Source organism: Oncorhynchus nerka, linkage group LG12 (genome assembly GCF_034236695.1).
Source record: "Oncorhynchus nerka isolate Pitt River linkage group LG12, Oner_Uvic_2.0, whole genome shotgun sequence".
Lineage (NCBI taxonomy): Eukaryota > Metazoa > Chordata > Actinopteri > Salmoniformes > Salmonidae > Oncorhynchus > Oncorhynchus nerka.
Window position 1 is genome coordinate 83688798 of NC_088407.1, and position 72089 is coordinate 83760886.

The window sequence follows — 72089 nt, forward strand, 5'->3', positions numbered from 1 at the left end:
GTCAAGGGAACCAGTGCCGCCTCTAGCCTTTTGGGGGCCCTAAGTGGGCAAAACATTCAAAAGTCTGGGGCCACTTAGAAATTTCCTTGTTTTTGAAAGGAATGCAAAACATTTAGTCCATTAAAATAACAACCAAATTGATCAGAAATACATTGCGGATAATGTTAATGTTGTAAATGACTATTGTAGCTGAAACGGCTGATTTTTAAAAATGGAATATCTACAGAAGTACAGAGAGGCCCATTATCAACCATCACTCCTGTGTTCCAATGGCACGTTGTGTTAGATAATCCAAGTTTATTATTTTTATAAGGCTAGTTGATCATTAGAAAAAAAATTGTAATTATGTTAGCTCAGCTGAAAACTGTTGTGCTAATTAAAGAAGCAATAAAACTGGCCTTCTTTAGACTAGTTGAGTATCTGGCGCATCAGCATTTGTGGGTTCGATTACAGGCTCAAAATGGCCAGAAACAAATAACTTTCTTCTGAAACTTGTCAGTCTATTCTTGTTCTGAGAAATGAAGGCTATTCCATGCAAGAAATTGCCAAGAAACTACTCCCTTCACAGAACAGGGCAAACTGTCTCTAACCAGAATAGAAAGAGGAGTGGGAGGCCCCGGTGCACAACTGAGCAAGAGGACAAGTACATTAGAGTGTCTAGTTTGAGAAACAGATGCCTCACGAGTCCTCAACTGGCAGCTTCATTAAATAGTACCCGCAAAACACCAGTCTCAACGTCAACAGTGAAGAGGCGACTCCGGGATACTGGCCTTCTAGGCAGAGTTCCTCTGTCCAGTATCTGTTCTTTCATCCATCTTAATCTTTTATTTTTATTGGCCAGTCTGAGATATGGCTTTGTCTTTGCAACTCTGCCTACCAGGCCAGCATACCGGAGTCGCCTCTTCGCTGTTGACGTTGCATCCCGGCCAGACCCTCCGCTAACCCGGACGACGCTGGGCCAATTGTACGCCGCCCTATGGGACTCCCGATCACGGTCTGGTTGTGATACAGCCCGGGATCGAAACAGGGTCTGTAGTGACGCCTCTGGTAACTTAGACCACTCTGGAGGCCCAAAATGTAGGAGTTCTAAAGCTAATTTCCTTCAATTCTGCACATGTTTCTATATCTGTGTGAGAGTGACTACCAAAAATGACGTGGCCCCCCCTGGAGGTCAGGGCCCCTGAGCGCATGCCCTGCGTGCGCGGTCTGTAATTTGGTGATGGTTACTACAAGGTTTAGATATCTGGCTAGACTACCTTACCTAGCAATCTAAAACATGTCAGCTGACGTGGGTTAATTGAGTGACTGACGTAAGTGGAAAACTGCCAATGCACTACCAAATTTTTGAAATTACACCTCGAGTATTCTACTTTGAATAAATCTCAACAGACTGAGTTCGTATTAAAAACGCAACCCTGGCAGCTGCAAGGCCCTATGCGCAGCTTGTAGTTTGAGTATAGGAAGAGGCGGCACTAAATGGAACCATCGGAGGAGAGCTGGCCATAATCTTCTCCGGTGAAAGGTTGTCTGAAATGTAACCCGACATCTAACTGGGAAGCAGAACCAACCCCTCAAAAGGACCAACCAGTTGAAATGTATCGGACATCTAACTGGGAAACAGAACCAACCCCTCAAAAGGACCAACCAGTTGAAATGTATCGGACATCTAACTGAGAAACAGAACCAACCTCTCAAAAGGACCAACCAGTTGAAATGTCTATTTAACTTGTTGCAGCAGGATTATTTCTGAGAAAGTTACTGTGAAAAATCCAGACTAAATAGTCTAGCTTCTATCATTCTGGAGAGGGTTTACTGGCTCATTTTGCTGTAGACTTTCATAGCAAGAGATGCCTGTTATGACTGAGCAGTATTGTAAATCATATTGTGCAATATATTAGGTGCATTAACTTGAGTTATAAATTAGGCAAATGACTTGTTTTTCTGTTGTCATTTATACAGGAGAAGGACCTGACTACGCTGAACTTAAGGTTGAAGTTGAAACGTCCAGAGCGCAACACAGTGTAGAAAGCAAAGCTAAGGAGTCTAACCACTGCCCACACTGTGAGAAGAGCTTCCCATTCCCATCATATCTTGAAAGACACCTGCGGAAACATACTGGAGAGAAGCCTTATTCCTGCTCTGTCTGTGGGAAGTGCTTCAGGACCTCAACTCATTTAACCACTCACCGGGGAGTTCACACAGGGGAGAGACCTTACTCCTGCTCTGACTGTGGAAAGTGTTTCTCTCTTATAAGTAACTTTAAACAACATCAGCGAACACATTCTGGAGAGAAACCTTACTCCTGCTCCGATTGTGGAGACAGTTTTTCTCAACATGGTAACATGCGGAGGCACCAGAAAAGACACACTGGAGAGAAACCTTACTCCTGCTCCGATTGTGGGAAGAGTTTCATTACAACATCTGAATTAATCAGTCACCAGAGAGTGCACACAGGAGAGAAACCTTTCCACTGTTCTGTCTGTGGGCAGAATTACTTTAGCCTGAGTAACTTAATACGCCACCAGAGAATACACACCTAGGACAGAAGCCATATTCCTGCTTGACTGTGTGACGTGCTTCAAAACATAATCTGAACAAGAGGTCTTCACGAATCCACCCGTACCCGGAATACCCGAGAACCGATCCGATCCGGGACATGAGCAGATCTGGATCCAGAATTCTGAATAATGTTACAGGTCTGGTTCGGATCTGATTTGATTGGGTCTCGGATATGTGTAATTTAACTGACTTGTCCGAAAGGGCCCGTACAGATCCGAACTCAACTACACACACACAGAGACAGACAGAGAGAGAGAGAATTATGATGATGCAGGAAGCTCCTCTCTCACACTGTCGAAGACATGGAGAGGCAGGAAGCTCCTCTCTAACACTGTCGAAGACATGGAGAGGTACCTACACAGTCCCAACATTGACCCTGTCTGCCGAGGATGGCGTCCCTCCAAGCTGTTATTGACCGCTACGCACAGAGGACGAGGAGCCCAACCAGCATGGATCAGGGGCAGGAGGAATGGCCTAACAGGGAGCTCCAGCATGAATCAGGGGCAGGAGGAATAGCCTAACAGGGAGCTCCAGCATGTAGCAGGGACATGAGGGAATGGCCTAACAGGGAGCTCCAGCATGAATCAGGGGCAGGAGGAATGACCTAACAGGGAGCTCCAGCATGTAGCAGGGACATGAGGGAATGACCTAACAGGGAGCTCCAGCATGTAGCAGGGACATGAGGGAATGACCTAACAGGGAGCTCCAGCATGTAGCAGGGACATGAGGGAATGACCTAACAGGGAGCTCCAGCATGTAGCAGGGACATGAGGGAATGACCTAACAGGGAGCTCCAGCATGTAGCAGGGACATGAGGGAATGACCTAACAGGGAGCTCCAGCATGGATCAGGGACATGAGGGAATGACCTAACAGGGAGCTCCAGCATGTAGCAGGGACATGAGGGAATGACCTAACAGGGAGCTCCAGCATGTAGCAGGGACATGAGGGAATGACCCAGCCTGACGGAGTGGAGAGAGCAGCAGTAAACTACAAGGGAAAGGTCTTTTAATTTCTCCTGAGACTGATAGTTCCGACTCAGAGCAATAGAGCAGGAAGTCTCTGAGCCATTACTGATCCTGTATATTCAATACAAGGTCAAAAGTATATGGACATCTGCTCGTCAAACATCTCATTGCAAACTCATGGGTGTTAAACCCATTTAATCCCACATTTTCCCAGACATGAAAATATAAAAATCATTAGTGACCCTTTGAAATAATCATTTTTTAGAATGAACATTTATCCTATGCAGTCATCAACATTCTTATATATCCCAGCCCACTTATGAATTGCTTACATCCATGCCAGCCATAGTATCGGATCATGCTCTCATCCACTGACAGCCATTCCTGAAATGGCATGACTTTGTATGAGCTGATTGAGCTCAGAGAAGATGGGCCTAAACTTAAAAAGTGTGTCGTCAGTGATCTTTGTGTTGTCAACAACATGAACTGAGGCCATTATTTAATCAAAGCGATTTATCTGCATTGCATCTGAAGTGCTTTCATTAGGTACATCACTGTCCAGTGACCAGTACGTACATGTGTCATCTTGGAACAGAGCTGTACCCAGATGGGATAAGGATCCAATCGAATGTAAGGAGCTCATCCATATTCAGATACAGTTGCTTGGTCTGGGTGGAGTAGAGGTTGGACATTTCAATGGTGATCTCTCTTAGGGTGGATTCATTAGTAGGAAAACATCCATTGGGTTGAGGGCAGCTTTATCTTACACATTCTGCAGCATTGGGGCTGTATACTATGTGTTCTGGAATCACAGCATTGCGGCTGTATACTATGTGTTCTGGAATCACAACATTGGGGCTGTATACTATGTGTTCTGGAATCACAGCATTGGGGCTGTATACTATGTGTTCTGGAATCACAACATTGGGGCTGTATACTATGTGTTCTGGAATCACAGCATTGGGGCTGTATACTATGTGTTCTGGAATCACAGCATTGGGGCTGTATACTATGTGTTCTGGAATCACAGCATTGGGGCTGTATACTATGTGTTCTGGAATCACAGCATTGGGGCTGTATACTATGTGTTCTGGAATCACAGCATTGGGGCTGTATACTATGTGTTCTGGAATCACAGCATTGGGGCTGTATACTATGTGTTCTGGAATCACAGCATTGCGGCTGTATACTATGTGTTCTGGAATCACAGCATTGGGGCTGTATACTATGTGTTCTGGAATCACAGCATTGGGGCTGTATACTATGTGTTCTGGAATCACAACATTGGGGCTGTATACTATGTGTTCTGGAATCACAGCATTGGGGCTGTATACTATGTGTTCTGGAATCACAGCATTGGGGCTGTATACTATGTGTTCTGGAATCACAGCATTGGGGCTGTATACTATGTGTTCTGGAATCACACCCGAGGCAGGCCTCTTCGATCGTTTGAACACTCCATCTTTATTTTTGACCACCTACAGCTTTGCCCTTAGCTCTTCTGGCTGGCCCCTATGGCTTGTAGAGGCCCTTGGCTCTTCTGTCTGGACCCCCTGCAGATAGAGGCCCTTGGCTCTTCATTATCAACAGTGGAGGTGTGTGTGGGGCGGGGGGGGGGGGGTCATCATCACTGATAACGTTGTTCCTGTCATGATCTGATAGGTTCAGCATATGCATTCAACAGCCTGGCTGGCAAATGGCCTGTCTCCCCCTCATAGTCCGTATCTGACCCATCACAATCACTGAGGACAGCATCTTTCCCAGGGTAGCCTAGTGGTTAGAGTGTTGGGCTAGTAACCGGAAGGTTGCAAGTTCAAATCCCCGAGCTGACAAGGTAAAAATCTGTCGTTCTGCCCCTGAACAGGCAGTTAACCCACTGTTCCTAGGCTGTCATTGAAAATAAGAATTTGTTCTTAACTGACTTGCCTGGTTAAATAAAGAAAAAATACAAATTGAGGGATAACTGCAATGTTGCACGCCTTGTTGTCTGGGCAGTCACCTAGATCCAACATATCCAGAACTTGACTCAAAGTCAAACAAAAAGAAAGAACAGAGTAGGAAGTTAGTTAGAACGAGAACTATGTATGTGTATAACTATGTGTATACCTAGATGCACTGTGTTATCCCGACGGTCACTATTGTTGCCGTCAACATGTTTACTCATTCTATGACCACACCGATCCAAGTTGAGTAATTGCAAATGCATATATCAATACTAGACACCTTAAAGATGATGTGTACCAACATTTTTTGTCCCATCTTTATGTCAACATACTTTACTAACCTTTAGTTTGGGAGCTTTGACACAACCATCCTCTTCTCATGGTGCAACCAGGAAGTAAACGGCTCTGGTCATGTGACAATTTACACTAAACATGTGACACTGCACATATTTAATTGAGACCCTTTATCGTATCAATATTTGCTAGAAATGCATTGATACATCATTCAGTAACATCTTTAGAGCCTAATAATGTTTTTTTCACTGAGCTTTTCAGTAAGGCCATTCTTCTGCCAATGTTTGTCTATGGAGATTGCATGGCTGTGTGCTTGATTTTTCTTTACACCTGTCAGCAACAGGTGTGGCTGAAATAAACAAATCCACTAATTTGAAGGGCGTCCACATACTTTTGATCATGTAGTGTAGCTTACATTGCGTGTCTGTTTTTTGTTATAGTGTTTTGATTTTGAGTACTGCGCTGTTGGGAAGGGCTTACAAGTTCATGTTAAGCATTTCACTGTACTTGTGCATGTGACAAATAAAACCTGAAAAATCGACATTTTGCGATGGCTTTCTCAGTCTCTGGACCCCATCGAAAAGCTGTGGTTTGAATTGAAGAAGGCAATCAGTCTATAAGCTCAGACGAAGGATATCAAGGATCTGTAAAGATTCTGTATGGAGGAATGGTCTTAAGATTCCTCCTAATGTTGTTCTCCAATCTCATGAAATATTTTTAGAAGAAGGGCTCGTTGTCGTCGTCGGGAAAGGTGAGGAGGGTGCTGGACTATTGAAAACCGGGGATTCAATAATGTTGACTCATCTGTTTTAGATGTATTTGTTGTATTACTTGTTAAACAGAGCATACAATATAACTCTGCATTTGTATTATCTATTTTCAAGTATTTTTTGTTGTTTTGTTGCTCATCTTTATCAAGGGATCCAATCAATTTGGACCCCACGGTGCATACAGTACAATGGGAGAGGGGTGTGGCATGCACAGGAGGACCAGGATGTTGAACTCAGACCACTATTGAGGACTGGGACTCTCATATCTAGAGACTTAGGAGAACTTCTGTGAGTGTAATGTTTACTGTTCATTTTATTTCACTTTTGTATATTTATCTACCTCACTTGCTTTGGCAACGTTAACATATGTTTCCCGTGCCAATAAAGCCCCTTGAATTGAATAGATAAACGTTAACATATGTTTCCCGTGCCAATAAAGCCCCTTGAATTGACCTCCTCGCTAAAGGAACTTCTAGCCAGCAATTTAAGTGCAGTGGATTTGAGAGTTTCATTCCATCTTTGTTTGAACCTCGCAGGAGTTTATGTTATGGTGAGTCGTGAAACAACAGCTTTACTCTCATATTAGGTGTCTGTTTATTTGCTCCTGTTTCCCTGAAAGAGGTAACTTAGATGTCTCATGCTACTCACCTGATTTACCATCAACCATTTTACATTTGTCTTCTTCGCCATAGATCCGCTAAAAGAAGAGACGGAAAAAACAGAACGTCTTTACTACTCAACGGTATGTGTTTCCTTTCTTCTCACACAGTGGTGCTCCAGCCTCCTTTACTTAACAAAAGGCACGACTTAGCACCCACCCCGCACTATCTGAAAGAGAACCCCAGAAATTTCGGAAACGTCACTGTCTTAAATGTTTTTTTAATTACAACAAAACCAAAAATGGACTAATAGCCGAAGACCTTATTTTACGTTCTGTAAGACCATTATAAAGGTAGACTGTTGTGCTCAGCTCGTAAAGCGTTGTTTATATAGACGGGTAAATTGACAACGTCACGAAAACGAAGTTTGCAGAAGGCTGTTGTTCTGGATGGCCAGATAACTAGCAACAATGACAAGAAACTGCCATGTGGTGAATCGTAAATTGATCGTTTTTATCTTGTTCTTAATACCATGTCTTGTTCTGAGAGGTTTTGACTGATGTTGGGCTCCCGAATGGCGCAGAATCCAGGCTGTATCACAACCGGCTGTGATTGAGCGTCCCATAGGGCGGCTCACAATTGGCCCAGGGTCGTTCAGGTTTGGCCGTCATTGTAAATAAGAATGTGTTCTTAACCGACTTGCCTAGTTAAATAAAACGTCACGTCTATGCTAATATACTGTGATGAGTATCAAAACTGTCACATGTAACAAAACGAAGGGCGCTATGGTAGATGGCGTCCAAGAGTAGTATCTGCACTTCAATAAATAATATTGCCATAATCAAGAACGGATAAAAAGGTTGACTGAATAATCTGCTTCCTACTGCTTCGGGAAATGCACGATCTCTTTCTGTAGAAAAATAAAATTTGAAATCTTAGCTTCTTGATCATCATGTTTACAATGTTATTAATAAAACGGTTGTTTTTGAAATGGAAATATGACTCATATTACAGAACATGCAGTTAAGCTTCAAATTACATAACTTCCTGCTTGGTAGCATCTACAGACCGAAGATTATAGTGTCATAGAGGAGGCCTGGGTCTGGGCCCAAAAGTTCAGCCACATCCCCACATTTTTATTAGTTTTGAACAATGTATTTACATACAAAATCCAATATACCAAACATCATTCCCCCAACAGACATTTTTTGTGTATTATATTTCAGAACAATTCAGGATGTTTTGATATTTTTTTGTTTCAGTCAAACAGATCCGCCCATAAATGTATAGTCATTGTTAGCTGCGTATCGCTGCAGACGTGTGTAAGGCTACACATCAGAGACCAATGTGTGTTCTTTATTTGAATGAAAAAGCATAATGCCATGCTAACAGAAAACATGACATTTTAAAGGAAATAATTTCAACAAGAAGTGATAAATAATATAAAATATCTGAAATAATATTGACCGAATCCTCTTGTCCAGGTCCCTGTCAGGGAGAAATCTCCAGCTCTGGTCCCCCACCAGCAGCAGAGGGAACTGTGGAGTCAGCTTTACCCTCTGTCACCATGGAGGAGCTACCCTCCACCTCACCATCAACACCTTGGCCAGCACCAACAGTGCCACCCCAACCCATCATCTCCCGTCCTGCACCAGCTCACTCTGGCTTTGCTCCCCAACCCATCACCTCCTGTCCTGCACCAGCTCATTCCATCCACTCTGGCTCTACACCCAAACCCATCACCTCCTGTCCTGCACCAGCTCATTCCATCCACTCTGGCTCTACACCCAAACCCATCACCTCCTGTCCTGCACCAGCTCATTCCATCCACTCTGGCACCGCACCCCAACCCATCACCTCCTGTCCTGCACCAGCTCATTCCATCCACTCTGGCTTTGCTCCCCAACCCATCACCTCCCGTCCTGCACCATCTCACTACATCCACTCTGGCTCTACACCCCAACCCATCACGTCTGGCTGGACACCACAGGGCTCCCAAGTCAATCTGCTCCAACAAATCCTGGACACACAGGATTTGTGCCTCAGCCACCCTTCCTCTGGGAACACCATCAGCCTCCATGTGCAGTCCCCTCACATTAATATAGTGTTTAATTGCTAAATTGTAATTATTTCGCCGCTATGGCCTATTTATTGCCTTACCTCCCTAATCTTACTTCATTTTCGGCACACTGTATATACACTTTTCTATTGTGTTATTGACTGTATGTTTGTTTATTCCATGTGTAACTCTGTTTGTGTCTAACTGCTTTGCTTTATCATGGCCAGGTCGCAGTTGTAAATGAGAACTTGATCTCGACTGGCCTACCTGGTTAAATAAAGGTGAAATAAATAAACAAAGCACGTAGTGAGTCACTCAGCCACTGAGCGGGAGAGGAAGATCGGGCCGCCCGGGAGGAAAGGGGACAGTTGAAGTCAAAGGATGTGGAAAGGGAGGAGACAGAAGGGAGAAGGATTTAGCATTAGGAAGAGGGTAGGATAGAAAAGAGGGTAGGGTCGAAAAGGCAGTCGGTAGACAATGTCATAAAATACAACAAGTGTTCTCTTGTTTTCTTACTCGGGCCAGGTCAAATGTTCCTCTGCTTTTGCTGGACCCTTCTGCTCTCTTGACCCGACTCTATGCCCTTTCCCCCCCTTATCCCCTGTTCAAACGGGATAGGAGTGAAGGACTGCATCGGTACACACAACACATTACCTGATGACTGAATTCTTCTGCTGCTCTGTTGTTCGCGGCCGTCATTTAATTTGTTTGTGGTGACGTCAAAATGATGGAGTGTTGAACAAAACAAAGTCGTCAGCGATTGGCTGATCTCTAACCGATCAGTATCATACGGTCTAGAAATTGTCAGGTGGTACTCCTAGGTCTGGTCCAGACTCATTGCAGAGATCCGTGAGCTTGGCGTAGCGTTTGGTCCGAGCAAGGAGTTTGGGTAGCCAGGCAACACAACACACGCACAATTCATAGAAAAAGTGTTGTGTCAACTAATTAGGGAAATGGCGCACATTTGATAGTTTAATGTTTTGACATGAACTGAGCTTAAGAACATGTTCTGTACCTTTTGCTTTGGTTAATGTTTTGGTTAACGTTCGCTGCCTGCACCCGCACGCCTGACCAGCATCACCACCCTGGATGGTTCCAACCTTGAATATGTGGACATCTATAAGTACCTAGGTGTCTGGCTAGACTGTAAACTCTCCTTCCAGACTCATATCAAACATCTCCAATCGAAAATCAAATCAAGAGTCGGCTTTCTATTCCGCAACAAAGCCTCCTTCACTCACGCCGCCAAACTTACCCTAGTAAAACTGACTATCCTACCGATCCTCGACTTCGGCGTGGTCATCTACAAAATTGCTTCCAACACTCTACTCAGCAAACTGGATGCAGTTTATCACAGTGCCATTCGTTTTGTCACTAAAGCACCTTATACCACCCACCACTGCGACTTGTATGCTCTAGTCGGCTGGCCCTCGCTACATATTCGTCGCCAGACCCACTGGCTCCAGGTCATCTACAAGTCCATGCTAGGTAAAGCTCCGCCTTATCTCAGTTCACTGGTCACGATGGCAACACCCATCCGTAGCACGCGCTCCAGCAGGTGTATCTCACTGATCATCCCTAAAGCCAACACCTCATTTGGCCGCCTTTCGTTCCAGTTCTCTGCTGCCTGTGACTGGAACGAATTGCAAAAATCGCTGAAGTTGGAGACTTTTATCTCCCTCACCAACTTCAAACATCTGCTATCTGAGCAGCTAACCGATCGCTGCAGCTGTACATAGTCTATCGGCAAATAGCCCACCCATTTTTACCTACCTCATCCCCATACTGTTTTTATTTATTTACTTTTCTGCTCTTTTGCACACCAATATCTCTACCTGTACATGACCATCTGATCATTTATCACTCGTGTTAATCTGCAAAATTGTAATTATTCGCCTACCTCCTCATGCCTTTTGCACACAATGTATATAGACTCCCTTTTTTTTCTACTGTGTTATTGACTTGTTAATTGTTTACTCCATGTGTAACTCTGTGTTGTCTGTTCACACTGCTATGCTTTATCTTGGCCAGGTCGCAGTTGCAAATGAGAACTTGTTCTCAACTAGCCTACCTGGTTAAATAAAGGTGAAATAAAAAATAAACAATTAAAAGTCTTCCGTAAAAGAAAAGCAATACTGTCAGAATTTCTGCCCAGATGGTTGTATGAACAAACTAGTAACTATATAATGTATAATGGAGACTGGTATTAGAGACACTGGCTCTTGTGACTTAAAATGTGATTTGTTGTAATAAGGTGTAAATCACTATTGCTCTCTGGTGGTATGATTCGGAACTGGTAATTAACCCACATTACCCTCCCGGACGTTAGGTGGCAGTAAACACTTGATGTTGGTCACCAAACGTTACTAATGAAGACAGAAGAAGACATATGAGGAAGTTTTGCCGCGTTTCTTTGTTTTGGATCTTCATGCTCAGTTTTTTTTAACGTTTCGATACTTCAGAAAGCGTTTATTTCGCTTCCGAATAACGAGCTAAATGCAATTAAATGCAATTTTATGATTCTGTTTTGATTGAACGTATATGAGCTAATTTAGTATACAGCGTCTCTGTCGACTAGCTACTGTAGCTAGTTAACGTTAGTTAGCAACACAGGAGCCTTGATGTCAGTCGCTAAGGCTTGCTCATATCATGGTGAGTGCAGGCTATCCACAGCCCATTGCAACGCTGGAAAGAAAAAGTATTGATTAATTTAAATGTTGTATGGGTTATGTACAGTATGCCTAAAATAGAAGACATACACATTTTTTCAGTGTTCACACTTTTTTTTCCTGATTTTATGTTTACAATCAGAGATTACCAGAGAAAATTTCCTCTCAAATCCAACATACCAGTTAATAGCAGCTATTTGTATTACATAGTAGTCATTTCATATTTTTTACTTGGGATGTGTGTCTGGTCTTTTATTTTAGGATGGTGAAAACAAACCCTGCCTGCAGCTCTCCTTTACCACGCCTAAATCTGAGGGTCCTGATTGTAACAGAGTGAACAGCAGGCTCCAGAGATGGCATCAGTGAAGCAGGAAGACTGCAGTCAAACACTGGGGCTGAATGTCAACATTAAAGATGAAGTAAAGGAGGAAGAGATTGAAACATTTGTGTATCATGGTAAAAGCAGAGCACCGCCTGATTTCACAGTCTGCTAGTAGGGCTATTTGTAGGATCAGTTTTGCCTTTATGATCATAATGAATAAGATTATATGAACAGCAGGGACCTGCTCTTAAACCAGCTAGCACATGTGGTTCCTTGGAAGTTGTGTGAATGTACGTTTTTGGTTTCCCATTGGTTCTGGGAACAAAGCCAAACGTTTCCTAAAAACGTTCTGAGAATGGAAGTGAACATTTCGCCTGTTCTAGATTGCAGGGACGTTCTGAGAATGGAAGTGAACATTCTGCCTGTTCTAGATTGCAGGGACGTTCTGAGAACGTTTTACTATGGTTCCCAGAATGTTGTCGTGGGATGTTTTATTAACCTATCATTTGCATTCTCAGAATGTTATTTAAAGGTAATTAAATGACATTCTGAGAACATATTTCAGTAACACTTAACACTGCTAGCTTAGTTTGGGTTACCTGTTGTGATCTCCAAGCACAGATAGGACATATGTGTATTAATCATGCAAACGCACTCTTTTATTATTATTGTGGCACCGGATCAATGTGACTCTAACCTATGATCTTCTGCTCTCTATTCCTGGAATTAGTCCACTGCTCTGTTCATTTTAGTCTATTCAAACAGACTCCATTTCAAAGTAAATAATCACTCATTAAGATCAGGTGTGGTCAGTTAGTGGGTGCGGCAAACGCACCTGAACACACTTAACAATATAGGATAGAGTTTTGTTGATGGGAGATTCGGGAAGTGTGTTGAATGAGGTCCAGCGGTCAGAGAGACGAAAGAAGCGCAGAGCTGAAGGTTTTCCGACACGAGTAGAAAAGAGTTGAGTCTGGGTTTTTTTTTTTTTCAGTGTGGTCACTGCTCATGTTCCCAAAATGTTGCCGCCCGGAGGTTATGAGATGGAGTTACGTCTGAATGTCACTGGGCCGCAAGTCAAGTCGGGAGAAGAGGACTATTGGGACAGGGACACAAAGGTGGATTTCTGAGCAGGAAGGAGAGGAATGGAGGGGGGAAAAATAAGAGGTCAAAGAGAATAGCAGAGGTTGAATTTGAGGAAGGTGGAGATGGGGTGTCAAAGAGGATTGGTGTCAAGTGTAAACAGAGTGAGCCGTACACCAGACTGAGTTCTGTAGGTGAAATGGAAGTGAATGAGGGCGAGTTAAATGAGGTGTGGTGAAGAGTTTGGAAACAGAGCCTGGCGTCAATGGACATGATAAAGAAGAGTCTGGACCAGTAGGAATGACTTTTTGGGGAGAAAGTGCGTCCTTACCTTTTGGCAGAACCATTTGTGGTTTCAGGGTGGGTGGGAAAGGAGGTGGAGTCAAGGAAGGTAACCTATAGTGGACTTGTGATGTTTGTTTCTTCTGACCAGAGGGAGTAGGCGGTCCATGTCATTCAACTTGGGTCAAGATCTGTTTCTTGCTTTGCTCTTAGGAACGGGGCACCATTGAAAGTAGTTATTTTCTGGGGTAGTTTGGAGGTTGGGCAATTGAAGTTTAAATTCCTGGTGTTTGTGACGCCCACCGTTTGGTGCGACTCAGATCCGGTGGTGAAACAGGAGTCACTGTCAGTCTTTTTGAGTCAGAGTCTCTACCTGACAAAGTAATGTTGGGATATATATCAGTTATCCTTTAGAGCTTTTGTGCTGAATCCACTGCCCTGTTTCAGGTGTAACATTTATGGTCATGTCATTGCAGTTTGTAGGAGGGAGATCCCAATCAAGATGAGTGAATGGGATGGAGGATTGTGGATAAAGTTGTGTGACAACTGTAGAAGTGCCCTTGTTGCTTGGATTCAGAAGTGTCTGGTGAGCGAGCGGCAGGTTGAGGTGGCTAGAGTCAGAAGTGTCTGGTGAGAGAGCGGCAGGTTGAGGTGGCTAGAGTCAGAAGTGTCTGGTGAGAGAGCGGCAGGTTGAGGTGGCTAGAGTCAGAAGTGTCTGGTGAGAGAGCGGCAGGTTGAGGTGGCTAGAGTCAGAAGTGCAGAAGGTGTCATACTGAGGCAGTGAAGAAAGTAGAGGAGGATGGGTCAAGGATCCTAAGAGGATCCCTGTGAGTAGTAGATCTGTGCCAGCACAGAGGGATTGGCCAATGAGTGATACATGATTCAGAAAGGTTGGTTTCCTAGCGTTCATAGCAATGGTTATCATCTGTACCACAGAAATGGAATAGAAATCACAGAAAATAGATGTTGTAGTGGCAGCTGCGTAGAAGTATTTGGCTATACGAGATTTGACTTCAGAAGAGTTCCAGGGTGTGTTGAGTGGTGGTGTCCCGTCCTTCCAGGTCGTTGTCATGGTGCAGGAGCAGATGGGGTCGAAGTAGTGGAATGGGCTAGTGTGTTTTGAATGAGTGTAGGGTTAGTTGGCATGGTGCAGGAGCAGATTGGGGTCGAAGTAGTGGAATGGGCTAGTGGGTTTTGAATGAGTGTAGGGTTAGTTGGCATGGTGCAGGAGCAAGCAGATGGGGTCGAAGTAGTGGAATGGGCTAGTGGGTTTTGAATGAGTGTAGGGTTAGTTGGCATGGTGCAGGAGCAAGCAGATGGGGTCGAAGTAGTGGAATGGGCTAGTGTGTTTTGAATGAGTGTAGGGTTAGTTGGCATGGTGCAGGAGCAAGCAGATGGGGTCGAAGTAGTGGAATGGGCTAGTGTGTTTTGAATGAGTGTAGGGTTAGTTGGCATGGTGCAGGAGCAAGCAGATGGGGTCGAAGTAGTGGAATGGGCTAGTGTGTTTTGAATGAGTGTAGGGTTAGTTGGCATGGTGCAGGAGCAAGCAGATGGGGTCGAAGTAGTGTAATGGGCTAGTGTGTTTTGAATGAGTGTGTCGTTAGTTGGCATGGTGCAGGAGCAGATGGGGGTCGAAGTAGTGGAATGGGCTAGTGTGTTTTGAATGAGTGTGTCGTTAGTTGGCATGGTGCAGGAGCAGATGCGGTCGAAGTAGTGGAATGGGCTAGTGGGTTTTGAATGAGTGTAGGGTTAGTTGGCATGGTGCAGGAGCAGATGGGGGTCGAAGTAGTGGAATGGGCTAGTGTGTTTTGAATGAGTGTGTCGTTAGTTGGCATGGTGCAGGAGCAGATGCGGTCGAAGTAGTGGAATGGGCTAGTGGGTTTTGAATGAGTGTAGGGTTAGTTGGCATGGTGCAGGAGCAGATGGGGGTCGAAGTAGTGGAATGGGCTAGTGGGTTTTGAATGAGTGTAGGGTTAGTTGGCATGGTGCAGGAGCAGATGGGGGTCGAAGTAGTGGAATGGGCTAGTGGGTTTTGAATGAGTGTAGGGTTAGTTGGCATGGTGCAGGAGCAGATGGGGGTCGAAGTAGTGGAATGGGCTAGTGGGTTTTGAATGAGTGTAGGGTTAGTTGGCATGGTGCAGGAGCAGATGGGGGTCGAAGTAGTGGAATGGGCTAGTGGGTTTTGAATGAGTGTGTCGTTAGTTGGCAGGGTGTTTTTTAGTGTTTTATTTATTTATTTTCCCCCCCATTATGTATCAAAGTATAATGGATTTATATTATAGCCCAGTTGGGGGCGGTAATACAACATTGGATGCCATCTGCCGTTATACTCAGAGGAAGTAGTTTAGAAATGTTTGTTTTTAAATAGCCTTAGAATGTTCCCTGAATGTTGCTAATGTTTTCTTGTGGTTTTTATTGAAAGTTTTCTTAATGTTCTGAGAGCATAAATTTAAACAAAACCATGAGGAAACCTGCTGAAGTATTTAAATTCGGACAGAAGAATGTAGTCTCTTAACGTTCTCTGAACAATTTGAGAATATTACTTAAAATCAGGTCTGTTAAACTCATTTCTCGGAGGACCTAGTGTCTGCTGTTTTTTTTTCTTTCAATTAAGACTTAGACAACCAGGTGAGGAGAGTTCCTTACTAATTACTGACCTTAATTCGTTAATGGAGTACAAGGCAGGTACTTGGCCCTCTGTGGAATGAATTTGACGCGTGCTTTAAATACAACCATGAGGAGAACTGTAGGAAATGTTATGCTGAAGTACTGAAATTCCCAAGAAACAAATGGTTCTCAGAATGTTTAGCTATATGGGTATCCTGCAGTATTCCCAGAACATGGTGGGAAGGTTGTATGAAAAACCACTCGCCAAGCTCTAAGAAAAATGGTTCTCAGAACGTTTTACGCTAGCTGGGAAATCAGCACACCTAGTCTTTAAGCTAAATTGATTAGGCTAATTCTCCTGTTTTTTAGTTTTTTTAATCCTATAGCAATACGCTTTTGGAAACCTTTTAACGTAACTGTCATAAATAACTTTTAAAATAGAAAATATACATACTATGCACAGTTTAGTGAAATTGTATCCGGCTGTTTTCACCCTTCGCTACGACGTCCTCTCACTTTGTGCTGACATTTCCATTGGACCATTCCACATACCTGGATGCTTCGCACATATCTCTCTAAATAAAGCCAGGTGCAGCTTTCCTAGACTGTGTACTGTAAGTATATATTTTGTCATTTGAGAAATTGTCTTGCTTATGTTAAGCTCCAAATGTTTCCAAAACCGTATATCGCAACTGAGGTGTATTTGCGTTTAGACAGAGCATTTGGGCAACGCAGGGCACCATCAGAGAGTCGGGCCATTTTCCCCACTGGGCCAAATGGGACGTGGAACGGCTCCACTGTAATGTAACTGGAGTCATGAAAAGGGGAACCTACTCACCTGATTTGCCATCAACATGTTATATTTGTCTTCAACTTAGGGCCGGCTGGAGAGTTCAAAGAAGAGATGGAAGAACACCAAGTCTTACTACTCAAAGGTCTGTGTGTTCTTTCTTCTCACACATAGAACATATTTAAACCACAGTTCAGAATCTGGACAGAATTCAAACCAACGTAGATAACCGACATCACTCAGCAATTTCATTTTAGAATGTTTCCTCCTGCCTGTCTTGCTTCAGGGGGCAAAACAACACCCATGACAAACAATACCTTGATTCTAGCAATGTTATGAAAAAGAACACATGATTTTATGATGCATGCACACCCTTCAGGCTAATGGCATTAACCTGCATGCTGGACTCAGTCCAAGAGATACACTGAGTGTACAAAACAAAACGTTTTGCCCTGAGAACAGCTTTAATTCATCGGGGTGTGGACTCGACAAGGTGTCAACTGTTGAGTGTGAAAAACCCAGCACAAAAAAACACATCATTGAGTAGTAGTGTCCAACCTTATGTTGTGTTATGTAGGTCCATGATAAATTGAAATGCACTTGTTAGATTCCACAGGAATCATTGGATGAAAATGTTATTTAACCTTTATTTATCTAGGCAAGTCAGTCAAGAACAAACTCTTATTTACAACGACGGCCTAACCCGGACAACGCTGGGCCAATTGTGCGGATACAGCCTGGATTCGAACCAGGGTCTGTAGTGACACCTCTAGCACTGTGGTTTTGTGCCTTAGACCTCTGCGCCACTCGGGTGCCCAAAAGTCTCCAGTGGAATGTATCGGACAATTAACTCTGAAACAGAACCAACCCCGCCAAAAGGACCAACCAGTTGAAATGTATCGGACATTTAACTCTGAAACAGAACCAACCCCGCCAAAAGGACCAACCAGTTGAAATGTATCGGACATTTAACTCTGAAACAGAACCAACCCCGCCAAAGGACCAACCAGTTGAAATGTATCGGACATTTAACTCTGAAACAGAACCAACCCCGCCAAAAGGACCAACCAGTTGAAATGTATCGGACATTTAACTCTGAAACAGAACCAACCCCTCCAAAAGGACCAACCAGTTGAAATGTATCGGACATTTAACTCTGAAACAGAACCAACCCCTCCAAAAGGACCAACCAGTTGAAATGTATCGGACATTTAACTCTGAAACAGAACCAACCCCTCAAAAGGACCAACCAGTTGAAATGTATCGGACATTTAACTCTGAAACAGAACCAACCCCGCCAAAAGTACCAACCAGTTGAAATGTATCGGACATTTAACTCTGAAACAGAACCAACCCCGCCAAAAGGACCAACCAGTTGAAATGTATCGGACATTTAACTCTGAAACAGAACCAACCCCGCCAAAAGGACCAACCAGTTGAAATGTATCGGACATTTAACTCTGAAACAGAACCAACCCCGCCAAAAGGACCAACCAGTTGAAATGTATCGGACATTTAACTCTGAAACAGAACCAACCCCGCCAAAAGGACCAACCAGTTGAAATGTATCGGACATTTAACTCTGAAACAGAACCAACCCCGCCAAAAGGACCAACCAGTTGAAATGTCTATTCAACATGTTGCAGGAGGATTATTTCTGAGAAAGTTACTGTGAAAAATCCAGACTAAATTGAAGCTAGACTATCATTCTGGAGAGGGTTTACTGGCTCATTCTGCTGTAGACTTATGACTGAGCAGTATTGTAAATCCTACTGTGCACTTGATTAGGTACATTAACTTGACTTATTAATTAGCATTCAGGACCCAAACTATCGGATTATTATGGCCAGAGGCTTTTTGCCTTTTGGTAGGCCGTCATTGTTAATAAGAATTTGTTCTTAACTGACTTGCCTAACTGAATAAAAGGTTAAATAAATATAGCACACCCAGTTGGGCCTCATGGTTTAAATACCACACAGTTGCAACTGTTTCTTAATGTGACCAACAATGGAGAACACTAGTAAGTTCATAAAAAGTTTAGCCTGTTTCCTAGGAATTAATCATAAACCTCAACCTGATGCTGATTTTATATAAATTTCACATGTAGATAAAGGAAAAAGAAAACCGAAAGGAATGGAGAAGGAAACTGAAAAAAAGAGGCACCGATTCACCCCTGGAGATGAGGATCTTATTATTTCAGGGGTACTTGGGCACTGGGAGGACCTCTTCGGCGCCCAGGCCCACATTCGCCCCCGGGGGTCAAAGACTGCAACCTGGAACACCATCGCTGGGACCTTGACCTCGGCTGTGGCGAGATGTGGTGACGATGTCCGGAAGAAGTACAATCTCATAAGGAGCCAAATCAAGCAAAAGGTTTCCTCTATCCGGACATTGTCCACCCAGACTGGTGGGGGGCCCAACACCGTGCCGGCGCTGACCGACCTGGAGCAGCAACTTTTCTCCCGAATGGCAGAGACCGAAGCTGGTGTAGGGCCTGTTGATTTGGGATTTGGTGAGTGCTAATCTTGTAATTATATCTTAATTATAATTACATCACACTAATATATTATACATTAGGCCAATATACAGTTGCTGTTTGACATTTGCTTTAACCAGGCCTTCTTGTAGATTGGCCCTATCATATGTGCTACAAAGCAAGTGTATATCCAGATCAATTACATTAATTATTAAGAAATGTATATTTCAAAAACCCTGCTTCTGATTGGGGTTTAATGTTGATTTGCTCTACATAGATTGACAGAATGTAGGCCTACTGCACAAGATCCATCAAAGTTCCAAAGAGGGAACTCTGCTAGTTTAAGTCTGCGACCCATTTAATGCATAGAAACTGGCATAATTAGACAATGTAATTAATGGTATTATTACACATGTACAGCAATTCACCAGCAGAGGGCGGTAATTTGTAGTTCATTTTCACAAAATTTTAGTCATTTAGAAAGTGTCAAGTGCCTTACTCAAGGGCACATCAACTGATTTTTCACCAATTCGGCTCAGGTATTCAAAACGGCAACCTTTCGGTTACTGCCCCAAAGCTCTTAACCGCTAGCTTACCTGCTGACCACGCTCATAAATGCTTTCAAAGTCACCATTGGCCTCATGGTGAAATCCCTGATCAGTTTCCTTCCTCTCCGGCAACTGAGTTAGGAAGGACGCCTGTATCTTTGTAGTGACTGGGTGTATTGATACACCGTCCAAAGTGTAATTAATAACTTCACTATTTTATCCCTTTAGATGTGTTTGTGTGGTCTCATGAGTCGCCTATATGAGGCAAAGCAAAGTTTACATTTCACTGAGCCACACAACCTTTATTTACATTCCATAAAGACTGTATTAAATGAGTACCTGATGAATGGAAAGGGCAGAACACACTCCAGGAATAATTTAAGTGTATTCTTTATTTGGATTAAAAAACATAATACCACAATGGTTTACCAATGGAAAACATGACAATTTAAAATAAATCATTTCAACAAGAAGTGATAAATAATATAAAATCTGAAATAATATTGACCGAATTGTCTTGTCCAGGTCTCTCTCAGGGAGAAATCTCCAGCTCTGGTCCCCCACCAGCAGCAGAGGGAACTGTGGAGTCAGCTTTACCCTCTGTCACCATGGAGGAGCTACCCTCCACCTCACCATCAACACCTTGGCCAGCACCAACAGTGCCACCCCAACCCATCATCTCCCGTCCTGCACCAGCTCACTCTGGCTCTGCTCCCCAACCCATGACCTCCCGTCCTGCACCAGCTCACTCAATCCACTCTCAATCAATGAATCAAATTTATTTTACAAAGCCCTTTTTACATCAGCAGTTGTCACAAAGTGCTTTACAGATACCCAGCCTGAAACCCCAAATAGCAAGCAATGCAGATGCACTCTCTGGCTTTGCTCCCCAACCCATCACCTCCTGTCCTGCACCAGCTCATTCCATCCACTCTGGCACCGCACCCCAACCCATCACCTCCCGTCCTGCACCAGCTCATTCCATCCACTCTGGCTTTGCTCCCCAACCCATCACCTCCTGTCCTGCACCAGCTCATTCCATCCACTCTGGCACCGCACCCCAACCCATCACCTCCCGTCCTGCACCAGCTCATTCCATCCACTCTGGCACCGCACCCCAACCCATCAACTCCCGTCCTGCACCAGCTCATTCCATCCACTCTGGCTTTGCTCCCCAACCCATCACCTCCTGTCCTGCACCAGCTCATTCCATCCACTCTGGCACCGCACCCCAACCCATCACCTCCTGTCCTGCACCAGCTCATTCCATCCACTCTGACTCTACACCCCAACCCATCACGTCTGGCTGGACACCACAAGGCCCCCAAGCCAATCTGCTCCAACAAATCCTGGACACACAAACGCAACAAATCCATGTTACACAGACCGCCCAGCACATCCACCAAGCTCTTTATGATTTATTAGAAAAAGCACATGAAACACAGAAGGCACACCTGGATGTGGAGAAGAACCGGCTCCAGCTGGATAGAGAGCGCTTGAGGGTGGAGACAGAGCGCCTGCAGGTGGAGAGGGAGCGCCTCAAGATTGAGAAGGATCGCCTGGGGGAAGGGGAGGCGCTTCGGCAGCTCTCTGTCTCCGGGTCAGTCGCCCTAGAACACCAGACGCCTGTGAGTTCAAGAACTGCCAGTGCCTCCCCCACCCTTCTTCTGGGAACACCATCAGCCTCCATGTCCAGTCCCCTCACATTAATATCACCTACTGCACCACACTTTGATTTCTTATTTTCCCCATTCCCATTACCGGTAATCACAACCCATTCCACCCAGCCATCACAAATCAGCCCTGCCCCAACCTCTCCTACCTTAAACATTCCTGCCTCAACCTCCCTTACCTTAACCAGCTCTGCCTCAACCTCTCCTACCTTAACCAGCTCTCCCCACTCTCTCATCCCTCCAATCTCCGGATCTGTTAAACGGCGAGTTCAGGAGACAGTCCGGCCTTGGCCTACACCCACTGCTAAGAATACAAAACATCAATAAACAAATAATGTAATAAAATACAAGTTTCTTTTCTTACAGCCTCTTCACACTTACTACACATTACTCACATGTAATCGTGCGTACTTGCTACGTAGAGAGAGTGGAAAGATGATAGGTCCTCCGTAAGTTTAGTTTTCTTCCAGTTCTGTGTAACTGTTCTGTTAGCAACCGTGATCTGTTAGCAACCGTGATCTGTTAGCAACCGTGATCTGTTAGCAACCCTGATCTGTTAGCAACCCTGATCTGTTAGCAACCCTGATCTGTTAGCAACCCTGATCTGTTAGCAACCCTGTTCTGTTAGCACGTAGTGAGTCACTCAGTCATGGAGCAGGAGAGGAGGATCGGGCTGCCCGGGAGGAAAGGGAACAGTTGGAGTCGAAGCTCTGAGACAGGATTGTGTTGCGGAACAGATCTGGGGAAAGTTACCAACACATTTGTGCAGCATTTAAGATCCCCAAAAACACTGCCTCCATCATTCTTAAATGGGAGACGTTTGCAACCACCAAGACTCTTCCTAGAGCTGGCCGCCTGCCCAAACTGAGCAATCGGTGTAGAAGGGCCTTGGTCAGGGAGGTGACCAAGAACCCCATGGTCACTGACAGAGCTCCTCTGTGGAGATGGTTGTCCTTCTGTAAGGTTCTCCCATCTCTGTAGCACTCCACTAATCAGGCCTTTATGGTAGAGTGACCAGATGGAAGCCAATCCTCAGTAAAAGGCACATGACAGCCAGCTTGTGGTTTGCCAAATGGCACCTAAAGGACTCTCAGACCACGAGAAACTACATTCTCTGGTCTGATGAAACCAAGATTGAACTCTTTAACTTTAATGCCAAGCATCACGTCTGGAGGAAATCTGGCACCATCCCTACGGTGAAGCGCGGTGGTGGCAGCATCATGCTGTGGGATGTTTTTCAGAGGCAGGGACTGGGAGTCGAGGGAAAGATGAACGGAGCAAAGTACAGGGAGATCCTTGAAAACCTGCAGCAGATTGCTCAGGACCTCAGACTGCTGCGAAGGTTCACCTTCCAAGAGGACAACAACCCTAAGCACACAGCCAAGACAACGCAGGAGTGTCTTCGGGAGAGGTATCTGAATGTCCTTGAGTAGTCCAGACATGAACCCGATCAAACATCTCTGGAGAGACCTAAAAATAGCTGTGCAGCGACGCCCCACACCCAACCTGACAGAGCTTGAGAGGATCTGCAGAGAAGAATGGGAGAAACTCCCCAAATACACGTGTGCCAAGTTTATAGCGTCATACAGAAGAAAACCCAAGGCTGTAATCGCTGCCGAAGGTGTTTCAACAAAGTACCGAATAAAGGGTATGAATACTTATTTAAAAATGTAATATTTCCGTTTTTTATTTTCATACATTTGCAAACATTTCTACAAATCTGTTTTTACTTTGTCATTATAGGGTATTGTGTGTAGATTGATAAGGGGGAAACAATTTAATCCATTTTAGAATAATGTTGTAACGTAACAAAATGTGGAGAAAGTCGAGTCTGAATACTTTCCGAAAGCGCTTTATCGGTTTGGGCTTCTTGTGGTTAATATGCAGTCGTTCCGGCCCCCTGACCAAATTGTCCCGTGTCCGCATATCTAGTTGATGATCCGTGATGTATGCCTTTGCATCCTGTAATTTAAAGAACACTCACACAGTATGTCAGCACTATTGTGTTGATTGATTGATTCCAGGGGGGAAAAATTATTCAAAAAGCCTTGGTAGCCTAGTCACCCGAAGTGTGACTAAAAACCAAATGTTCGCGCATTCAGATTTTCTCAAAACATAAATAAATGGGCGTATTTTAGGCTATAAAACATGACGTTTCCCCTGGCCATGTCCAGATGGGTTCAGAGTTCAGTCTTCTCTAGACTACCTGCAGCTCTGGTTGTTATCCAGTGCTGGTCCTTGCCATTCTGAGACCCATTTTCGTTTCTGAATAAAAGTTGAAAATACGCATTTCCCGGATGTTTTTAATCAGGGACATTTTCGGTTCTGAAAAGTTGAAAAGACGTCATTTTTAGAGGTCTATGTTTGGGATAAATTAAGGCTGGTTCAGACCGAACAAAATCTGAACCAAACTTCTATGATTGGTTCAGATTTGGACTGCACAAAAAAAAGACATCAGCGTCGGTCGGTGCGTGACATCAGCGTCGGTCGGTGCGTAACAGCAACAACCGTTCACACGGACCCAGAAACCCCGGGACTGAGTGTCTTTAATGTATCAAGCAAGATATTGAGCCCTGCCCATGTCTCCTTGCTTAATATTAAAGGGTTGTCTTTTGTGCCTACAATTCAGTGCAACGATTTCGATGTTAAGGTAGACATGTTTTTATTTTCATGTCTTTATCGACTTGTGTAATTATACCATTCGTAGAACAGCTCCCCCTCCTTTATAAAGGACACCAGCGGTATGGTCTCAGAACAGCTCCCCTCCTAAAGGACACCAGCAGTATGGTCTCAGAACAGCTCCCCTCCTAAAGGACACCAGCAGTATGATCTCAGAACAGCTCCCCTCCTAAAGGACACCAGCGGTATGGTCTCAGAACAGCTCCCCTCCTAAAGGACACCAGCAGTATGGTCTCAGAACAGCTCCCCTCCTAAAGGACACCAGCAGTATGGTCTCAGAACAGCTCCCCTCCTAAAGGACACCAGCAGTATGGTCTCAGAACAGCTCTCCTCCTAAAGGACACCAGCAGTATGATCTCAGAACAGCTCTCCTCCTTTATAAAGGACACCAGCAGTATGATCTCAGAACAGCTCCCCTCCTTTGTAAAGGACACCAGCAGTATGATCTCAGAACAGCTTCCCTCCTTTGTAAAGGACACCAGCAGTATGATCTCAGAACAGCTCCCCTCCTAAAGGACACCAGCAGTATGATCTCAGAACAGCTCCCCTCCTTTGTAAAGGACACCAGCAGTATGATCTCAGAACAGCTCCCCTCCTAAAGGACACCAGCAGTATGGTCTCAGAACATCTCCCCTCCTAAAGGACACCAGCAGTATGATCTCAGGACAGTTCCCCTCCTTTATAAAGGACACCAGCAGTATGATCTCAGAACAGCTCCCCTCCTTTGTAAAGGACACCAGCAGTATGGTCTCAGAACAGCTCCCCTCCTTTGTAAAGGACACCCGCAGTATGATCTCAGAACAGCTCCCCTCCTAAAGGACACCAGCAGTATGGTCTCAGAACAGCTCCCCTCCTTTGTAAAGGACACCAGCAGTATGATCTCAGAACAGCTCCCCTCCTAAAGGACACCATCAGTATGATCTCAGAACAGCTCCCCTCCTTTGTAAAGGACACCAGCAGTATGATCTCAGAACAGCTCTCCTTTATAAAGTACACCAGCAGTATGATCTCAGAACAGCTCCCCTCCTAAAGGACACCAGCAGTATGGTCTCAGAACAGCTCCCCTCCTAAAGGACACCAGCAGTATGGTCTGAGAACAGCTCCCCCTCCTAAAGGACACCAGCAGTATGATCTCAGAACAGCTCCCCTCCTAAAGGACACCAGCAGTATGGTCTCAGAACAGCTCCCCTCCTTTGTAAAGGACACCCGCAGTATGATCTCAGAACAGCTCCCCTCCTAAAGGACACCAGCAGTATGATCTCAGAACAGCTCCCCTCCTAAAGGACACCAGCAGTATGGTCTCAGAACAGCTCCCCTCCTTTGTAAAGGACACCAGCAGTATGATCTCAGAACAGCTCCCCTCCTAAAGGACACCATCAGTATGATCTCAGAACAGCTCCCCTCCTTTGTAAAGGACACCAGCAGTATGATCTCAGAACAGCTCTCCTTTATAAAGTACACCAGCAGTATGATCTCAGAACAGCTCCCCTCCTAAAGGACACCAGCAGTATGGTCTCAGAACAGCTCCCCTCCTAAAGGACACCAGCAGTATGGTCTCAGAACAGCTCCCCCTCCTAAAGGACACCAGCAGTATGATCTCAGAACAGCTCCCCTCCTAAAGGACACCAGCAGTATGGTCTCAGAACAACTCCCCTCCTAAAGGACACCAGCAGTATGGTCTCAGAACAGCTCCCCTCCTAAAGGACACCAGCAGTATGGTCTCAGAACAGCTCCCCTCCTAAAGGACACCAGCAGTATGGTCTCAGAACAGCTCCCCCTCCTAAAGGACACCAGCAGTATGGTCTCAGAACAGCTCCCCCTCCTAAAGGACACCAGCAGTATGGTCTCAGAACAGCTCTCCTTTATAAAGTACACCAGCAGTATGATCTCAGAACAGCTCCCCTCCTAAAGGACACCAGCAGTATGATCTCAGAACAGCTCCCCTCCTAAAGGACACCAGCAGTATGGTCTCAGAACAGCTCCCCTCCTAAAGGACACCAGCAGTATGATCTCAGAACAGCTCCCCTCCTAAAGGACACCAGCAGTATGATCTCAGAACAGCTCCCCCTCCTAAAGGACACCAGCAGTATGGTCTCAGAACAGCTCCCCTCCTAAAGGACACCAGCAGTATGGTCTCAGAACAGCTCCCTCCTAAAGGACACCAGCAGTATGATCTCAGAACAGCTCCCCTCCTAAAGGACACCAGCAGTATGGTCTCAGAACAGCTCCCCTCCTAAAGGACACCAGCAGTATGGTCTCAGAACAGCTCCCCTCCTAAAGGACACCAGCAGTATGATCTCAGAACAGCTCCCCTCCTAAAGGACACCAGCAGTATGGTCTCAGAACAGCTCCCCCCTAAAGGACACCAGCAGTATGGTCTCAGAACAGCTCCCCTCCTTTGTAAAGGACACCAGCAGTATGATCTCAGAACAGCTCCCCTCCTCACCAGCAGTAAAAAGGACACCAGCAGTATGGTCTCAGAACAGCTCCCCTCCTAAAGGACACCAGCAGTATGGTCTCAGAACAGCTCCCCTCCTAAAGGACACCAGCAGTATGGTCTCAGAACAGCTCCCTCCTAAAGGACACCAGCAGTATGGTCTCAGAACAGCTCCCTCCTAAAGGACACCAGCAGTATGATCTCAGAACAGCTCCAGAACAGCTCCTAAAGGACACCAGCAGTATGGTCTCAGAACAACTCTCCTCCTAAAGGACACCAGCAGTATGGTCTCAGAACAGCTCCCCTCCTAAAGGACACCAGCAGTATGATCTCAGAACAGCTCCCCTCCTAAAGGACACCAGCAGTATGATCTCAGAACAGCTCCCCTCCTAAAGGACACCAGCAGTATGGTCTCAGAACAGCTCCCCTCCTAAAGGACACCAGCAGTATGGTCTCAGAACAGCTCTCCTCCTAAAGGACACCAGCAGTATGGTCTCAGAACAGCTCCCCTCCTAAAGGACACCAGCAGTATGATCTCAGAACAGCTCCCCTCCTAAAGGACACCAGCAGTATGGTCTCAGAACAGCTCCCCTCCTAAAGGACACCAGCAGTATGATCTCAGAACAGCTCCCCTCCTTTGTAAAGGACACCAGCAGTATGGTCTCAGAACAGCTCCCCTCCTAAAGGACACCAGCAGTATGGTCTCAGAACAGCTCCCCTCCTAAAGGACACCAGCAGTATGATCTCAGAACAGCTCCCCTCCTAAAGGACACCAGCAGTATGGTCTCAGAACAGCTCCTCCTAAAGGACACCAGCAGTATGGTCTCAGAACAGCTCCCCTAAAGGACACCAGCAGTATGGTCTCAGAACAGCTCCCTCCTAAAGGACACCAGCAGTATGGTCTCAGAACAGCTCCCCTCCTAAAGGACACCAGCAGTATGGTCTCAGAACAGCTCCCCTCCTAAAGGACACCAGCAGTATGATCTCAGAACAGCTCCCCTCCTTTGTAAAGGACACCAGCAGTATGGTCTCAGAACAGCTCCCCTCCTAAAGGACACCAGCAGTATGGTCTCAGAACAGCTCCCCTCCTAAAGGACACCAGCAGTATGATCTCAGAACAGCTCCCCCTAAAGGACACCAGCAGTATGGTCTCAGAACAGCTCCCCTCCTAAAGGACACCAGCAGTATGGTCTCAGAACAGCTCCCTCCTAAAGGACACCAGCAGTATGGTCTCAGAACAGCTCCCCTCCTAAAGGACACCAGCAGTATGGTCTCAGAACAGCTCCCCTCCTAAAGGACACCAGCAGTATGGTCTCAGAACAGCTCCCTCCTAAAGGACACCAGCAGTATGGTCTCAGAACAGCTCCCTCCTAAAGGACACCAGCAGTATGGTCTCAGAACAGCTCCCCTCCTAAAGGACACCAGCAGTATGGTCTCAGAACAGCTCCCCTCCTAAAGGACACCAGCAGTATGATCTCAGAACAGCTCCCTCCTTTGTAAAGGACACCAGCAGTATGGTCTCAGAACAGCTCCCCTCCTAAAGGACACCAGCAGTATGGTCTCAGAACAGCTCCCCTCCTAAAGGACACCAGCAGTATGATCTCAGAACAGCTCCCCTCCTAAAGGACACCAGCAGTATGGTCTCAGAACAGCTCCCCTCCTAAAGGACACCAGCAGTATGGTCTCAGAACAGCTCCTCCTAAAGGACACCAGCAGTATGGTCTCAGAACAGCTCCCCTCCTAAAGGACACCAGCAGTATGGTCTCAGAACAGCTCCTCCTAAAGTACACCAGCAGTATGGTCTCAGAACAGCTCCCCTCCTAAAGGACACCAGCAGTATGGTCTCAGAACAGCTCCCCTCCTAAAGGACACCAGCAGTATGGTCTCAGAACAGCTCCCCTCCTAAAGGACACCAGCAGTATGGTCTCAGAACAGCTCCCTCCTAAAGGACACCAGCAGTATGGTCTCAGAACAGCTCCCCTCCTAAAGGACACCAGCAGTATGGTCTCAGAACAGCTCCCCTCCTAAAGGACACCAGCAGTATGGTCTCAGAACAGCTCCCCTCCTAAAGGACACCAGCAGTATGGTCTCAGAACAGCTCCCCTCCTAAAGGACACCAGCAGTATGGTCTCAGAACAGCTCCCCCTCCTAAAGGACACCAGCAGTATGGTCTCAGAACAGCTCCCCTCCTAAAGGACACCAGCAGTATGGTCTCAGAACAGCTCCCCCTCCTAAAGGACACCAGCAGTATGGTCTCAGAACAGCTCCCCTCCTAAAGGACACCAGCAGTATGATCTCTATTATTGCACCTCTTGATCCTCTCCCTGATAATACTTTGTTAGTTACTTTTGACGTTGAGTCTTTATACACGAATATTCCACACGGGGGCGATATTTAAGACGCCACACGGGGGCGATAACTTTCAACACCAACTATCTGAGCAGCTAACCGATCGCTGCAGCTGTACATAGTCCATCTGTAAATAGCCCACCCAATCTACCTACCTCATCACCATACTGTTTATATTTTATTTACTTTTCTGCTCTTTTGCACACCAGTATCTCTACTTGCACATCATCTGCTCATTTATCACTCCAGTGTTAATCTGCTAAATTGTAATTATTCGCTCCAATGGCCTATTTATTGCCTTTATCTCCTCATGCCTTTTGCACACACTGTATATAGACTTTATTTGTTCTACTGTGTCATTAACTTGTTTGTGTTATTGGCTTGTTTATTGTTTACTCCATGTGTAACTCTGTGTTGTTGTCTGTGTCACACTGCTTTGCTTTATCTTGGCCAAGTCGCAGTTGTAAATGAGAACTTGTTCTCTACTGGCCTACCTGGTTAAATAAAGGTGAAATAAAAAAAAATAGTATGACTAAATACAGTACAGTATTGGGAGCACAGAGAGGACGTCTGGCTGGCTTTCTTCTACTATCTGAGATGAGATGACTAAGTTTAAGGATTGAAAAATAATAAAGTCATCAAATAAATAGTAAGTAATATACCCAACTGAAATGTTGTATTATTTCACAGTCATTTCCTATTGACGTCTAACCAATCTGGACCTGATTGAGCCAACGGAATATTTTCAATGTTTTGGTAATTGAATGTTCACTATTTTTGCCTTTTGGGATTTCCATTAAAAAAGCTCTAAAATAAATGTCATTATTTCATAATGCTTTTAAATAATCTAAAATTGAAAACGAACCAAAACCAAACCAAAACACTAAACGTTCAGCGCTACTCATTAGACAGCGGTATAATGTCAAAATATGTTCGTTACTCACCAAGAATGGAGTTTCGCTGAGCTACCATTTTCATTTTCTCAGGTTAAGCCCAAGTATGTAGGTCTTTTAAATATACAAGCAACCCCCAAAAATGCCTGTTCGGCACCTCCAATCACTCATTACTGCCATGCACAGGTTGGAACATCAGTCTCAATACATTGAGGTCCTGAAGAGGCATGTTTTTTGGTTTGTTTGTACATTAGACCCTTTTTGGAAGTACACTGAACAAAAATATATATGCAACCATTTCACTGAGTTAAAGTTCATATAAAAGGAAATCTGTCAATTGAAATACATTTATTAGGCCATAATCTGTGGATTTCACATGACTGGGAATACAGATAAGATATCTGTGACCAACAGATGCCAAAAAAAAAAAGTAGGGGTGTGGATCAGAAAACCAGTCAGTATCTGGTGTGACCACCATTTGCCTCATGCAGCACAACACATCTCCTTCGCATAGAGTTGATCGGCCTGTGGAATATAGTTCCACTCCTATTCAATGGCTGTGTGAAGTTGCTGGATATTGATGGGAACTGGAACACGCTGTCGATCCAGAGCATCCAAAACATGCTCAATGGGTGACATGTCTGGTAAGTATGTAGGCCATGGAAAAACTGGGACATTTTCAACTTCCAGGAATTGTGTACAGATCCTTGCAACATGGGGTTGTGCATTATCATACTGAAACCTGAGGTCTGGGTGGAGGATGTATGGTACAACAATTGGCCTCAGGATCTTGTCACGGTATCTCTGTGCATTCAAACTGCCATCGATGGGGCACTCGGTTCACAACGTTGACATCAGCAAACTGCTCGCACACATGACTGTCTGGTACAGTTGAAACCGGATTAATCTGTGAAGAGCACACACTTCTCCAGCCAGTGGCCATTGAAGGTAAGCATTTGACACCAAACTGAAGTCAGGTCAATACCCTGGTGAAGACGACAAGCTTCCCTGAGAGGGTTTCTTACAGTTTGCAGAAATTATTCGGTTGTGCAAACCCACGGTTTCATCAGCTGTCCGGGTGGCTGGTCTCAGACGATGCCGCAGTTGAAGTAGCTGGATGTGGAGGTCCTGGGCTGGCGTTAAACAGCTCTAGTAGACATTTCGTCAGTCATCATGCCAATTACATGCTCCCTCAAAACTTGAGACATCTGTGGCATTGTGTTTTGTGACACAACTGCACATTTTACTGGCATTTTATTGTCCCTGGCACAAGGTGCACCTGTGTAATCTTGCTGTTTAATCATCTTCTTGATATGCCACACCTGTCAGGTGGATGGATTATCTTGGCATGAAGGATAAATGCTCACTAACAAGGATGTAAACAAATTTGTGCACCAAATTTGAGAGAAGTAAGCATTTTGTGTGTCTGGAACAGACATCTCAACATAAACTGTTCTGAGGAGACTGAGTGAATCAGGCCTTCATGTTTGAATTGCTGCTGCAAAAAAAAGCACTACTAAAGAACACCAATAAGAAGAAGAATATTGCTTGGGCCAAGAAACACTAGACCAGTTGAAATCACTCCTTTGGTCTGATGAGTCCAATTAGGAGATTTTTGGTTCCAACCGCTGTGTCTTTGTGAGACACAGAGTAGGTGAACGGATGATCTTTGTATCTGTGGTTCCCACTGTGAAGCATGGAGGAGGAGGTGTGGGGGTGCTTTGCTGGTGACATTGTCAGTGAATTATTTAGAATTCAAGGGACACTTAACCAGCATGTCTACCACAGTATTCTGCAGCGATACGCCATCCCATCTGGTTTGCGCTTAGTGGGACTATTATTTGTTTTTCAACAGGACAATGACCCAAAACACCTCCAGGCTGTGAAATGGATTTTTGACCAAGAAGGAGAGTCATGGAGTGCTGCATCAGATGACCTCGTTTCCACAATTACCCTACCTCAAGCCAATTGAGATGGTTTGGAAAGAGTTGGACCGCAGAGTGAAGGAAAATCAGCCAACAAGTGCTCAGCATATGTGTGAGCTCCTTCAAGACTGCTGGAAAAGCATTCCAGGTGACTACCTCATGAAACTGGTTGAGAGAATGCCAAGAGTGTGCAAAGCTGTCGTCAAGGAAAAGTGTGGCTACTTTGAAGAATCTAAAATATGTAGATTTGTTACACACTGTTTTTGGTTACTACATGATTCCATATGTGTTATTTCATAGTTTTGATGTATTGTTTTTTATAGTTTTTTTTTTTTAAATAAAGAAAAACCCTGGAATGAGTAGGTGTGTCTAAACTTTTGACCGGTAATGTATAATAAATCACTAATCACACAAAATAAATAATCTTCAGAAAAGATTCTCAAATCAACAAAATAACTAGGGATTAACAATGAAAGACATTTCAGACATTTTGGGGATAAGTGGATTAAATTCTTTGAAGTCAGAAGGTATATGTCACAATGCTCCATTTTGGCACTTTAACAAGTCTTTATTGATTTCAATTCTCCATGTGGTCTATATTACAGGGCACTTCATTTCATATAACAGACTTTTAAAACTCAATATTGGTGCACAATTTCTACTTAAAACATCAAAAAGGCACTCCTTTTGTGGAACGACCCACCTACACGCAACAGAGTCCCTGAAACCAAATACAATCACCACACAGATGGTAATCACACCTGACCTGGATGTATGTCTTGTTTTACAGAAGAAAAGGAAACCATTCAAGTCAAATCAGACACAATGCACAGGATGCTGAGATTATCTCCAAACAGGAATGAGGTTGTTAGACACTGTTCACCATACAATTGTAGACCAATCAAAGTGATGGGTTCATCTTTAAATCAACATTCATCAAGAGTGAGTCGATTTACAGAACAACGCCTGCCATCTATTGGCCCTTGGACAACAAGTCCCTGCATGATGTCTACATTACTTCATCATTCAGAACTTAGTCAGAAATGCTCTGGCTAGTCTAGCTGCTGGGTCATTGTTTGTGTGTGTGTGTGTGTGCAAAATCTCGTTTCCATACGGACCTCACTTTCGCATGAGAAGAGTGCAATATCACATTTATGTTACAAATAAAATGACTAAAATCGGAGTAATTCTTTATAGTATTCCCGTGATTCACACGCATGCTGAACTTTGACCCGTGGTAGGGGAAGAAAGGAAGAAGGAAGATGGCTTTCCTTGAGATGGGGCAAGAACGAGATGTTTGTTAGGAGAACTGCAGTATTATCATAAGGAGACTTATACGGAGGAGGAATGGAGGGAAAAAGAGGGGCAAAGGAGGTCGAAGAGGGTGAGCTTGAAATCGGCGGGTGATGCAGACAGGGTGGTATGAGTTGTAAAACAGAAGTCATTATTTGTTCTTTTGAGTTTTGCTGTTGAGTCTTTGCCCGACAAAGTGTACTTAGGATATTTCAGTTATCCCTGTTGTGAGCTGTTGTGCCGAATCCTTTACATTGTTACAGGTGTCAAGATTATGGGCACGTGGCATCAGGGTGTAGGAGGGAGAAGAAGGACATCAGACAAAGGAATGTGTAGTATTGGAGAAAGAAGAGAAAGTGTTCATTGTAGGGGTGCCCATGGGGCTGGGGATCAGAAATGTCTGGTGCGAGAGAGGCAGGTTGAAGTTGCCAGGGTTAGAATAGTGCAGAAGGTGTTGTATGCTGAGGAAGATGGGTCAAGTGGGAGGGGTCCTGAGAGGGTTCATGTGAGTAGTAGATCTGTGCTAGTACCGAGGGATAAGCCAACGATTGATATATGCTACAGTAAGATTGACTTTTTAGCATTCATAGCAATGGTTATAAACCGTACCGCAGGTCGCAGAAAATAGAGGTTCTTGCGGCAGCTGCTGAGAAGTGTTTGGGTGTACGAGATTTTACGTCAGAAGAGTTACAGGGTGTGTTGAGTGGTGGTGTCCAGTCCTTCCAGGCGTTGGCCTGAGGTAGGACTAGATAGGTTTAAATAGTGGAATAGGGTGGTGGGTTTTTAATTAGTGTAGGTTTAGATGGTAGGGTATTAACATTTTCATACGGGATTTATACATAGCAGCGGAAATTAGTTTGGGGTTGGGTGTGTTGTGATTTTTCTTCAACATGCTGCAGGCCGCTATAAGGGTCATCTAATACAAGACTATTAAAGGCCCAGTGCAGCACCCCAACTTCCCGCTGGAATGGATATATGGCTCAATCTAGTTGTAGGCGGTAATGCAACATTCATTGGGATGCCAATCGCCATTTAACCTCATCCAAGAAGAAAAAGACCCTCCCGGACAAGAGGTGGCGTGTGTCTACATTAAGTGAAGTTTGACGACAACGCCTAGTATGTCGAGAAAGAAAACGAGGAAGTTGCTATTGCGTTTGTTCTGGTTCTTATTTTAGAGGAGATGTTAGGTCATAAATAGAATTTAAACAATTAACAATAACTTCAACCAGTCCACAAAAAAATATCTGATACTTTTTTTGCGAAACAAGGCCTCAGGTAAGAACCCGCCGGGTTGCAGGGCAAATGGCCAGAGAAGGCCTTGCTAGCGTTTGAGACTCAACTATTAGCTAAAGCTAACAAACAATGCATTGCTAAACAATGTCGCCGCATAACGTTTTTTCCCCCCTGCAAGTAAGCAACACTAGGAAATATGTAACGTTAGCTAGCTAAACCAATTATTATGTAGCTGCTTAGCTAGCTAGCTAGCGAAATATGTTGGCTAAAAACCCTACAGAGCTCACGTTAGCCAGCTACCTTGCACATGTAGACTTTATTTCGTTGCTTAGCCACCCAAGGCCCGGGACAGGGAACTAAGTTTGCGTTACAACATTGAATAAATCAGAAAATATGGGATGTGTTTTTTTAATCAGGGGAGGTGTGTGCTAACTAGCTATATAGCAAGCAAGCCATCAAATGACATAACTGTCGTGCATTTCATACATACTTATTTTACAGGTTGTTAGTCTGGACTTTATTTTGGAACAGTGAGGATAACAATCTTGCAGCTTTCTACCGCTTCTCCACACTGAGCCCAAGACTACACTGACTGGGTCCTGACTGACAACATCACTGGGCACCGCAGGAGAAATGGCATCAGTGAAAGACAGCAGTCAAACACTCCTGTTGAATATCATCACGAAAGATGAAGAGGAGGAAGTGAAGATTTGGGAATATGATGATTACTCAGGTAAGAAGAGAGCAGGTTTTTATCAACAGCGGTTCGACCTAGTGGTTAGAGCGTTGGGCCTGTAACCGGAAGGTTGCTGGATTGAATCCCCGAGCTGACAAAGTAAAAATCTGTAATTCCGCCCCTGAGCAAAGCAGTTAACCCACTGTTCCCAGGGCGCCGAAGACGTGGATGTCAGTTATGGCAGGTACCCCGCACCTCTCTGATTCAGAGGGGTTGGGTTAAATGAGGAAGACGCGATTCAGTTCCAAACATTCAGTTAAAAACATTGTTGGACAACTGACCTGGTATCCCCCTTTCCCAGTGGTGTTCTGGTCCTCAAGGCCAGCTGGTTTTCCTACTTTCCTTTTAGTCAGATTAATTTAATTACCATTTTTAGGCTGTTGAGCGAGGCCTAGTGGTTAGAGCGTTGGCCTAGTAACCGGAAGGTTGCAAGTTCAAACCCCCGAGCTGACAAGGTACAAATCTGTCGTTCTGCCCCTGAACAGGCAGTTAACCCACTGTTCCTAGGCCGTCATTGAAAATAAGAATTGTTCTTAACTGACTTGCTTAGTAAAATAAAGGTAAAATAAATAAAAAAAATGATGTAGTTGCACCGTTTTTACATAATTTGTTATGTTCTCATTCACACAGGAGCGAGTCCAGAGATGACATCATCAAACAGCAGTCAAACACTGGGCCTGAAAGTCATCATAAAAGAAGAGGAAGACGACGACATTGGGGAATCTGATCACGGTAAGAAGTGAAAGGAAATGTAGCATTATAGTTTCAACCAGAGAAACCTACTTAGCCCCACTTCAATAGTACTCTCCATACACTAGAAGGTTAGTTCTCTATACCCAGTTTCAATAGTACTCTCCATACACTAGAAGGTTAGTTCTCTGTACCCTTTTTCAATAGTACTCTCCATACACTAGAAGGTTAGTTCTCTGTACCCTGTTTCAATAGTACTTTATTGGACACATTTCCATTGGATACAATGATTGTGGATGTAGGCTCCCGAGTGGCGCAGCGGTCTTTTAAATTATTTTGAAAAATTGTACCCTCTTTTTTTTTTCTTTTTTTTTCAATTTCGTAGTATCCTATTGTTTTTTTTAGTAGTTACTATCTTGTCTCATCGCTACAACTCCCGCAGCGATGAGCGGGAGAGACAGGAAAGTCGAGAGTCATGCGTCCTAAGTCGCACTGCTTCTTAACACAGCAGCCAGCCGCACCAATGTGTTGGAGGAAACACCTTGCACCTAGCGACCTGGTCAGCGTGCACTGCGCCCGGCCCACCACAGGAGTCGCTAGTGCGTGATGAGACAAGGATATCCCTACTGGCCAAACCCTCCCTAACCCGGATGACCCTAGGCCAATTGTGCGTCGCCCCATGGACCTCCCGGTCGCGGCCGGCTGCGACGGAGCCTGGCCTCGAACCCAGAGTCTCTGGTGGCACACACTGCGATGCAAGTGCCTTAGACCACTGCGCCACCCGGGAGGCCTAAGGTACTGTATCTCAGTGCTAGAGGCACTGGCCCAGCGTCGTCCGGGTTTGGCCGGGGTCGGCAGTCATTGTAAATAAGAATTTGTTCTTAACTGACTTTCCAGGTTAAATAAAAATGAAATATATTGTGCTGCACCTGTTCACCTGTTTTTATGTTGTCATTCACCCAGGAGAGACCTCTAACTCCTCTGACCAAGTTGAGACATTTCCTGCATCAGGGAAGAAACATCAGGAATGGAGCAAAGCTAAGGGGTCTCACCACTGCCCACACTGTGAGGAGAGCTTCCCATTCCCATCATATCTTGAAAGACACCTTCGAAAACATTCTGGAGAGAAGCCTTATGCCTGCTCTATCTGTGGGAAACGCTTTCCTGCATCACATCATCTAACAGTTCATCAACGAGTGCACACAGGAGAGAAGCCTTACCACTGCTCTGACTGTGGGATGAATTTCTCTCAACTGAGTGGCTTGAAAGGTCACCAACGAACACACACTGGAGAGAAGCCTCACCACTGCCCTACCTGCAGCAAAAGTTTCTCCTATCTGCGAGACTTGCAACGTCATCAGCTGATTCACACAGGAGAAAAGCCTTACTCCTGCTCTGACTGTGGAAAGGGTTTCACCTCACCAAGCCATCTAACAGTTCATAAGAGAGTGCACACTGGAGAAAAGCCTTATAATTGTTCTGAATGTGGGGAGAGTTTCTCTTATGTAGGTAGCTTCAAACATCACCAGAGAATACATACAGGAGAGAAGCCATACTCCTGTCCTGACTGTGAGAAGCGCTTCACCTCGTCGAATCAGCTAAAGGTTCACCAGAGGGTGCACACGGGAGAGAAACCTTTCTGCTGCTCTGAATGTGGGGACTTTTTCTCTCAACAAAGTAACTTGAAATCACACCAGCGAACACACAGGAGAGAAGCCTTACCATTGATCTCACTGTAGCAGACCCTTGTTCTTAACGTACTCGCATCAGTCAGACAATACAGTAAGTATGTATCCACCAGAAGCTTTACATATGACTGATGTACATTTTTCAACATTCAAATCATTCCTTAAGTGGATCAGTGGGCACACAGGAGAGAAGCCGTATCAGCAATGCCAGACCTGCAGGATTAGTTACCTCCATAATGGCATTCATAGAAGAAGTGGGGGACATTCTACAATGCTTGGCTTAACCTGACTTAAGGACATTGAATCAAAATGAAAGTAGAGAGAAAAAATATCTAGGGGTTAACTGTGTAATGTTGCTAAAGGTGTGTAAAAGGGAAATGGTAAAATAATGGATTGATACATATTTGAATGAACGGTATTAGATGCTATATGGAACTCTTAAAGCTTGGTAAATTCTATTTTTTGTTATGTAGGCCTAACTGTATTGGCTATGAGTTATACTGATAATAAAGTCTTTACTCTGAATTCAGATGTGTTTCCCTCTTTGATTTAGGATACATTTCAACAACAGAAAAATACTCTTAAAGTTGCACTGAAGCTAGTAGGAAATCAATGACCCGTTTATGTAAATAGATATTTCAGAGTTCGTATGAAAGAGCTGTGAACTCATCTGCGATTGCTCCCATCTCATTTTTTCTTCTTCTCCCATCTACAAAAAACTTCAATTTTCGTGTTTATAAGCACCACAACACTTACTACAGCCATTTGTTTGAAATCTGCTCATACATACAGTAGAAACGGGAGAGGGTGTGGCACACAAAGGAGGAACAAGAGGTTGAACTCTGACCACTGTTTAGGATGTGTTCATACCTTGTAAACTAGCTCTAGCCAGCAAATCCTCAGGTGTACTCCAGGATCCAGGGATAGAACCTTCAATCTCAGGCCATCAACAACAAAGAACAAAGTTATTGCTTCAGCTGTCATGCTGAGGAACATTGATTATGTATTGGACAATTACAGGAGTGCTGATCAAAATGACAGTTTTGCCCAGTCAGTAAACCTCCGACTTGAGAATGCTGAAATAAGATGCTGTGTACCAGAGAACATTATGTTGACAGAAGATGCTGTGTACCAGAGAACATTATGTTGACAGAAGATGATGTGTACCAGAGAACATTATGTTGACAGAAGATGCTGTGTACCAGAGAACATTATGTTGACAGAAGATGCTGTGTACCAGAGACCATTATGTTGACAGAAGATGCTGTGTACCAGAGAACATTATGTTGACAGAAGATGCTGTGTACCAGAGAACATTATGTTGACAGAAGATGCTGTGTACCAGAGAACATTATGTTGACAGAAGATGCTGTGTACCAGAGAACATTATGTTGACAGAAGATGCTGTGTACCAGAGAACATTATGTTGACAGAAGATGCTGTGTACCAGACAACATTATGTTGACAGAAGATGCTGTGTACCAGAGAACATTATGTTGACAGAAGATGCTGTGTACCAGAGAACATTATGTTGACAGAAGATGCTGTGTACCAGAGAACATTATGTTGACAGAAGATGCTGTGTACCAGAGAACATTATGTTGACAGAAGATGCTGTGTACCAGAGAACATTATGGAAGTCCTATTTCAGTACCACTGTGAAGGTGATCCTGATGAAGGAGGATGAAAGGATGATTTGATCATGGTAAGAGCAGGTTTTATCCAGAGCGGTTGGGTCTTTTCAAGTTATTACCTCTAATAAGTCTTGTGATATTAATGTATGGTTAGTAAACAAAATATGACACAATGATTTATTATTGATTCTTATGCCCTACACTGCACATGCCAAAGCAACATTGTATGCTCATTCGCTTAAAGGGACACACACAAAACATTTCTGTTTCCAGTGACATCATTCAATTAGATAATGCCTACTCATAATTGGTTCATCACATGATGCACACTGATGTCATCATTGGAAAGGCTTATCTTTCTACTACAAAAAAACAAATGTGCCCTTTTCACATATGTTGATGTTGTGCTGGAGATGATGAATATGAAGTTGAACATTTTCTAATTTTAGTCATTTAGCAGATGCTCTTATCCAGAGCAATTAGGGTTAAATGCCTTGCTCAAGGGCATATCGGCCGATGGGTTCCCTAGGGGATTCGAACCAACGCCCTTTCGGTTACTTGTCCAATGCTCTTAACCGCTAGGTTACCCAAACTATGCTGATGTGTTCTGCCTTGCAAAGTATTTCATTTTATTAGTACCAGTTTTATAGCTGAAAATAACATGTAAGTTTCGCAGGAGTGCAACTTAAAACCTATAATTTTGTTAGATTTTTCGGCGTAGAAATGCAAAGTATCCAGCAGGAAATGAGACCGCAGGCTGAGGAAAACCGAAAGCTAAGGATACAGATCTCAGAATGCTGTAGGACCAAATGTCCCGTGTTGCTGACATTCTAAATGTCCCGTGTTGCTGGTGATCTCGAGTTACTGGAGGAACAGGTGAACTAGATTGCTGACATGCTAAGGACCCAGCTTGCTAGTGGGCAAGCAGGTAAGAACATAACTTGTACAACAATGTAAGTCATCGTTTTAGTCAACGTAATGAAACAGGCAGGGAGCAGGTCTCGAACCCTCCACCTTCGAGCACGCTTATAAACCCAGGGTCGTTACAGCATGATATATTAGGGATTTAAGTCACAAAATCAAAATGCCTGCTTCGTGCAAATTCGTGCCAATGCCGTGTCTTCTTATGACATGTGTAAATTATTTTTACCATACGTTTTGTTTCAGGGCTGGGTTTATTTGAATGGTACCAGCAAAGTTCGCGAGTCGTGTCTGAGCTGAGCAACACAATAGATCATCTTTGACTACAGCCAAGATGGTGGATAAATTAAAATACACTGCTCAAAAAAATAAAAGGGAACACTTAAACAACACAATGTAACGCCAAGTCAATCACACTTCTGTGAAATCCACTTAGGAAGCAACACTGATTGACAATAAATTGCACATGCTGTTGTGCAAATGGAATAGACAACAGGTGGAAAGTATAGGCAATTAGCAAGACACCCCCATTAAAGGAGTGGTTCTGCAGGTGGGGACCACAGACCACTTCTCAGTTCCTATGCTTCCTGGCTGATGTTTTGGTCACTTTTGAATGCTGGCGGTGCTTTCACTCTAGTGGTAGCATGAGACAGAGTCTACAACCCACACAAGTGGCTCAGGTAGTGCAGCTCATCCAGGATGGAACATCAATGCGAGCTGTGGCAAGAAGGTTTGCGGTGTCTGTCAGCGTAGTGTCCAGAGCATGGAGGCGCTACCAGGAGACAGGCCAGTACATCAGGAGACGTGGAGGAGGCCGTAGGAGGGCAACAACCCAGCAGCAGGACCGCTACCTCCGCCTTTGTGCAAGGCGGAGCACTGCCAGAGCCCTGCAAAATGACCTCCAGCAGGCCACAAATGTGCATGTGTCTGCTCAAATGGTCAGAAACAGACTCCATGAGGGTGGTATGAGGGCCTGACGTCCACAGGTGGGGGTTGTGCTTACAGCCCAACACCGTGCAGGACGTTTGGCATTTGCCAGAGAACACCAAGATTGGCAAATTCACCACTGGCGTCCTGTGCTCTTCACAGATCAAAGTGGATTCACACTGAGCACATGTGACATACGTGACAGTCTGGTGACCCGTGGAGAACGTTCTGCTACCTGCAACATCCTCCAGCATGACCGGTTTGGCGGTTGGTCAGTCATGGTGTGGGGTGGCATTTCTTTGGGGGGCCGCACAGCCCTCCATGTGCTTGCCAGAGGTAGCCTGACTGCCATTAGGTACAGAGGTGAGATCCTCAGACCCCTTGTGACCACATGCTGGTGCGGTTGGCCCTGGGTTCCTCCTAATGCAAGACAATGCTAGACCTCATGTGGCTGAAGTGTGTCAGCAGTTCCTGCAAGAGGAAGGCATTGATGCTATGGACTGACCCGCCCGTTCCCCAGACCTGAATCCAATTGAGCACATCTGGGACATCATGTGTCGCTCCATCCACCAACTTGACGTTGCACCACAGACTGTCCAGGAGTTGGCAGATGCTTTAGTCCAGGTCTGGGAGGAGATCCCTCAGGAGACCATCCGCCACCTCATCAGGAGCATGCCCAGGCGTTGTAGGGAGGTCATACAGGCACGTGGAGGCCACACACACTACTGAGCCTCATTTTGACTTGTTTTAAGGACATCACATCAAAGTTGGATCAGCCTGTAGTGTGGTTTTCCATTTTAATTTTGAGTGTGACTCCAAATCCAGACCTCCATGGGTTGATCAATTTGATTTCCATTGATAAGTTGTGTGATTTTGTTGTCAGCACATTCAACTATATAAAGAAAAAAGTATTTAATAAAAATATTTCATTCATTCAGATCTAGGATGTGTTATTTTAGTGTTCCCTTTATTTTTTTGAGCAGTGTAATTCACTCAGGCCATTTATCATTGAAACAAAATGGTCAGTTTCAGTCAACTTAACAGGGTGTGTCTCCCATAGACCCCAATGCAGTAGTACCTGGGAGTGTCTCGCTTTCTCTCCAGTCTCTGGCTACAGCTTTTCATTGTCGACAACACCTGGCTGTCTGAGCAATGGAGCAAATTAATGTATTTTTATATATTTTTTACCAGCAACTGATCAGTCTATTGGATACTTTGTCAAGTTGCACTTCTTTTTAGGCTAGTCTGTATACAAAAATAAAACTGTATAAATAGCAAAATTGTATATGATATGATTGCATTTTGGAACCCCGCTCCTCTGTCGCCCCAAACTGAATGGTTTTCACCACCTTCACTTTGATTGGTGCAGCTAGAAATCAGAAGAACGACAACCACCAACCGACTACTGCACCACAGATGGAACAATGAGACCGATATTTCACCGGATGTATAGATGTGAAGCGTCCACGTGGCGTTTCCACTCACTACCAAATATAGTAGTGAGAGGAAGCTCAGTGGTCAGCAGTGGGAGAAGATGGAATGAGATGGATTTTGTCTGACATTCTGATAATTGACTAATCAATTAAATATTTGATCTCAACAGTTTTCTGTTCCCAAAACTAGAATCTGTTATGAACAGAGGACTCCGTTTTGTAGACTTTACCCTTTGCCAAAGTTTCAAAAAAATTGTGTTGTTTAGAGGTGCAAAGGCTAATTGAGTAATTTCACACTTGCACTTCACAAAGTAGGCGTTACCCAACGGAAATATGTAAATACATGCTAGAACACGCCAATAGGATCTCGTGCTTAGCTCTGCCCACTATGGCACAGTTGTTCCCGTTTGAAACGACAGGCTGTGGTCGATCTTGGTTTAGTTATAAAAAAATTAAAAAGCTTCGACTGCACCCTACCATTTTGCCCGAGATGGCATAGCAGTTCAGACGTCTTTTGTCCTCGTCTTGTCGTGTCGTGTATATATATATATTTACAACTTTTTTTTCACATACATTTTATTTTTATTTTCCATCAACTCATCTTCAATACACTCTCCTGCAACCTGCCTCACCAATTGATATGTATAAATACGTATTATTTACCTCAAATCTGCAATCAAATCTGCAATCCTCCAAGAAGCTAGCCAGAAGCTAGCCAGAAACTCCAAGAAGCTAGCCAGAAGCTAGCCAGGAGCTAGCCAGAAGCTAATCAGAAGCTAGTTAGCTTCTTTACTGGCAACTCGTTCGTATTCAGCTAACCACGGTTTGTGGTCATCAGCTATCCTTTAACTCGAAAATCTATCGCCAGTTTTGTACGGCGCAGCGCGGCTCGGATCGGAACATACCGGACCGATTTTTTCTCTCCATGTCCCTGGATTTCAACTGCTCTCTGGACATTCACTCCCGATCTCACAGCTAGCTGGCTGCTATCCGTGTGTCTATCTGCTTTCGTCGATTCCGGAGCAAACATCAATTACTCCGGAGCTAGCCAGCTCCGTCAACCACTCCTGAGCTCCGTCAATCACTCCTGGGCTGCAGTCACCTATCCGGACCCGTTTTACTGCCTACACGGAGCCCTCCGGGCCTTCACAACTGGACTGCCGACGTTATCTACCCGAAGGAGATCCGGCTGGCTCCTCCGTCGCGACGTTACCTGAATGCCCATCTGCGGCCTGCTAACCGTTAGCTGTCTTACCGGATGCTCTCAGAATAGACAATCGGACAATTTATTTATTTTTATTATTATTATGTTTCTTCTTGGGCCTCTATAACTATATCTATTGTTTTTATTTTTTGTTGTTGTGTGATTTGGACTAATCCCCTCTACAACACGGAACTCCACTAATCTACTGACGGAACGCAAGAGGTGGCTAACAACAGACCTCCATCCTATGCTAGCTTGCTACCGATGTCCTGGCTAGCTGTCTAAATTGCCGTGACCCCCAAACCAACCTCTCCACTCCCTGGACCCTTTTGATCACTCGACTAAGGATGCCTCTCCTTAATGTCAATATGTCTTGTCCATTGCTGTTCTGGTTAGTGTTTATTGGCTGTAGAGCCTCTAGTCCTGCTCACTATACCTTATCCAACTTATTAGTTCCACCACCCACACATGCAATGACATCTCCTGGTTTCAATGATGTTTCTAGAGACAATATCTCTCTTCATCACTCAATACCTAGGTTTACCTCCACTGTATTCACATCCTACCATACCTTTGTCTGTACATTATACCTTGATGCTATTTTATCGCCCCCAGAAACCTCCTTTTACTCTCTGTTCCAGACGACCAATTCTTATTGCTTTTAGCCGTACCCTTATTCTTCTCCTCCTATGTTCCTCTGGCGATGTAGAGGTGAATCCAGGCCCTGCAGTGCCTAGCTCCACTCCTATTCCCCAGGCGCTCTCTTTTGATGACTTCTGTAACCGTAATAGCCTTGGTTTCATGCATGTTAACATTAGAAGCCTCCTCCCTAAGTTTGTTCTTTTCACTGCTTTAGCACACTCTGCCAACCCGGATGTTCTAGCTGTGTCTGAATCCTGGCTTAGGAAGACCACCAAACATTCAGAAATTTTAATTCCAAACTACAACATTTTCAGACAAGATAGAACTGCCAAAGGGGGCGGTGTTGCAATCTACTGCAAAGATAGCCTGCAGAGTTCTGTCCTACTATCCAGGTCTGTACCCAAACAACTTGAACTTCTACTTTTAAAAATCCACCTCTCTAAAAACAAGTCTCTCACCGTTGCCGCATGCTATAGACCACCCTCTGCCCCCAGCTGTGCTCTGGACACCATATGTGAACTGATTGCCCCCCATCTATCTTCAGAGCTCGTGCTGCTAGGCGACCTAAACTGGAACATGCTTAACACCCCAGCCATCCTACAATCTAAACTTGATGCCCTCAATCTCACACAAATTATCAACGAACCTACCAGGTACACCCCCAAAGCCTTAAACACGGGCACCCTCATAGATATCATCCTAACCAACTTCCCCTCTAAATACACCTCTGCTGTCTTCAACCAAGATCTCAGCGATCACTGCCTCATTGCCTGCATCCGTAATGGGTCAACGGTCAAACGACCTCCACTCATCACTGTAAAACGCTCCCTGAAACACTTCAGCGAGCAGGCCTTTCTAATCGACCTGGCCGGGGTGTCCTGGAAGGATATTGATCTCATCCCGTCAGTAGAGGATGCCTGGATATTTTTTAAAAATGCCTTCCTAACAATCTTAAATAAACATGCCCCATTCAAGAAAATTAGAACCAGGAACAGATATAGCCCTTGGTTCTCCCCAGACCTGACTGCCCTTAACCAACACAAAAACATCCTATGGCGTTCTGCATTAGCATCGAACAGCCCCGTGATATGCAGCTGTTCAGGGAAGCTAGAAACCGTTATACACAGGCAGTTAGAAAAGCCAAGGCTAGCTTTTTCAAGCAGAAATTTGCTTCCTGCAACACTAACTCTAAAAAGTTCTGGGACACTGTAAAGTCCATGGAGAATAAGAACACCTCCTCCCAGCTGCCCACTGCACTGAAGATAGGAAACACTGTCACCACTGATAAATCCACCATAATTGAGAATTTCAATAAGCATTTTTCTACGGCTGGCCATGCTTTCCACCTGGCAACTCCTACCCCGGTCAACAGCACTGCACCCCCAACAGCAACTCGCCCAAGCCTTCCCCATTTCTCCTTCTCCCAAATCCATTCAGCTGAAGTTCTGAAAGAGCTGAAAAATCTGGACCCCTACAAATCAGCCGGGCTAGACAATCTGGACCCTTTCTTTCTAAAATTATCTGCCGAAATTGTTGCCACCCCTATTACTAGCCTGTTCAACCTCTCTTTCGTGTCATCTGAGATTCCCAAAGATTGGAAAGCAGCTGCGGTCATCCCCTCTTCAAAGGGGGGACACTCTTGACCCAAACTGCTACAGACCTATATCTATCCTACCATGCCTCTCTAAGGTCTTCGAAAGCCAAGTCAACAAACAGATTACCGACCATTTCGAATCTCACCATACCTTCTCTGCTATGCAATCTGGTTTCAGAGCTGGTCATGGGTGCACCTCAGCCACGCTCAAGGTCCTAAACGATATCTTAACCGCCATCGATAAGAAACATTACTGTGCAGCCGTATTCATTGATCTGGCCAAGGCTTTCGACTCTGTCAACCACCACATCCTCATCGGCAGACTCGACAGCCTTGGTTTCTCAAATGATTGCCTCGCCTGGTTCACCAACTACTTCTCTGATAGAGTTCAGTGTGTCAAATCGGAGGGTCTGCTGTCCGGACCTCTGGCAGTCTCTATGGGGGTGCCACAGGGTTCAATTCTTGGACCGACTCTCTTCTCTGTATACATCAATGAGGTCGCTCTTGCTGCTGGTGAGTCTCTGATCCACCTCTATGCAGACGACACCATTCTGTATACTTCCGGCCCTTCTTTGGACACTGTGTTAACAACCCTCCAGGCAAGCTTCAATGCCATACAACTCTCCTTCCGTGGCCTCCAATTGCTCTTAAATACAAGTAAAACTAAATGCATGCTCTTCAACCGATCGCTACCTGCACCTACCCGCCTGTCCAACATCACTACTCTGGACGGCTCTGACTTAGAATACGTGGACAACTACAAATACTTAGGTGTCTGGTTAGACTGTAAACTCTCCTTCCAGACCCATATCAAACATCTCCAATCCAAAGTTAAATCTAGAATTGGCTTCCTATTTCGCAACAAAGCATCCTTCACTCATGCTGCCAAACATACCCTTGTAAAATTGACCATCCTACCAATCCTCGACTTTGGCGATGTCATTTACAAAATAGCCTCCAATACCCTACTCAACAAATTGGATGCAGTCTATCACAGTGCTATCCGTTTTGTCACCAAAGCCCCATATACTACCCACCATTGCGACCTGTACGCTCTCGTTGGCTGGCCCTCGCTTCATACTCGTCGCCAAACCCACTGGCTCCATGTCATCTACAAGACCCTGCTAGGTAAAGTCCCCCCTTATCTCAGCTCGCTGGTCACCATAGCATTACATTTACATTACATTTAAGTCATTTAGCAGACGCTCTTATCCAGAGCGACTTACAAATTGGTGCTTTCACCTTATGACATGGGGGGGGGGGGAGAAGGATTACTTTATCCTATCCTAGGTATTCCTTAAAGAGGTGGGGTTTCAGGTGTCTCCGGAAGGTGGTGATTGACTCCGCTGTCCTGGCGTCGTGAGGGAGTTTGTTCCACCATTGGGGGGCCAGAGCAGCGAACAGTTTTGACTGGGCTGAGCGGGAACTGTACTTCCTCAGTGGTAGGGAGGCGAGCAGGCCAGAGGTGGATGAACGCAGTGCCCTTGTTTGGGTGTAGGGCCTGATCAGAGCCTGGAGGTACTGAGGTGCCGTTCCCCTCACAGCTCCGTAGGCAAGCACCATGGTCTTGTAGCGGATGCGAGCTTCAACTGGAAGCCAGTGGAGAGAGCGGAGGAGCGAGGTGACGTGAAAGAACTTGGGAAGGTTGAACACCAGACGGGCTGCGGCGTTCTGGATGAGTTGTAGGGGTTTAATGGCACAGGCAGGGAGCCCAGCCAACAGCGAGTTGCAGTAATCCAGACGGGAGATGACAAGTGCCTGGATTAGGACCTGCGCCGCTTCCTGTGTGAGGCAGGGTCGTACTCTGCGGATGTTGTAGAGCATGAACCTACAGGAACGGGCCACCGCCTTGATGTTATTTGAGAACGACAGGGTGTTGTCCAGGATCACGCCAAGGTTCTTAGCGCTCTGGGACGAGGACACAATGGAGTTGTCAACCGTGATGGCGAGATCATGGAACGGGCAGTCCTTCCCCGGGAGGAAGAGCAGCTCCGTCTTGCCGAGGTTCAGCTTGAGGTGATGATCCGTCATCCACACTGATATGTCTGCCAGACATGCAGAGATGCGATTCGCCACCTGGTCGTCAGAAGGGGGAAAGGAGAAGATTAATTGTGTGTCGTCTGCATAGCAATGATAGGAGAGACCATGTGAGGTTATGACAGAGCCAAGTGACTTGGTGTATAGCGAGAATAGGAGAGGGCCTAGAACAGAGCCCTGGGGACACCAGTGGTGAGAGCACGTGGTGAGGAGACGGATTCTCGCCACGCCACCTGGTAGGAGCGACCTGTCAGGTAGGACGCAATCCAAGCGTGGGCCGCGCCGGAGATGCCCAACTCGGAGAGGGTGGAGAGGAGGATCTGATGGTTCACAGTATCGAAGGCAGCCGATAGGTCTAGAAGGATGAGAGCAGAGGAGAGAGAGTTAGCTTTAGCAGTGCGGAGCGCCTCCGTGATACAGAGAAGAGCAGTCTCAGTTGAATGACTAGTCTTTAAACCTGACTGATTTGGATCAAGAAGGTCATTCTGAGAGAGATAGCGGGAGAGCTGGCCAAGGACGGCACGTTCAAGGGTTTTGGAGAGAAAAGAAAGAAGGGATACTGGTCTGTAGTTGTTGACATCGGAGGGATCGAGTGTAGGTTTTTTCAGAAGGGGTGCAACTCTCGCTCTCTTGAAGACGGAAGGGACGTAGCCAGCGGTCAGGGATGAGTTGATGAGCGAGGTGAGGTAAGGGAGAAGGTCTCCGGAAATGGTCTGGAGAAGAGAGGAGGGGATAGGGTCAAGCGGGCAGGTTGTTGGGCGGCCGGCCGTCACAAGACCTGAGATTTCATCTGGAGAGAGAGGGGAGAAAGAGGTCAGAGCACAGGGTAGGGCAGTGTGAGCAGAACCAGCGGTGTCGTTTGACTTAGCAAACGAGGATCGGATGTCGTCGACCTTCTTTTCAAAATGGTTGACGAAGTCATCTGCAGAGAGGGAGGAGGGGGGATTCAGGAGGGAGGAGAAGGTGGCAAAGAGCTTCCTAGGGTTAGAGGCAGATGCTTGGAATTTAGAGTGGTAGAAAGTGGCTTTAGCAGCAGCGACAGAAGAGGAAAATGTAGAGAGGAGGGAGTGAAAGGATGCCAGGTCCGCAGGGAGGCGAGTTTTCCTCCATTTCCGCTCGGCTGCCCGGAGCCCTGTTCTGTGAGCTCGCAATGAGTCGTCGAGCCACGGAGCGGGAGGGGAGGACCGAGCCGGCCTGGAGGATAGGGGACATAGAGAGTCAAAGGATGCAGAAAGGGAGGAGAGGAGGGTTGAGGAGGCAGAATCAGGAGATAGGTTGGAGAAAGTTTGAGCAGAGGGAAGAGATGATAGGATGGAAGAGGAGAGAGAGTAGCGGGGAGAGAGAGCGAAGGTTGGGACGGCGCGATACCATCCGAGTAGGGGCAGTGTGGGAAGTGTTGGATGAGAGCGAGAGGGAAAAGGATACAAGGTAGTGGTCGGAGACTTGGAGGGGAGTTGCAATGAGGTTAGTGGAAGAACAGCATCTAGTAAAGATGAGGTCGAGCGTATTGCCTGCCTTGTGAGTAGGGGGAAGGTGAGAGGGAGAGGTCAAAAGAGGAGAGGAGTGGAAAGAAGGAGGCAGAGAGGAATGAGTCAAAGGTAGACGTGGGGAGGTTAAAGTCGCCCAGAACTGTGAGAGGTGAGCCGTCCTCAGGAAAGGAGCTTATCAAGGCATCAAGCTCATTGATGAACTCTCCGAGGGAACCTGGAGGGCGATAAATGATAAGGATGTTAAGCTTGAAAGGGCTGGTAACTGTGACAGCATGGAATTCAAAGGAGGCGATAGACAGATGGGTAAGGGAAGAAAGAGAGAATGACCACATGGGAGAGATGAGGATCCCGGTGACACCACCCCGCTGACCAGAAGCTCTCGGGGTGTGCGAGAACACGTGGGCGGACGAAGAGAGAGCAGTAGGAGTAGCAGTGTTATCTGTGGTGATCCATGTTTCCGTCAGTGCCAAGAAGTCGAGGGACTGGAGGGAGGCATAGGCTGAGATGAACTCTGCCTTGTTGGCCGCAGATCGGCAGTTCCAGAGGCTACCGGAGACCTGGAACTCCACGTGGGTCGTGCGCGCTGGGACCACCAGATTAGGGTGGCCGCGGCCACGCGGTGTGGAGCGTTTGTATGGTCTGTGCAGAGAGGAGAGAACAGGGATAGACAGACACATAGTTGACAGGCTACAGAAGAGGCTACTCTAATGCAAAGGAGATTGGAATGACAAGTGGACTACACGTCTCGAATGTTCAGAAAGTTGAGCTTACGTAGCAAGAATCTTATTGACTAAAATGAATCAAAATGATACAGTACTGCTGAAGTAGGCTAGCTGGCAGTGGCTGCGTTGTTGATTCGGGGGCTAGCTGGCTAGCTAGCAGTGTTGATTACGTTACGTTGCGTTAAAAGAACGACAATAGCTGGCTAGGTAACCTAGAAAATCGCTCTAGACTACACAATTATCTTTGATACAGAGACGGCTATGTAGCTAGCTATGTAGCTAGCTACGATCAAACAAATCAAACCATTGTACTGTAATGAAATTAAATGAAAATGTGATACTACCTGTGGAGCGAGGCGGAATGCGACCGGGTTGTTGAGTTCTAATCGGTAGACGTTGGCTAGCTGTTGGCTAGCTAGCAGTGTCTCCTACGTTAAGGACGACAAATAGCTGGCTGCGTTGTTGATTCAGGGGCTAGCTGGCTAGCTAGCTAGCAGTGTTGATTACGTTACGTTGCGTTAAAAGAACGACAATAGCTGGCTAGGTAACCTAGAAAATCGCTCTAGACTACACAATTATCTACACAATTATCTTTTGATACAGAGACGGCTATGTAGCTAGCTATGTAGACGGTGGGCGTTAGCTAGCTGGCTAGCTGCTGGGCAGATACGTTAGGACGACGAAATACGATAATTACGCAATTATCTTTGATACAAAGACGGCTATGTAGCTAGCTAAGAAGAGATTGCTAAGATTAGGCAAATCAAACCGTTGTACTATAATGAAATGTAATGAAATGTAATGAAAAGTTATACTACCTGCAGACCGAAGTGCGGATGCGACTGCTCGCTCCAACCCGGAAGCCCCATAGTTTACCAAAACTAAAATACAAAATAATAGAAACACAAAATAACAAGGATATATAAAGGGGGTACCGATACTGAGTCAATGTTCGGGGGTACAGGTTAGTCGAGAATTTGTACTTGTAGGTAGGGGTAAAGTGACTATGCATAGATAATAAACAGAGAGTAGCAGCAGTGTAAAAACAAATGGGGGGTGGGGTCAATGTAAATAGTCCGGGTGGCCATGTGATTAATTGTTCAGCAGACTTATGGCTTGGGTGTAGAAGCTGTTAAGGAGCCTTTTGGACCTAGACTCGGCGCTCCGGTACCACTTTTGCTATGAGGTAGCAGAGAGAACAGTCTATGACTTGGGTGACTGGAGTCTTTGACAATTTTTGGGGCTTCCTCTGACACTGCCTAGTATATAGGTCCTGGATGGCAGGAAGCTTGGCCCCAGTGATGTACTGGGCTTTACACACTACCCTCTGTAGCGACTTACGGTCAGATTCCGAGCAGTTGCCATACCAGGCGGTGATGAAACCGGTCCGGATGCTCTAGATGGTGCAGCTGTAGAACTTTTTCAGGATCTGAGAACTAATGCCAAATCTTTTCAGTCTCCTGAGGGGGAAAAGGTGTTGTCGTGCCCTCTTCGATTATCTTGGTGTGTTTGGACCATGATAATTTGTTTGTGATATGGACACCAAGGAACTTAACTCTCGACCCGCTCCACTACAGCCCCATCAATGTTAATGGGTGCCTGTTCGGCCTGCCTTTTCCTGTAGTCAAAAATCAGCTCCTTTGTCTTGCTCACATTGAGAGAGAGGTAGTTGTCCTGGCACCCCAATGCCAGGTCTCATCGTTGTCGATAATCAGGTCTACCACTGCTGTGTCATCAGCAAACTTGATGGTTTTGGAGTCGTGTTTGGCCACGCAGTCATGGGTGAACAGAGAGTATAGGAGGGACTAAGCACGCACCCCTGGGGTGTTCAGTGTTTAGGATCAGCGTGGCGGATGTGTTGTTGCCTACCCTTACCACCTGGGGGCAGCCCGTCAAGAAGTCCAGGATCCAGTTGTAGAGGGAGGTGTTTAGTCCCAGGGTCAATTGCTTAGTGATGAGCTTTGTGGGCACTAAGGTGTTGAACACTGAGCTGTAGGCAATGAACAGCATTCTCACATAGGTGTTCCTTTTGTCCAGGTGGGAAAGGGCAGTGTGGAGTGCGATTGAGATTACATCATCTGTTGGGTTGGGTTGGAGTGGGTATGCAAATTGGAGTGGGTCTAGGGTATCCGGGATGATGCTGTTGATGTGAGCCATGACCAGCCTTTCATAGCTACCGACGTGAGTGCTGCGGGAGGTAATCATTTTGGCAGGTTACCTTTGCTTCCTTACGCACAGGGACTATGGTGGTCTGTTTGAAACATCTTCGCTCTACTACCGCATGGCAAGCGATACCCAACCCCTCTTTACACTGCTGTTACTCTGTTTAAAACATATATGCACAGTCACTTTAACTATATATTCATGTTTTTTTTTCACACCTTTATTTAACCAGGTAGGCTAGTTGAGAACAAGTTCTCATTTGCAACTGCTACCTGGCCAAGATAAAGCATAGCAGTGTGAACAGACAACACAGTTACACATGGAGTAAACAATTAACAAGTCAATAACACAGTAGAAAAAAGGGAGTCTATATACATTGTGTGCAAAAGGCATGAGGAGGTAGGCGAATAATTACAATTTTGCAGATTAACACTGGAGTGATAAATGATCAGATGGTCATGTACAGGTAGAGATATTGGTGTGCAAAAGAGCAGAAAAGTAAATAAATAAAAACAGTATGGGGATGAGGTAGGTAAAAATGGGTGGGCTATTTACCGATAGACTATGTACAGCTGCAGCGATCGGTTAGCTGCTCAGATAGCAGATGTTTGAAGTTGGTGAGGGAGATAAAAGTCTCCAACTTCCAGCGATTTTTGTACATAGTACCTCAATTGGGCCGACCAACCAGTGCTCCTGCACATTGGCTTACCTGGGCTATCTGCATTGTTTTCTTGTATACAGCTGGATGAATGCAGTCAACAAGCTGATGAGAACTCTTGGTAGATAGTGTGGTCTACAGCTTATCATGAGGTACTCTACCTCAGGCGAGCAATAACTCAAGACTTCTTTAATATTAGACTTTGCGCACCAGCTGTTATTAACAAAGACACACACCCCCGACCCTCGTCTTACCAGACGTAGCTTCTCTGTCCTGCCGATGCATGGAAAATCCCGCCAGCTCTATATTATCCATGTCGTCGTTCATCAGTACACGTTTACATACAGTGGGGCAAAAAGTATTTAGTCAGCCACCAATTGTGCCAGTTCTCCCACTTAAAAAGATGAGAGGCCTGTAATTTTCATCATAGGTACACTTCAACTTTGACAGACAAAATTATAAGAAAAAAAATCCAGAAAATCACATTGTAGGATTTTTAATGAATTTATTTGCAAATTATGGTGTAAAATAAGTATTTGGTCAATAACAAAAGCTTATCTCAATACTTTGTTATATACCCTTTGTTGGCAATGACAGAGGTCAAACATTTTCTGTAAGTCTTCACAAGATTTTCACACACTGTTGCTGGTATTTTGGCCCATTCCTCCATGCAGATCTCCTCTAGAGCAGTGATGTTTTGGGGCTGTTGCTGGGCAACACGGACTTTCAACTCCCTCCAAAGATTTTCTATGGGGTTGAGATCTGGAGACTGGCTAGGCCACTCCAGGACCTTAATGCTTCTTACGAAGCCACTCCTTCGTTGCCCGGGCGGTGTGTTTGGGATCATTGTCATGCTGAAAGACCCAGCCATGTTTCATCTTCAATGCCCTTGCTGGTGGAAGGAGGTTTTCACTCAAAATCTCACGATATATGACCCCATTAATTATTTCCTTTACACGGATCAGTCGTCCTGGTCCCTTTGCAGAAAAACAGCCCCAAAGCATGATGTTTCCACCCCCATGCTTCACAGTAGGTATTGTGTTCTTTGGATGCAACTCAGCATTCTTTGTCCTCCAAACACAACGAGTTGAGTTTTTACCAAAAAGTTATATTTTTGGTTTCATCTGACCATATGACATTCTCCCAATCTCCTTCTGGATCATCCAAATGCTCTCTAGCAAACTTAAGACGGACCTGGACATGTACTGGCTTAAGCAGTGGGACACGTCTGGCACTGCAGGATTTGAGTCCCTGGCGGCGTAGTGTGTTACGGATGGAAGGCTGTGTTACTTTGGTCCCAGCTCTCTGCAGGTCATTCACTAGGTCCCCCCGTGTGGTTCTGGGATTTTTGCTCACTGTTCTTGTGATCATTTTGACCCCACAGAGTGAGATCTTGCGTGGAGCCCCAGATCGAGGGAGATTATCAGTGGTCTTGTATGTCTTCCATTTCCTAATAATTGCTCCCACAGTTGATTTCTTCAAACCAAGCTGCTTACCTATTGCAGATTCAGTCTTCCCAGCCTGGTGCAGGTCAACAATTTTGTTTCTGGTGTCCTTTGACAGCTCTTTGGTCTTGGCCATAGTGGAGTTTGGAGTGTGACTGTTTGAGGTTGTGGACAGGTGTCTTTTATACTGATAACAAGTTCAAACAGGTGCCATTGATACAGGTAATGAGCCTCTTAAAAGAAGTTACAGGTCTGTGAGACAGAAATCTTGCTTGTTTGTAGGTGACCAAATATTTATTTTCCACCATAATTTGCAAATAAATTCATAAAAAAATCCTACAATGTGATTTTCTGGATTTCTTTTCTCATTTTGTCTGTCATAGTTGAAGTGTACCTATGATGAAAATTACAGGCCTCTCTCATCTTTTTAAGTGGGAGAACATGCACAATTGGTGGCTGACTAAATACTTTTTTGCCCCACTGTACGTGTTTAGCAGATGTAGTGAAATGCTACCACACGCCATTTGACATTCTTTATACATTGGAATCATTTGTCTACCAGACCAATACAATAGTTCTGTCCACTTACTGCACTACTGAGGATTCATGTTCTTATCCTATTTACATAACTCCTGAACATACTCATCATTCTTACTCTATAATTCTATGCTGCTACTGCACTTTATTATCCCACTCACTATGCACATATTTAAACATTGTATATACTATGTACATATTTTTTTTAAACTGTATTATTTATAGCTGATTCCATCTTATTTTCTTTTATCTGAATGAATTAGTCACCAGGGAGTGCACACAGACGAGAAGCTCGAGTAACTTAAAATGTCCCCTGCGAACACATACTTTTGCACTGATTGTGGGTAGAGCTTATTTACTCTGGGCAATTTAAAACGTCACTAGTGGTGCTTGTGGTAATCTCCATTGATGGTTTAAGGTGATAAACCCCAAATAGAAAAACTTCAAAGAAGAAAAAAACGAGGGGTATGAGAGTTATTTTTGTAATGTGTGTAAAATAATACTTACATATTAATAGATATTTGCTATATGGAACTCTGAAGTTTGGTCAAACCTGTAACACTTTTATAAACACGGTGTGGCTGAGTTGGTAAACCACGGTGCTTGCAACGCCAGAGTTGCGGGCTTGATAACCCGCTATGCACTCGCTGCTATTAGAGCTAAATGAATAAAAATGGTTATGTATATTGTATAATAGCTAATAATAACCTGAATCAATACTGATAACGCATTATAAAGTTCGACAATGACTAAGTGAATACATTTCTTATGAAAGTAAAATCCAATAAGTAAGTTTCCCCAGATAGAGCTGCACCTTTTGCATGTTTGTCCTCTCATATAAAATGAAGTATTTGTATCTAAAGGCTTTTATCAGGTTTAAGAATTTGATGTCTATATTTTTTTTGTTATGTAACTATTGGACAACACTAGTAAAGGCTTTACCATTTATCTCATTTTAAAATCGGTAGGCGTGATTTAGAGGACTACTTCATGACGTGAATACTGACTCCTGGCTTTTATTGTGGACTGTTCCTCATTTCTGTGACCCGGAAGTACTATTATATTGTTGCTGATAAAACGCTAATGACCTCCATCTTTGGGTCCAACCATGGACACATTTGTACTACTGATAAAGCTTCATAAATGCTCAAAAATGTTTAAATGGTGAGTTATTTACCTAGCGATTTACAGTCTTGTGCAAAACTTTGCTTGAAATGTATTGATTCGATATTAATTTGATGCACCCTAGCTAGTTAGATAGCCAGAGAACCTAGGTAACGTTAGTATTTATTGTGATCAAAACGACATGGGACTTGCTTATTTATATATTTGTATAAATGTAAAGACATTTTTTGTTTTGTTAACAAAATGATGTAGCTTCAAATCGTAACATAGTCCTATTGTTAAAATGTTGTCATGGGAGACGCATTTCAATTTCCTGCATTGTTTTACCGCATGCATTTAATGGTATGCATATTAGAATATACCTTTAACTCAAAAGTTACTGTGTCCTCCATTGGAGTGGTAGAGACTTCCCTCGTGCTTATATGCTGCTGGTGTGTTTGAGTGTACCGACTACCTTCTAAGTTCATAGCGTAGGCTTACATTGAAGACAGCGAAGACCTCAACCTGCTCCTCTCCTTCAATGCTGGAAGGACCACTTGGATCGATCTTCATGTGAGCCCTGCCACATATTTGCAACATGAGTAGGAAACATAAAATCGAGATGGGGAAATGTTGTTGGATGACATCGAACTGATTTTATGGACAATGTACTTTACCGGTTTGAACGTTGTGGCATAAATGGATCTGAAGTAAAAGGAAAGAGTCAACGCTCATTGGGTAAAATAAGAATATTGTGAAAATGTTGATTTACTGGAACCAACTAACCAGGGAATGTCTCGGTTACACCAACTGAAGGAAGACGTCTAAGGAATACAGAATGAGGATGGAGGGGCTTGGTTTCTCAGCAACAGGCTGGAGGTAAAGTCAACTCCACCGTGACTCATACCACAGCAGAGTGAGGGGTGAGTAATCTGTCATAAAGACTTAAATTGACAGGAGATTAGAAAGATAAGCACAACTTCAGAAGCCTAGAACATCCACTTGTAAATGGACTGAGAAGGAGATGTTGGGAATTAGAAATGATTTAACCTTGTAAACTCTAGAGTGGGAAACCCATTAGTAGAGCATATTGATTTCCTTTTGTGTAATGTATATATATGGGTGTGTTTATTTTAGGAGATTGAGGACCTGCTTAGCCTGCCGCTGTCCTTCCAAACTGAGACAGCCTACAGAGTCACTGGGTCCTTGTTGTAACAGTAGAGCCCTGAGTGTTCAGCAGGCTCCAGAGATGGCATCTTGGCCAACTCTTTAAGAGGTTAACTGTGCTGCTGGAGCAGAAAGTCAACATCACAGTGGAAGATGTTGGTCTTTGAAAAGAAAAAATGAAGTCATATTACATAAATGTTCAATGGTTTTATTTCCTTGTTTTAGCTACTGATGTAAAGAATATTTGCTGGTCTGGTGTCATGAGGAACAACGAGATGCTTGACACATTAATGAAATTATTATTCCAGTTACTCATTTGCATACACCCATTAAGAAACTGACTTAAAACTGTTAAATCCCCTTAGATGGATGAGGAATTGAAACAATTGTCTCATCCCTCTCAATGATACAAAAGCTATGGCAAATAAGTCTGGTCGCACAACTGATTGGCAAACGTACAAAAAAAAGTGACTAAACTAAAAAAGAACAAACAACCACACTAAACAAATAAAATATATAAAGAATGATCGTAAAAAGCTTTGGGGCAACTTAAATGAAATGTATCATTGATCACAAAACCCACTGATATTGCCAACTACTTTAATTACTTTTTCATTAGCAAGATAAACAAACTTAGGGCTGGCATGCCAGAAACAAAAGCTGACACTACACATCCAAGTATATCGGACCAAATTATGACAGACAAGAATTGTACTTTTGAATTACGTAATGTCAGTGTGGAAGAGGTGAGAAAATTGTCTATCAACAATGACAAGCCATCGGGGTCTAACAATCTGGATGTAAAATTACTGAGTATGATTGACAAGATTACCACATCTTCAATTTGAACCTACTAGAAAGCGTGTGCCCTCAGGCCTGGAGGGAAGCAAAAATCATTCCGCTACCCAAGAATAGTAAAGCCCCCTTTACTGGCTCAAATAGCCGACCAATCAGCCCGTTACCAACCCTTAGTAAACTTCTGGAGAAAGTTGTTTGACCAGATACAATGCTATTTCACAGTAAACAAATTGACAACAGACTTTCAGCTTATAGGGAAGGACACACAACAAGCACAGCACTTACACAAATTACTGGTTGGCTGGGAGAAATTGATCAAATTGTGGGAGCTGCCTTGTTAATTTAATCAATTTTAGAATAAGGCTGTAACCTAACAAAATGTGGAAAAAGTCAAGGCGTCTGAATACTTATAAGCCAATATGTAATTTATAGGCCTGTAGTGGATTGCGTTGGGACCAATTGAGTGGGTGGAGTAGAACGTGTGTTTGGGCATGGTGCTAATATGTGTGTCTCGATTCAAATATCAACATAAAGCTTCTTATGACCAAGCTTTGTGTTCAAACTCACCTGTTTTGTATTCTAGGAACTCTAAGTAGACAGAACCCTGGCTTTATGGACACAATCTATATAGTTTTTCCTGTACAATGCTAAATGTACCATATAGTATCCAGGCAACCCATTTTAAGCTATTTGACCACAGTATAAGGCCAGCAACACTCCATGATTCAACGCCCTACGTAATTACACCATATGTAGATTCTACAGACCATCCCTCCTGCGTTCTCCCTACACCACTTTACACTTTCAAAGAAGAGTTTTTCCTGTACACAGCTATGTATTTGTACCATATAGTGTCCAGGCATATTTGGACTTTTTAAAACTCAAAATGTAATGCAAATTCCACTTAAATATGAACATATTAGTTAATGTTTTAGACAAATATAGGTTAATGACAGTTTTCTATTACATTAGGGACTTGTATTTTGAAAACGGCTAATTCCGTGACCCGGAAGTATTTTTCTTTTAGTGTTGCTGAGGAGACGCTGATGGGAAAAGGTAAGTAAAAAAAGGTCCGACTTTGATTCATAGCTTAATTTGTTCACTTTAAATACATTGCAAGGACAAGTCCATTATATTTACAGTCCTGAAACTAACCTACCAATGAAGACCGCGTGCACGTGGTCAAAATATGTTCATTGTTCGACTCTGGGAGGCTAGATATCTTACCTACCTAGCTAGTATTGCTAACAGCTAGCTGGCTATACAGGCAATTGAACCCGAAAACATGATAGCAAATACTTAACTTCTCTGTATGGTAGTTTCACATCTTCTCAAATCGTGAAGCTGTTGAGTGAAATATTCATAGATACTTCATCGTTTCGGTCTTGATGTATACACTGGCACGCGAACGTTAGTATGTAGCAGGGAACACTGGTCCTGAATGCCACGGGGGGCCTCTTGTTTCTCCATTCACTTGGTAACCTATTTGCTTTAGGTCTGGGAGACCAGGTGTGTTGCATTAGGTAAATGGCCTAGTGTGCGATGCGGCGATTGAATTGATGTGGTATTGGTTGACACAACCCTGCAGTCGGGCCCGGTGTTGTGCCGAAAATCTCCCCTTACTTAAATCCGCTACTTATTTTGTATTGGTCTATAAATAAATATTTTTGCCAAAATTCTTAATCTCGCCCATGTCTTATTCGACCAGTATTTTGTAATTGTAAAGATAATAATTCAACCATTCTGAAATGTTTATTGCTTGCCAACATTTTACTTTATCTGTTTAATATAACACACATTTATTAATTTCGGTTGTGCATTTTGTTCTATAGAAAGTATTTGACTCTGATGTGTGCCACAGAAAGTATTTGACTCTGATGTGTGCCACAGAAAGTATTTGACTCTAGACACAAAATGAAGGGAATTAGAAAGTGGGGGGGATTCTGGCAGGGGGGAGATTTTCTGCACAACACCGGTCCTCGCCATTCTGCCGCCCCTAGGCAAGCACCAAAAATTGCCGCCGCTCCTCCTATCCCCGCAAAATATAATAGTGTCGGCCTCAATGCAGTTTTATAAATACCTATCCATGCCACATAGGCAGCTGTATTGGCATTATTAGTCCAGTCCTGAATCATGACCAAAGTTTAAGACTAATAGTTTTGTCTCTCTGATCAGCATATCAGCTACCCAAGTATATCGGGAGTTATTTTGAGCTCATTTGCAATGAGAATCATTGTGTTTACACAGCAGGGAAAGCAAGTATTTTATTTTTTTGCTATGACTAGCTCGTAAAAAAAGAACGAATAGGCCTACAATTTAAATCACTGATTTATTATAATTTAGCCCAAGGAGTGAAACCCCCGGTCAATAGCCTACTTTCATTCCATATCGTCCGTTTCATTTCGACCTGACCTTTTTTTTTGTATATGGTGAGTGCTAAGTCATTGAAATGGAAGCATATTTGATACGGCACCGTTTAGGCTATTTGATCAGCGACACGTGTATGATGTAGAAAAACAGTGTTTCACTTAACATTGTCATAAATATGGTCTGTAGGCTATAGAAAGGCCACATATTCTGCTACTCTTTCTACTATAGGCAACATGATTTATATTAGATGACTTGAGTGGTGGTGGAGCGCGGCGTCTCTCCAACAGCACCCTGGAGAGGCGCGCTGGGCTTTGGACAAGAGAAATATTATGCGCTCCTGACTTTGGCAGAGCTGTCAGACTTTATGGCATTACTCAATGACATTGACCCCAATCTCATATTCACTATTGAATGTGACAATAAACGTGTTCATTCTCATGTGGATTGAGAAATCAAATGGAACCCTATTTACAACTCTGTATAGAAAAGAAACGGACAGAAGTACTATATTACAAGGGGACAGCTTCCAACCTGAGCCATTAAAAAGAGGACTTGCAAGAAGCCCGTTTTTCAGACTGCGGCGCATATACGCCACTCCACAGAGGACAATCTGGAAAAAGCAGCGGAGATGAACAATAGGTTTCTAAGAAGAGGTTACTCTCCACAATGTGTGGATGAAACTCTTAATTTGGCATTGGGGAAAACACGAGATGAACTGCTTCAAAAAATACCCGCTAGAGCTAAAGAACACTGTAATGTTCACCACCACATATACTTTGAACTCGCAAAAAGTGGGAGATGCTGTCAAGAAACACTGGCATATTTTCTCATCGGACACAGCTTTGCCAGCTGAATGTAAGAATCCACCACTTACTGTATATAGGAGAGGTCGCAATGTACGCGATATATTGGTCCAAGTCAACTGCCAACCACAAAATAAAATCAGCCAAGCTCTCTTACGCCCTCTTCCGAATGGTAGCTATAAATGCAGAGGTTGCGCACAATACAACAATATGATGAAGTGTGAATATTTCTTCTACCCACATACAGGAAAACAGTTCCAAATGAGTGACATTATTATGTGCCCCCCATGTTATCTACATGATTAAATGTCTATGTGGGCTGTGCTATATAGGTAACACCTCTTGTTCTCTCAAACAGAGTATCTTTGAACTTAAAAGTTAAATCAGGACATATGACAGGGATTATCCAGTCGCAGTTCATTTTAATGACCTAACACATGGCATTTCTACGAAAGTTAAGATATCAGACAGGGGAGGAGATATTAATAAAACTCTGAGTTAAAGGGAATGTTTTGTGTTTTTCACCCTCCAGACATAATGTCTGGAGGGTGAAAAACACAAAACATTCCCTTTAACTCAGAGTTTTATTAAGGTTTATTAGGTCTACATGATGAAATGCCTATGTATGCTATGTTGAATTATGAACATTATTATGCACATGAATGATGCCTCTATTTAAGATTACTCTGATGTTTTTCTTGCAATGTTCCCAATGATTTATGAAAACATGCTTGGTAGGTCGATGTCCTCATTGTGGTTTTACAGACGTGTTTAATACGTTTTATGTACACACTTTATTTGAGTATTTATGAAATGCATATTGTTGTATTTGGTAGCACTTATTTGTTTTCCCTCGATTCCAACCCCATTCGATGCGTGGAATGGATGTGGGTGGGGCTAGGTCTAGATAAGGGTGCTAATAAAAAAACTCACAAAAGCTCTGACGAAGGCCGCGAGGCCGATACGTAAAGCTCTGACGAAGACCGCGAGGCCGATACGTAAAGCTCTGACGAAGGCCGCGAGGCCCATACGTAAAGCTCTGACGAAGGCCGCGAGGCCCATACGTAAAGCTCTGACGAAAGCCGCGAGGCCGATACGTAAAGCTTATTAAAGATCAGGGATACAATCAAGAGCAGTGTGCTGGTTTCTTCTTTTTTTCCTCATTTTATTAAACTGTTACCATGCACCTGTGAAAAAGGTAGCTCAGATGCGCGAGAGCCTTTTACATTTTGAAATAGTGCATAAGCCACTGGGTGAAAAGTTTTCATTGTTTTGGGGCAGAATTGTGTGAGGTGTAATGCGTTGTTGGAGGTGTGTCTTGGTCATTTTAGCTCTGAAAATTCCGTGATAGGTGGCAGCCTTATCCTGCCTACCCTTTGGCACTCCAGGAACAAATCAATAATTATTGTTTAAAAAAAACAAAAGTTATTATGTCACTGTGGGTAACAAGTCAACAAGGCATTCTGGGATTTTCATTCCCCTTCTCTGTGTGATTTTATTTCAGGAGAGCGAGGCCATGTCCTAGATACCTCTTGTCTACCCTGGAGGCAGCACAGCACAGCTTTATTTTCATGTGAGCATCAGCACATATCACGCAAGAGAAGTGTGCAGAGTGTCCGAGACCTTGGAGGAGCTAGCTGGCTGACCAGTCGAAGGTTGCCACATGACTTGAGTAGGACAATATGAGTCGAGAGAGGGAAACGTTGATGGATGAAATCGAATTGAGTTTATATACTTTAACTGAGGACAATTTACATTACCTGTGTGAAAGTATTGGAATAGGAGGGAAAGACGGGTCAGAGGTCAAAGGAAAGACTCAACGCTCATTGCGTCGTATAGTAGGGGAATATTGTGAAAATGTAAATCTAACGGAATCAGATGAGCAGGGAATGTCTCGGTTACTCCAACTGAAAGAAGACATCAAAGGAATACAGGCAGATGCCAGGGGTGTGCCCACGAGTCCCAGCCAATCAGCGACAGCAGAGGTGGACACCTCACGAGCAAGCTGCGACGGAGTACCGAATGAGGAGGGAGGATCTCGGTTGCCTAATAACAGGAAGTTGGCAGATCCAGCTCCAGAGTGGCTCATTATACCAGAGCAGAGGGAGTCACTAGATCCTGATTGTGACAGTGGCACACAGTCTTTGCAGCAGGAGGCAACAGTGCTGCTGGAGGACTGTAGGTTTATGTTGGGGCGGAGATTCAACATCAAAGTGGAAGAACAGGAGGCAATGATTTCGGTCTTTGCTAATGAAGGTATGAATTAGAGAACAGATTGCTTTTAAGACGCCACATTGCAGGGCGATGATGTCACATTGCATGATAATGCCAATTTGTGCTCATGTTCAAAGTTGATCTAGTGGAAAGCAGTGGAGGGGTTCTCACTGCTCAACCGATGTGAGTTGAGGTGCAACCAAGACATTTGATCATCATTTGAGAAGGAAAAATGCGCAACTTTCGCTCACCATTTAAAAAAAAGCATCTTATTGTATTTAAACAACTATTAAGCTTGACGTTTTCAGCCTTCGTCAATGGCATTGATGTTCTGATGAAGGCCGAAACAGCAAGCTTTTAAAAGGAAAGATTCACCCCTTTTTTGACTGTTCTATTTTCTCCCAGGGTTATTTCATGTTTTCATGTACATCTGAGCTATTCAACTTTCAAGCCAAAATGGGTGAATCTTTCCTTTAAAAAGTTAAAATATGTTTTTAATGGTGAGCGGGTGTTGCACCTTTTCAAAGTTGATATTGTGTAACTCGTTGCAACTCTGATATGTTTTTCTGATGTCATTCATACAGGAGAGGGTCCCGAGTCCTCTGACTCATCAGTGGAGACATTATCTACACCAGGGGAGAAACACCAGGAACTTGACAAAGCAAAGAGATCTCACCACAGCCCTCAACGTAAGGAGAGATCCACAAAACGATCACAGCCTAAACGGCACCGGCACACACACTCTGGAGAGACGTCATCCCACTGTTCAGGTAGCAAAGAAAGTTTATCTTCTGTGAGTTCTTACCAATGCCCTGAATGTAAGAAGAGATTCTCTAGTAATGCAGGTCTTCAAAAACACTTGCGATTACATGTTGGAAAGAGGCTTTTCCAGTGCACACAGTGTGACAAGAGTTTCATAAAGAGTAAAAATCTTTATCAACACCTGCCAGTGCACTCTGGAGAGAAGCTTCACCCCTGCTCTGACTGCGGCCGAACGTTCTCTACAGCACGGTATTTAACTAAACACAAGCGTATACATTCAGGGATTAAGCCTTTCTGTTGCCCCCATTGTGACAAGAGATACACCAGATCAGATCAGTTGAAAGTTCATATCATGACCCATACTGGGGAGCGGCCTTACCAATGTGGTCAATGCGAGAAGAGTTTTAAAATGAAGGCAAATCTTAAAGAGCACCTGTTATTACATGAAGTAAAGATGTCTCACCGCTGCCCTGACTGTGATCGAAGGTTCTCCGCTGAGGAAACTTTGAAGGAACACATGCAGTTACACAAAGGAGAGAAACCTTTCCACTGTCTGCAATGTGAGAAGAGGTACAGTACTTCAGATGAGTTGAAAGAACATATGATGTCTCATACTGAAGAGAAGATTAACTTCCGACTTGTTTCTGAGAATAGATCGCCAAGTTCCATAAATGTAGAAGAACAATGTCAGGAGACGGCCCATACTGTTGACAAACCTGACCTCGGCTCTGACTTCGGAACAGATTTTGCTCAACAAGACAAGCTGGTAAAACACCAGCAAACACACACTGGGGAAAGCCCAACACACATTGCCGAAAAGCCAACGCACACTGGGAAAAAGACTCACTACTGCCCTGAATGTGGGAAAAAATACCATAGCACTTCACACTTTAAAGAACACCTGCGTTCACACACTGGTGACCGACCTTACCAGTGTTCTCAGTGTGAAAAGAGTTTCACAAAACAAATACATCTTAAGCGCCATATGTACTCACACACTGGAGAGAAACTATACCGCTGTGGAGATTGCAATTTATATTTCCTTAATGAAATCGAATATAAGAGACACAAGCATGTCGGAGAGAAGCCTCACCACTGCTCTGTCTGTAGCGTTCGTTTCTCTTTATTAGAAGATCTAAAAGCACATGAAAGGATTCACACAGGAGAGAATCCTCACCACTGCTCTGACTGCGGGCAAAATTTTGCTACAGCGGGATGTTTAAAGAAACACAAGCTTTTGCATTCAGGAGAGAAACCTTTCCACTGCCCGCAGTGTGATAAGAAGTACACCAGAGCGGACCAGTTAAAAGATCATATGAAGATACATTCTGAAGAGAAGCCTTACGAATGCGCTGTTTGTGCAAAAAAATTCCATGATTCTAGGCAATTAAAAGTTCACCAGAGAGCAGTTCATGTAGCATCTTCTTATATTTGCTCTGACTGTGGAAAGAGCTTTGGTCTACTGGGCAATCTTAATGCCCACCAGCGAACGCATACTGGGGAAAAGCCTCACCAGTGCCCCGTTTGCGAAAAGAGGTACACAAAACGATCACATCTTAAAGAACACATGCGTATACACACGGGTGAGAAACCTTACCAGTGCTCTCAATGTGAGAAGAGTTTCACAACACAAACGGGTCTTAATCATCACCTGTACACACATACTGGAGAGAAGCCCCGCCACCACTGTCCAGACTGTAGTGAAAGTTTTACGTCTTGGATACCCTTTAAGAGACATAAACAACAACATACTGGAGAGAAGCCTCACCTCTGCTCTAACTGTGGTCTTCGTTTCCTCATAGAAGAGGACTTAAAAGCACACGAAAGGATTCACACTGGAGAGAAGCCTCACCACTGCCCTGACTGTGAAAAACGTTTCTCTTCAGCGGGTAATTTGAAAAAACACAAGAGGTTACATACGGGAGAGAAACCTTTCCACTGCGAGCGTTGTGACGAGAAATTTACAAGATCAGATCGGTTGAAAGTTCACATGATGTCACACACGGGAGAGAAACCTTTCCAGTGTCCCGAATGTGATAAAAGCTACAATAATTCGACCCAATTGAAAAATCATCAGAGAATAATACACAGGGGAGAAAAACCGTACCTTTGCTCTGACTGTGGAAAGAGCTTTGGCAAACTAGGTAACCTTACAGAACACCAGCGAACGCACACTGGGGAAAAGCCTCATGTCTGCCCTGAGTGTGGGAAACAGTTTGCCCACGCGAAACACTTAAAGAGGCATCAGCGGGAACATACGGGAGAGAAACCGTATCAATGCCCCGACTGTGAGAAATGTTTCTCCCGGGTAGATTATCTAAAAACACACCAGGTGACACACAGGCCTCCTCACATGCGCTCTACTGTAGATAAACCCTATGGCTGCTCTGACTGTGGGAAGCGTTTCGGGCAGATCTCTGGCCTTCGAGCACATCAGAAAATCCACACTGGAGAAACCCCTTATGACTGTACTGGGTATGGAAAGAGTTTTGTAAACCTGTAAAATCGAAAGATACACAATCAATTGGACACTAGTGAGAAGTCATACCACTGCTCTGACTGTGGGATAAACGTTGATCAGGTGGAAACCTCTTGAGACACCAGGTCACTCCTGAAATGCCTGATATGAAGGCATTGACAATTGGCAAGGAGTGGTGAATGCCATTTTATATCGACATTTGAGTCACTTAGCGAACGCTCTTATCCAGAGCGACCTACAATTAGTGCATCCATCTTAAGATGGCTAGGTGAGACAGCCACATATCAGTCGTGGTAGATTAAGTACATTTTCTTTCTTAAAGTAGCTATCAGCAAAGTCAGTGCTAATAAGAAAAGAGGGGGGGTGGGTGTTGGGGAGGGGGGGTGGGGATACTCTTTCAGATGTTTTCAGAATATGGGCAGTGACTCCGCTTTCCTGACATTAATTGGAAGCTCCTTCCACCATTGTGGTGCCAGGACAGACCAGAACGATCACTGTGCTGCCATATATTGACTTCTACCTTTTGTATATATGGACTTTGATGTTGGTCCCCTTTTTGTAGTTAGCATGTAAATATACTTTTTAGTTAGCGTAGGAGGATGTGTAGTTAGCATGTAAATATACTGTTTAGTTAGCGTAGGAGGATGTTTAGTTAGCATGTAAATATACTGTTTAGTTAGCGTAGGAGGATGTTTAGTTAGCATGTAAATATACTGTTTAGTTAGCGTAGGAGGATGTTTAGTTAGCCTAGGATGATGTGCAATCACAATACATACGCTACAGGTCTCCTACTGAACTGCATCTCTCATGATCACTCTAATCAACAAAACATAACAAACAGATAAGTGTTTTTGTGTTGTGGTAAAAACAAAGATTTTAGTCTCGTAGTTGTAAATGTCTGTTTGGTCAATTATTCAAATTTCAGATAATAAAGACAATTTTTCAATGACTCCCTGTCCTTTACTATGAGGTCTTCACACTCTGCACACAATGACTCCCTGTCCTTCACTACAAGGTCTTTCACACTCTGCACACAATGACTCCCTGTCCTTCACTACAAGGTCCTTCACACTCTGCACACAATGACTCCCTGTCCTTCACTACAAGGTCCTTCACACTCTGCACACAATGACTCCCTGTCCTTCACTACAAGGTCCTTCACACTCTGCACACAATGACTCCCTGTCCTTCACTACAAGGTCCTTCACACTCTGCACACATTGACTCCCTGTCCTTCACTACAAGGGCCTTCACACTCTGCACACAATGACTCCCTGTCCTTCACTACGATGTCCTTCACACTCTGCACACAGTGGAATAATTGGACCCGTACTGAGCCGAGTCAAGCAGAGCTGCACTGGCCTCGCTACACATCCATTGTAGTTGCTTGAACCGCGTGCTGGAAATGAAAATGTCCGAGCCAGTACAGTCCTGGTGTGCTCTAGAGTGCTCATCCTAATGCTAAATATGATCCTATCTGACTTGTATTGTAGGGGGCAGATCTCGGAAGGTAGTCTCCCATTTGAAGTCAATGAGGTCTACACTCAATTCAACTGAATCAGGCTCTGTTGGTATCTTTAGACAGGCAGCCCAATTCGGATCTTTTTTTTTCTCACTAATTGGTCATGACCAATCAGATCTAAAAGAAAAAAAAAAAAAGGTCTGATGTGATTGGTTCAAAAGACCAATTAGTGGAAAAAATATCAGATTTGGGCTGCCTGTCTAAACGTAGCCTTGAGCGTAAATCATAGTCCACAGAAGCAGAGATGCGATAGTCCAGAGTCCCGTCGTGACAGAGCTACGTGACTCTGAGACTACCATTCGCATGGGACACAGCCCAAATTGCGCACCTCTCCACAATTCCCAACCAACGCGTCTCCGGTAAACATCCTCTATTTATTAGAATGTGTTGACAGTTGGAGAAATTGAGCTGCTCTGAGAATATGAAAGCCAATGGTCCAATATTTTACACCAGTGGAGGCTGCTGAGGGGAGGACGGCTCATAATAACGGCTGGAATGGAATGTTATCAAACACATTAAAACCACGGAAACCATGTGTATGACACCGTTTCAGCCATTATTATGCCGGAGTGTCCTGTCTGAGGTTTCTGCTCCACCCTTGTACTTGATTGATTGAATTAAGGTCACTAATTTGCAAGGAATTCACCTCACCTGCTGGTCTATATCTACATTTAAAGGAAAAACGGTAAATCTGTAGACACTCTGCCCTCCGTGGAATGAGTTTGACACCCCTGCGTTAGACGCTTTTAAGTGTAAATCATATGTCACAGGCTGAGATGGGGTAGTCTGGCATCTTACTGTGACATAGTTATGGGGCTCTCAGACCATCATCCACGGGTTAGAATTAAAGTATGAAATATTCCAACATTCTAGAACACTGCTGTGCTTACATGTTTTGGACTATGATATTACTGTCTGGGCTCCTGAGTGGCGCAGCTGTCCTAGGCACTGTATCTCAGTGCTAGACGCGTCACTGCAGACTCCGGTTCGATTCCAGGCTGTATCACAACCGGCTGTGATTGGGAGTCCCATAGGGCAGCGCACAATTGGCCCAGCGTCGTTAGGGTTTGGTCGAGGTAGGCTGTCATTGTGAATAATAATTTGTTCTTATCTGACTTGCGTAGTTAAATAAAGGTTAAATATATATATATATATATATATTTATACAAATGTCTCTAAGAAGCCTGTTATTTTGACCACCAGATGGCAGTGTTGACTGTCGCTGTGACCAATCAAGTCATCTGACCATATCCTCGCAGCACGACTAGGAAAACAGGTCGGTGTAGGCTGCAAGCGTCTTTTAATTAGTTTACTCAGTGGATGTTAGGGTCCAGGCTCTAGCTTTCTCTAGGATTTTGAGCTTGAATTATAAACTTTATAAACTCTTGCTTGAATAAAAAACAAACTCTTTATAAAAACTCAATTGGTTTACCAGGTCATCAATGTGAAACAAGGACACTGTAAAACGACTCTCCAGACAGCTTACCTGAATCCACAGCCAATTCACTAGTTACCATACAATGGAGAAAAAAAAGTGAAGGGGACTCGAGCAACATCAGTCAAGGTGCAACCAGAATACATAATAAACAACGAATATCTGCAGTAAAAATAGAAAGTATTACGTGCATCAGAGGGATGAGGGGAGTTGAGTGATGAAGAGCACTAAGTCACTCTGACGGTTCTAACTACCTCCCTCCCAGATCAGCTGATGAAGAGCACTAAGTCACCCTGACGGTTCTAACTACCTCCCTCCCAGATCAGCTGATGAAGAGCAATAAGTCACTCTGACGGTTCTAACTACCTCCCTCCCAGATCAGCTGATGAAGAGCACTAAGTCACCCTGACGGTTCTTACTACCTCCCTCCCAGATCAGCTGATGAAGAGCACTAAGTCACCCTGACGGTTCTAACTACCTCCCTCCCAGATCAGCTGATGAAGAGCACTAAGTCACCCTGACGGTTCTAACTACCTCCCTCCCAGATCAGCTGATGAAGAGCACTAAGTCACCCTGACGGTTCTAACTACCTCCCTCCCAGATCAGCTGATGAAGAGCACTAAGTCACCCTGACGGTTCTAACTACCTCCCTCCCAGATCAGCTGATGAAGAGCACAAAGTCACCCTGACGGTTCTAACTACCTCCCTCCCAGATCAGCTGATGAAGAGCACTAAGTCACCTTGACGGTTCTAACTAACTCCCTTCCCAGATCAGCTGATGAAGAGCACTAAGTCACTCTGACGACGAGGACAGTAAGTCACCCTGACGGTTCTAACTGCCTCCAGATCAGCTGATAGAGGACAGTAAGTCTTATGGAGGGGAGTTAGTTGCGCCAATGTTTTCAATTGCTTCACATTTCTGGTAAATGGCTCCATGGACTGATCAACTTTCCTGCGGTGATGCAGCTGCTGCACTAATAACAAGACAGGGCTGGCCGCATAGACAGATTTACTGCCGTTCACTGAACCACACCTCAGAGAGGGGAGAGCCGCCCAGTAGCAGCATCCATCTCTGTGTTGCATTCTGGGCAGTGAGGACAGGGGAGGTCACCTTTGATTCTGCTGTGCCTGTCACCATAATTCTTGGGTCACTCCCTGACCATATGACCTGACCAGGAACAGCTCTGGGCCCTAGTTGTAGTCTATTCAGGCCACTGTTAGAGTAAGTTCAGCCTGCTTGACCTTCATAGAAATACAATCAGACCAAACAGCTACGGGACACAATAACAGAGGAGGTTGGTGGCACTTTAACTGTGGAGGAGGGACTTGTGGTAATGGCTGCAGTGGAATCAGTTGAATTGTATCAAATATATCAAACATAGTTTCTATGTGTTTGGTGCCATTCAATTCACTCCATTCCAGACGTTACTATGAGCCGTACTCCCCTCAGCAGCCTCCACTGACTCTACTATCTCTTCCTTATCGACTCCGTCTGTTGCAGGTATCTGTTTCTGTTTAACACCATAGTTTTATTACGCCTTATGAAGTGTGTGGTGAAGACGAGAGAGAGAGAGATGCTCCGATCCTTCAAGACATTAAATCATCTGGTCAGTTTGAGTCGCCTCTGGTTGAAAGTCTAATCTGTTTCGTAGTGATGAATTGAGAGAGGCGGCCTGCTCAATGTGTTTTCGTTTTGAGTTGTGGAAATCTCAGTGAACCAGTGGTTGATCGCCACGGAAACATCACTGCCCCGCCTGGAGCAAAGCTGGGATAAGGAGTGGCGTTGCAGACCACCGTAATCACCAACTTTCTTTATTCAACTGAAACATGTGTCTATAAATTATTTGTTAAGGTGTGACTGGTTTTTACCCAGGGGGTGGTGATGACGTCGAGGTATGTCAAAACCGCGAAGACGATCCACCCAGATGCCCTGTTCAAGTCTGTCGTGCCGAGTACGTTCCTAGACTCTCAGAAGTAGGCCAGGCCACTCATCCCAATATGCAATCAGAACACAGGAGATTGGTAACATCTTAATTAGCAGTCAGGTCGCAGTTGTAAATTAGAATTTGTTCTCAACTAGCCTACGTGGTTAAATAAAGGTTAAATTAAAAAAAATAGTGGAGGACAGGCTTGTGGTAATGGCTGGAGTGGAATCAGTGGAATTGTATCAAATACATCAAACACAAGGTTTGATGCCAGTCCATTTATTCCGTTCCAGCCACTATTATGAGCCTTCTTCCCTCGGCAGCCTCCCACTGAATCAGAAATATGTGATCCCAGATCTACTGCTACTAAGAGCAACTTCTAGCTTGACTGCAATGGAACACCTTCCTAATATTGAGTTGCGCCCCCCTTTGTCCTCAGAAAATGACTCAATTCAAACGGGGGCCATGGACTCTACATGGTGTCCAAAGCGTTCCACAGGGATGCTGGCCCATGTTGACTCCAATGCTTCCCACAGTTG

At 44.4% G+C, this 72089-nt stretch overlaps 2 protein-coding genes and 2 long non-coding RNA genes across 7 annotated transcripts; all 4 read left to right on the forward strand.

The window, feature by feature from the left end:
* Window positions 1–5141: 5141 nt before the first annotated feature.
* Window positions 5142–10801, forward strand: LOC135574370 (uncharacterized). Of its 2 annotated transcripts, none has more exons than XR_010465423.1 (3): window positions 5142–6821; window positions 6973–7275; window positions 8617–10801. It is a non-coding gene; the product is annotated as an uncharacterized LOC135574370 (long non-coding RNA). The 2 variants fall into 2 exon arrangements; XR_010465422.1 differs by having other exon boundaries at window positions 5142–7083; window positions 7226–7275; window positions 8617–10800.
* A 772-nt stretch (window positions 10802–11573) lies between these two features.
* Window positions 11574–25958, forward strand: LOC115138761 (protein FAM186A-like). 3 transcript variants are annotated; one of them, XM_029675956.2, is made up of 5 exons: window positions 11574–11843; window positions 12122–12316; window positions 17033–17089; window positions 19052–19456; window positions 20494–25958. In XM_029675956.2, exons 2-5 carry the CDS (start codon window positions 12214–12216, stop codon window positions 21966–21968), a joined length of 2040 nt encoding a protein of 679 aa, XP_029531816.2. In that variant the 5' UTR covers window positions 11574–11843; window positions 12122–12213; the 3' UTR covers window positions 21969–25958. The 3 variants fall into 3 exon arrangements, with proteins under 3 accessions (XP_029531816.2, XP_064881946.1, XP_029531817.2); XM_065025874.1 differs by having other exon boundaries at window positions 12122–12279; XM_029675957.2 differs by lacking the exons at window positions 11574–11843; window positions 12122–12316 and adding an exon at window positions 16195–16768.
* Window positions 25959–34187: 8229 nt separating this feature from the next.
* On the forward strand, window positions 34188–38089 carry LOC115138767 (gastrula zinc finger protein XlCGF7.1-like). The gene is made up of 4 exons (XM_029675974.2): window positions 34188–34492; window positions 34952–35183; window positions 35817–35918; window positions 36840–38089. The coding sequence occupies exons 2-4, from the start codon at window positions 35084–35086 to the stop codon at window positions 37613–37615; spliced, it is 978 nt and encodes a 325-aa protein (XP_029531834.1). The 5' UTR covers window positions 34188–34492; window positions 34952–35083; the 3' UTR covers window positions 37616–38089.
* Window positions 38090–56050: 17961 nt separating this feature from the next.
* LOC115138751 (uncharacterized) lies at window positions 56051–67048 on the forward strand. The gene is made up of 3 exons (XR_010465424.1): window positions 56051–56998; window positions 62718–63469; window positions 64012–67048. It is a non-coding gene; the product is annotated as an uncharacterized LOC115138751 (long non-coding RNA).
* The last annotated feature ends 5041 nt before the right edge of the window (window positions 67049–72089 follow it).

Bases quoted from the DNA above. Each gene is read 5' to 3' on its own strand.
- LOC115138761 (XM_029675956.2), top strand. From the start codon at position 12,214: ATGGCATCAGTGAAGCAGGAAGACTGCAGTCAAACACTGGGGCTGAAT. The intron at 12,317-17,032 runs GTAAAAGCAGAG...TCTTCAACTTAG, and splicing joins TGAAACATTTGTGTATCATG to GGCCGGCTGGAGAGTTCAAA. The intron at 17,090-19,051 runs GTCTGTGTGTTC...TTTCACATGTAG, and splicing joins CCAAGTCTTACTACTCAAAG to ATAAAGGAAAAAGAAAACCG.
- LOC115138767 (XM_029675974.2), top strand. From the start codon at position 35,084: ATGGCATCAGTGAAAGACAGCAGTCAAACACTCCTGTTGAATATCATC. The intron at 35,184-35,816 runs GTAAGAAGAGAG...TCATTCACACAG, and splicing joins GGAATATGATGATTACTCAG to GAGCGAGTCCAGAGATGACA. The intron at 35,919-36,839 runs GTAAGAAGTGAA...TCATTCACCCAG, and splicing joins CATTGGGGAATCTGATCACG to GAGAGACCTCTAACTCCTCT.